Source organism: Beta vulgaris, chromosome 1 (genome assembly GCF_026745355.1).
Source record: "Beta vulgaris subsp. vulgaris cultivar EL10 chromosome 1, EL10.2, whole genome shotgun sequence".
In the NCBI taxonomy this organism is placed as follows: domain Eukaryota; kingdom Viridiplantae; phylum Streptophyta; class Magnoliopsida; order Caryophyllales; family Amaranthaceae; genus Beta; species Beta vulgaris.
This window is the reverse complement of record NC_079202.1, coordinates 54,238,371-54,310,459: the sequence shown is the minus strand read 5'-3', so window position 1 is coordinate 54,310,459 and position 72,089 is coordinate 54,238,371. Positions and strand designations below refer to the sequence as shown.

The window sequence follows — 72,089 nt, the reverse complement described above, 5'->3', positions numbered from 1 at the left end:
AGGACGATCTAAGAAGATAACCGACAATGTACGAAGATAACAAGATATAATTTGTACTTTAATCACTCGGACATTTAATAACATGTAGATCTAATATGTGTAATTTATTAACTTGGACGTTGAACAACATGTCACATGTGATCTTGAACCATTAATCTATTCCCCGCATGAGAAACTTCATTGATGAAATTGTTCAAGTACCATGACTAATTTTCTTGTCAACCTAACCCAATTAACTAATACAAGTACAACCACCCCTCTCAAAATGAAATTATCTATTCAGCTTGTGTGATTACCATCCTACTACAAGTCATGCTACTGATTACATGTTTTTCTACATTATGCCTCTTGGCTCTCGGTATCGGATCTAAAGCAGCCTCATTTCTCCTCCATGGAAAAGATTTTCGAAATGGTGATCGTTAAGCCTTGAGGTTATGCATAATATATAATCTAGCTTAAACATGTGCAACAGGAAAACATAGCATGATGATGCAATGAATTGAAATGATGAAATTCTGTAGTCGATATCATATAAAGTTCCTACCGATATTGGCCATGCAGATGATGTAGAGAGGATCGAACTGAATAGATATATAGATTCTCAGATGAATTGGCATTGGAATTGGAATGTTACTAATCACTAGTACAAAGAGCTCAAAATGCAGTACCAAAACATGTACGTGCAAATTTTTCACAGGACAATGCAAAGATCAACCAATAACACAGGCAGCAAGGTTTGTCCTATAGATTTTACCTAAAAGAATTCAAAGTCCAAATATTTACCACCACCAGGCTTCATATCAGTACTGGGCATTCTTTTACTGACACTACCAACACCTGCAGTATCAACTGCCCCAAACTTACCAGGCAACTCCATCTCCATGGGTCTCGGTATCTCTGGAGGTGTGCTGCAACGTATCAAAGCCCAGTTAACCCCTTCGAAGAATGGGTGCTGCTTGATTTCGGTTGCACCTCTCTTCACTCCAAGCCTGTTTTGTGGCTCTTTGGAAAGCAATCCTCGAATCAAATCCCGACTTGCATAACTTGTTGTCGGAGAATCCGGGAACTTCAGTTGTTGCCCGACAACATTGAAGAGAGTGGCACGGTTTCCAGAGCCTTTAAAAGGAGTCTTGCCGTATAATAGTTCGTGCAAGAAAATCCCAAAAGTCCACCAGTCAACAGCACTTCCATGGCCTTCTCCCTTGATAATTTCCGGGGCTAGGTATTCGTGGGTCCCAACAAAGGACATGGACCGAGCTTGAGTAGGCTCTGCAACAAGCTCAGGAAGAGTCCTGCAAAGAAGTCCGGTTTCATTTTTGAGTTTGGTTTTTTTCTTGTTCTTCTTGGGAAAGATTCCGGGAAGGAAACAAGCTGGTTGGATGCAAACTGCTGAAGGCTCAATACAAGCTGGCTGTACACAGAATGCATTTGGAGGGCCAGAATCTAAAGAAGTTTTTATTAAGGTTGGGGAGACAGTGCATCTCAACGAAAGGTCAAAATCAGAGAGCATTATATGTCCGTCATCACGAACTAAGACATTTTCTGGTTTTAAGTCTCTGTAGATAACTCCAAGCATATGAAGATACTCAAGTGCTAACAAGACTTCAGCTGCATAAAACCTATTTAACAGAACACAGATAAAAGAAACAGAGTGAGAAACAGATACAAGAACCATTCTCTTCCTTAGCACTAGTCATTTCACAAGCAAGACAAAGAAGATCATCAAGACACAATACCAAGTAAAATCAAGAATTCAAGATGTATCATTGTGCTTATGCAGGTACATTTCAGAAATTAGTGACGTGCAAGTGATGGCTCACAACAAAGTAGCTCTTGTCCGCATCGAAGTGATAATTACACAGATCAAACTGTTTGAGCTTGCTTATTTTTTTTCATTTTAAGATTACAGCAGTTGCTACATGTCCCATGCTATGAATTGAGACAAACTATTGTGAGTATTTCTACAGGACCAAACCGCGCATGCTAAGAATTTAAGGGGTAGAACCATAGAAGCTAAACATAATTTATCATGAATAAAAGTTTCATGAAAGCAGTCTTCCCTCTTCCCTGTTCCCACCACCCACCTCCAGTCCACTCAATGATGCCCATTTAAGCCAATGGCTATCTTAAATGGATAGTTGATACTAATCAAATCCCTTAAACTGGTTTCAGAACAATCAACAGCGACACAAAGCGAAGTGGAAGAGAAGCCTCAACGTGAGCAAAGAGAAGAATATCTAACATATTGACCTATTGTACTTCACAAGCAACATCCTCGATAACTATCCAATGATGAGGACTGCAGATGATTAACACCATTTATATTCTTGTCATAATCTCTGAAACAAACTCCAAATGTGTTGTAATTACGACAAAGCATTGCGCAATATCATCTCATACAGTTACTAACAATAAATAAAGGGATTTTACCAGCAGTATTAGTTCACTGCATAAAGCAAAAATGATGACATAATATTGAGGAAGCAACAGCGCAATATAAGTTTCATACGACAAAAAAATGCATTTAAGTTTGAGCCATACCTTGCTGCATACTCGGAAAAATGTTTGCCTGGCTGTCGTTGTCTTAGAGTATGAAGGTCACCACCTGGGCAATACTCCATGACTAAACAGGAAAATCTGTCAGTCTCAAAATGAGTATACAAAGTTGGTAGAAATGGATGATCAAGCAGTTGCAGAATCTCTCTTTCTGTTTGAGCTCTATTCAACTTCTTCCTAGCATCAAGAGATGCCTTATCCATTACTTTCATAGCAAAATAGCAACGGGTACCACTCAGCTCAGACAGATACACACTCCCGATGTCACCACAACCAAGCCGCTTAAGTAACCTGAAGTGGCTCATACCCAATATTCCATCCCGAGCTCTGATGGCTAAGATAGCCTTCCATCTAGGATCATTGCCTTTGTGTGGCTTATTAGCACTTCCAGTAAGGTTGCTCCAATTACTATCATCACTAAGGCCACTACTATCACTTGCTCGACTCATGCTAGTCTTGGCACTTTCAAGTGAGTCTCCACCTCGAATACAATATTTTGTACTCTCACAATTCTTCTCAAAACTTAACATTCCATCACTGATTATGCCATCACTCCTATACGTGCTTGCACAACTATTAGCAATGCTCATCGATCTAACTACACTAGTACTGTCAATACTACTAAGTGGACTTGGTGGTAATGAAGCATCCCAAACACATTCCTTTTCATCGGTATCTGGATGGGGAGAGGCTTCAGCATTGTGTGATGCACGAGGAACCAAAAATGGCGAAGATACTACATGCGAGTCCTTTGGTTCTTCTGCCAGGCTTTCAGCAGGAGAAAGAACAACAGGGCATGGCTTCTTAGGCGGGACCTGGATCGAAAGATCGTCGATAAAAGGACCCTTCACTGACAAGCTCTTCACCAAGGTTCCCCCATCTGGCTTCTTCTGGCTGATTGGCACATATACCGGTCTCATCAAATCAGTATCAACGGGTTCTGGAGGATGACTAGCTCCTGAAAATGAAATCGTGCCACCACCATCTTCAACAGAATCAACACTATGATTCGATGTGATAACATCTAACATTAGCTCGTCCTGTTCTTCCAAAGATATTTTTCCCTTCCATGGCCTTGTGGGTACTGGAAAATCCAAATCCTGAACCCCTCTTCCCTTCGACCGGCTCAACTGTTCTCTAGCAGAGATTACCTTGTTACCTACTATAACACTTGCAGAAGGCAATTGAACTGGGAGTGACCTTAATTCTGGAATCCTCTCCATATCAGATTAACAAATACCATCACAGACAACTTTGACAGCAAAGCAGCTCTGCAGATGCCAACAAAAGTAGCATAAATACATCAAAATTTTGTATGATTTACTTCACAGTTCCTACATTAACTGATACTATCATACCCCTCTAAAAATAACAAGATTTTGTACATTAAAATACTTCATATTTAAACACAAGCACAAAATTAAGTTTGGAAAAGAGAAAGAAGATGGTGAGAGAATTCTTCTGATAATCCAACTAAAAACCCACCAAATTTCAGCTCAAATAATAACACTAGAACTTAAAACTTGAAGAAATAAAAGAAGAGCAAGGATTAAAGCAACATAAGACAGGTAATCAAATACTTAACTTGTGTCACAATCATGAGTAAATTATATACTATGAATATAGCACTGCAGAAAGAACAATAGACACAAAAAAGCAAAAACCCATGATTCCAAAAGAAGGAAAAAGTGATAGATTCTCTGATTATATTAGGTCATAAACCATCAAATTTCATACCTACCCAACTCAATTACACACAAAAACAAAAGCAAAAACACAAAATGCTGACACAAATTTGCAACTTAATTCAAAACCCAGAAAAACCCATCAACCAAAAGCACAAAATTTACCATAAAAAACAACAATTTCAACCTTAAATTAGTATTTAACAAAGTGGGCATACATTAAGAACCTTCAATCTGCTGATTTTCGTACAATGGGGGACATAAATGTGGATCTACAACAAACCCAGTTGAATGCCTGAAAATTCAGAGAAAATTCAAACACACCCACTTTAAGAGAGAGAAAGAGTAATGCCCTGTTTGAGTCTAAAGGAAAAAAAAGAAGAATGTAATGTAAACAGAGAAAAAGGAAAAGCTAGAATGTTGTGTTGGGTACTGTACTACTGTAGCTATAAACTCTAACACAAACAGTACCTTACACAAGCTCTTTTGCTTTCTTTTTATATAATTATAATCAAAATTTCAGCTTTATAATAATGTTGTTTAGTTTGTTTTATTCATTGGAGCTGCAAAAGAAGGAAGAAGAAGGTAGTCATGTGTTCATTTTAACAGCACAAGAATGGAGGAGAGAGAAAGTAACAAAAAAAAAGAAAAAGTGTATGTGGGATCAGTGATTGAGATTCCAGTAAGAGAAAGAAAGATGATATAAAAAGAGAAAGGGAATTTCATCCAATTTTTTCTCCTTCCCCTAATGTGGGGTAGATGGGTCCCATAATTGTCCCTTCTTTGTGCTACACATCTTTTCATGAGACATATACTACACCTTTCAATTCTCTGGTGTTTTTGGAGGGATGAAATAATAATAGGACTATAGAAGTAATGGAGGAAGTTTTGTTTTTTTTTGGATTTCAGTTTGGATTTTACACCATTGTATATTTGTATGTGTTTGTTGAGGAAAATTGACTGCTTCAATGGGATCAGCGTGGCTTTCTTTGCAACGCCTAAATTTTTATGCTTTGATGTGTTTGGTCTCTTGGAGCGTATTTGGTTAACATTTAAATGCATGATAAATTAAAATTTTTAGGAAGTAAATATACATGTTGTTTGGTTGACAAAAACACAGTTCGTCTCTGGGTGCCTAAGTCTTAAATATCAATATTATAGTAAAGGGATTCTATAGAGAGGGGTTCTGCCTTCTCTCTAGAAAACCCTTCTTATTTTTTCCCAAAAGCAAACCCTAAAAACCCTTGTCCCAAATCAATTTCTCTAGAAATTGAAACCCTAGCCTCGTCTCTCTTCATTTCTCCCTAGATCTAGCCATTGTTATGGCCTATTTCTTATCAATTTAGTCTAATTTCTCATGTCCTCAGTCGGACTTTGTCTCTCTAGCCCTCTGTTCAGTTTTCGGAGTTCCTAGCGGTTGGTTTCGAGTTTCTTCTTCCCCCTCTTCGGCTGGACTCCGCTTGGTTTTTTCTTCTAGTCGCCGGCTCTTTCTCAGTGAGTCGTGGGTTTCGCATCGCTGGTGCTCGTTGCGGTGGTTCTTTCGCTGGTATTTCGTCCACCTCCGGGGAAGGGGTCTCTTGGGCAGCGGTGCCAGGGGTGGTTTGTCAGCAGCGGGTTCGCGTTTGCTGATGAGTTTCGGGACTCGGGCCTTCTCTTATAGAAGATTTAGGAGTGTTTCAGTGGTGGTTGTCTTGCCCCTGTGACGGGTTTCAAGAAGGTGTTTCTACCGTGGCGGATCTTCCATTTGTATTTTATATGCTCCTTTTTTCTTCTTGTGATGTTTTAGGCGGTGTTTCTTTATTGAGATACCCCTAGTTTTCTTTCCTGATAAAAAAAAAAACACAGTTCGTTGATGGTGCGCATGGGTATATGTAGAGGAAGGTGCGCACCATCCAAAACGCAACATCCCAAAGCATAAAACACAGATTCATTAAACCAAAAACGCACGGAATGAACAACTGTTGATCTCCAATGAACACCGAAAAACACAAACCCTATTTTTTGAATTCATCACTTTTATTTTTCCACACAAATTTTCAGAGACTTTGTCTATCTTCTCCCCAAATCCATCAACATCTCTCTAACTTCTCTATAACCTCTCTTATCAAACTCTTCAAATTCTTCATTTTTTTCCACAATTTTCGTACATGAAGATAAACACAATGAGCTGCAAAGCGAAATCGACAAATTATACTACAATGTCCATTAGAATAAACTGGATGTTTATTGGTTTACAATGGACATGGGGTGAAAAAGTTGAAGGAAGAGAAATTAAGGTGGGTCACACAAATGTTCATTCTAAAACTGCAAAGGTTCATTGGAAATCGTGCGCACCTAGAGGAAGGTGTTTCCGTGCGCAACTTCAAATTTTCGGCAAAAATATGGGAAATAGAACTTACTAGGAAGTTCTTTTTCCTACAAAAAGGAGAAAATAACTTACCTAGGCCCCCTAGGTAAGTGAAAATTCTCATAGGATGATGGTGAGCTACAAACATAAAACATAAATTTTCAAAATTATTTTTCTTAAACAAGCATGATATCGTGCTTCTGCACAGCTTCAAATTTTCGGCAAAAACATGGGAAATAGAACTTGCTAGGAAGTTCTATTTCCTACAAAAATGAGAAAATAACTTACCTAGGCCCCTAGGTAAGTGAAAATTCCCATAAGATGATGGTAAACTACAAACATAAAACATCAATTTTTAAAATTATTTTTCTTAAACAAGCATGATATCATGTTTTAAACATGGCTAGCCACTTATTTTATGAGAAACTAACTAGCTTTTAATCTTATGATTTTTTTTTTTGGAATGGTACAAGGAGAAAATAAGGAAATCATTCTCTCAAGGAACTTTCCCAATTTATCAAAATGAATAAGTTTGGAAAGATAGTTGTCGATCATCGAGCTAACGATAACTGCTGAGGAGAAATGATAAACATTTATCTGATAGATGTTTGCAAACATCTATCACGGAATAACAAATAATAAAAGGCTGAAAAGGTGGTGATGTGGATCCCTGAAAAAGAAGAGGAATAAAACACTATTTATATTTCATGAACACTATTTGTTAGTTGCATAAACACTATTTGTAGTTACACGAACACTAGCTATAGTAGCATGAACACTATTTTTCAGCTCACAATTTTCAAGATCACTTTTTTGTTTGACTGACAGTTTGCAATGTTCGAGTACTTTTTTGTTTGACTGACAACCTGTTCCCATATACATTGACAGATTTATCCATGATAGATGTTTGCAAACATCTATTAGATATATGTTTATCATTTCTCAACTGCTGAGTTGGGCCAATTTTTTGGATGATGGTGATAAGAACTTGGTTATCACCTTCAACTAAAAGATAGTAGGGGATATTGAGATTCTTAGCAATCAAAAAACTAGTCCGAAGCGCAAAGCTTCAGAAGCAAGAGGCATAGTAGGCCCGAATTTAAAAGCACTTTTATATAGGATATCTGCATTTTGAGTCCGCAGATAAATACGGACGGTCGAGGATTGTTGGTTAGTTCATGCTATATCATATATCTTATTACGTCAATTAAGAAATTCAAGCAAGGGTAATTTCTTACTTTCATAGTCTTGCATTATTTGATGCTTTGGACGGATTATATAGGGAATTAAAGCTTACTTAATGTACATGTAACAATCTTATGTTGGAAACTTTTGATGCTTTAATTTTGGATTAGAATCAAAACTAATTTGCTTCTCAATCTTCCTTCCTAATTTAAAGAAAATTTATCACTAATAGAAGTGGTGTACATGTACATTGAGTGTACACTAAGGATCTTGTTAAATAATAACATGAATTTGATGTCATTTAATATTTATCATTTGAGTTTTTTTTACAAAAGAAACCGTGTATATTGGATTGCTACATCATATGTTATGGTGTAACAATTACATCCAATAATTAAGTGTTAACTATAGGACGCTAGGTTATAAACGATAATATATGGTTAAAATCAATGAGTTTGACATTGAAATGCAAAGAAAGGGGATTACAAAGTTCTGCATTATAAGGATGAGGAGCTAGCTCATGTGGTAGAGCACTCCCCTTTGATCCTTGAGGTTAGGGGTTCGAGTAGGGGTTAGCCCTTGGACTGACTTAATTTCCCAATCAAAAAAAATAAAAAAAAACAAAGTTCTGCATTATCGTATTGTTTTTGCAGAATACTATAAATTATATGCTATGCTTAAAATTATGAATTTTAATTTTAAGAATTTAATGGGACTAAAAAGCCAGGAAGTATGACAATCTTCTATATTGGTCATATCAATTATTCACCAGTCACCAGTCCACTGTAAAAAAAAAAGGTCATATTCACCATGGTCGCGTGCAGCTAGGCATTGCCATAGCCCATATGACATATCAACGTCCACCTACCGAGTTTGTTATTTACGGTACATGTTTGAAATACCATCAATCTGATGAACCCTACAATTATACTTCTATTAAATCACATTATGCAAAAATATTACTTCTTCTGTTCCAAAATATAATTCTTGTTTTTTTTTATTTTGGGAGTCAAACTTTAAAAAATTTGACCAAAAATTCTTACTAATATATGCAAAAAAACATATTCACGAGGAGTTTTGTTAGATTCGTCTCAATGTGTAGATTCATAATATCAACTTTTTATATTTTTTTCTAATAAGAAATAGAAAATATTTTAAGTCAAATGTACGTCTTGAAGACTGTGCAAAATGAAACAAAAACTATATTTGGGACGGAGGGAGTAATAGATTTCAAATTCTTAATCGAGTTGTTAAGATAAAGTGAACGTGAACTTTATAGAAATTCTCCCAAATATCTATACTTTTATACTAATACTCCCTCTGTCCCAAAATATAGTTCCCATTTTCATTTTAGCTAGGTGTCCCAAAATATAGTTTCTATTCTATATTTAATTCCACATTTTTCTGTAATTTATCTAGAAAAACCGTGTCCCGTCATTTTTTTGCTTTTTGGATTTTGTTTTTTCATTTGTATATTCAACCAAAATGTTACAATTAATGCTCTTTCACCAACTATACTCCGTCTCTCAACTATAATCATCTTTTCCCATACAATATTTATTTAAATAAAAAAAATCTTTATTATCCCTCTTAGATTCTACTTGCATAAATTATCGTGAAAAAAGGGAAATGAGAACTATATTTTGGGACGGAGGAAGTATATTAAAAGGTGTTCCTAAACAAGGAACGATGCCACGTGGCGCCTTCATTTGGAGTATTTTATGCTGTGTAATCCACATACACTAAAAAATAGAAAATACATTAGATAAGATTCGATCCCGAGATCACAATCATATATACTAATATCTTAACCACTAAACCAAGTAATACTTTAATGTTATTATTTCAAAGTAAAATTTTAATAAATAAAAGATATAATTACCCAGGGAGTAGCCCGAACCTAAAAACTAATTTTATAAAAATTGTTTCAATAGTAATATATGTTTATATGTGATTGTTTGCATCTAAAAAGTATTATTGTGTCGATGTTCATGGTCCATGGACTTTGGTAATACTTATCGACTGATGGTAATACTTATCAACTGATAAACTTGCAAATGTCTTCATAAATTTCATCATCTCCAATTACTACATTGAGGATAGAGGCATGGAATCATGGAATGTGTGAAGAAAATCACATGTTCTATATGGGCTTTCATCACCTTGATATTTGGATATGAAACTAGTTATTGTCTCGGACCATACACTCCATATTATTTATCAACATGCATTTGAAATATTCAAAAAACAGAAATATATTTGCCTTTAAGTGATTCCCCCCCCTCCCCCTTCCCAAGACTAACATGAGTATTGTAGTGTGGTTGGTTGGTGCATTAGCATATCAAATGAGAGGTTTTGGGTTTGAGTCCTTGAAACATACATATTTATTGTTTGATGTCTCATTTGATTTGTGTAGGGTAGCGAAGAGTACATGTGCCAACATAACTTTGTTTGTTTTATATATTCTTTGCGAGTTACATATGTTTACATTGTCATTACCTCCTAATAGCTATAAATTGTATATATATGATCAACACGCAATAAAAAAAATGGCAAACAATAATTTAATAATTCATTATGGACCCTTTCTAGATCTTGGAGCTACCAGAATCCATTGGATTAGGGTCTTAATTTTTCATACCTAATTAATAGATTTAAAATTTGTTTCGGTCTACTTAATTTTGAGTCTGAGTCTAATAGTACTCGACCCATTGCTAACCCAACGAGTCATGATACCAAAAATATTTTTTCTAGAGATGACAAAAATGTGTGACTAAACAATATACAGAAGTAACATAATACTTCATATCCCTTTAAGAAAAAACACACAAGATATGATCTTAATACAAAGTGTATCTCATGATACTTTTTAAAATTTAATTTACTATATCTCAGTATAATCTACGCAAGTTGTTTCCTTGCTCGTGCCAAATATTGACATTTATGGTTAGTCTCCCTTCCTAGACCAATTTGATTCAAGACAAAACAAAAAGTTTTAGCAAGTTTTGGGTAGACGGAATTCACAATAATTAACTATATCATAGAATACCGATTATATATAGCATACAACACCTAACTATATATGTTAAAAAAATTTAACTATATTACAAAAATTGACTATGCAAAAGGTGATATTTCATACAAAAAATGACTATATCAAATAAAAAACTGATTACATTAATTAAAAACTGAATATATCATACAATACTTGGTGCAAAAAAAGCTATTATACACGGACCCACCCAAATTTTCTACAAAAGTTTATCAGAATTTGTTAAAATTCACTCTTTTTTTTATAATTCTTGAGGCGTGTCGTTAAAACCAACTTTTTATAAACACATTGTCGGTAATTTTTGTATTTAATTGAATATGTAAGGTAACATGATCATATTACTAAAGGGCCTTCCTATTTATGAGTCAAGTAAACACAAATTTCTTAATTAGGTATTTCGTAAGTTAATTGGAGGAAGGGGATTAGAAGAATAGTGGTATCATATCTACTACCACCAGTCCACCATAGTTAACTATGAATTCTTTTAATTTCCTAGACATTATTAATGGAGGAGCTATGCGGCAAACGGCATATTGTGTATTAGAGATATTGGAGACACTTTTAATCTCCAATATCTCTTGTATTATGGAAATGTCATCATATATCGTATATATAAATGATATGATTATCTTAAAAATAATTAACGGTTGGTGGTCACGATAATCAAAATAAAGAGTTTAGGCATGTGGGTGTTGAAAATTCTTCAATCCCATGAAACCAAAAGAGTTAGTGATTCAAATGATTAGATCCCTTAGTATTATACTACAAATTCGTAGGTCATCAAACCCACATTCCCATAAAAAGGAAACTATGTAATCTTCATGGGTGGGACATGAATTTCTTCCCCCATTGCTTTTTGAAAAGGAGGAAAGACAAGGTTTGAATAATAAAAGTAACCGAGAAAAATTGTTGGAATTAACAAAAGCTCAAGAAGCAAGCAATCAAGGGTGGGTGACTCATGACTGGCTGGAATTTGATTGGAGTGGGTTTTTCATGATTCTTTTTCCACTAGGGTTTTCTACATTAAAAATCTTGTTAGATAGTGCTAATAGAGGTAATTATGGGCCGAGTTGGGTCGAGCTAATAAAATTGCCCATTGATCAGCTCGGGTAGACTAAAAAATCATTTTTTACTTGTTCAAAACCCGTCCTAAAGCCAAAAAAATCGGGCGCAATCCAAAAATTCTGCCCAAATCCTCCCAAAATTCAGGACGGGGCAGGGTGGTCCCGCGGGCAAGGCTTTTTTTATCAGCTCTAGTGCTAACTCATCAATCATATTTGTTTCTATATTGTTTTAATGAAGTATTACTACTTGTTTCATGGGAGCGAGTAGTATGCCCAGTTCTTTGGAGTAGGAGAAACTGAACTTAACTGCGATAAAACTGAATTGGACTAAACTGAATTACGAGAAATCTGAACATGAGAGAGTGTATGAACTGAACTGCGAAAAAGAACTGAAAAAAGTCCAAGACAACAAGGCCTAAACGTACATTTGCTCTTCATAAACATTTGCTTTCCAGAATCCACTTGCTAGAGAGAATATGAATATTGCTTTCACACTAATGGTTAGAGATGACCAACATTACGGACCAATCCAACCCATCCAACCTAGCTCGCCTCTTGGGCCGTGTGGGTTGAGCCCGCAAAATGTCCGGTCCAGCGCAGCTCAAACCGTGAAATTGGTGGGTGGATCGTGGGCCAAATTGTATGAGTCAAGCGTACAAAAGCCCACTACCGAAACCACCTAGCCCGGTCCACGAAAGCGGTCCGACCCAACCCATGAATCGGACCAACCCAGCCCAAGTAATTATTCAACCAAATTGTGTATATTTTAATCAAATTGTATAATCAAATTGCATATATTATAATTCAATCAAATTCAAATATAATTAAATTATTCTTTAATATTAATAACTATATATATTTTAATTAATATTAAAAGTTTTATGTAATAATAATAAATGATTATATAACCTTGAAAAAAAAATTCTCATGTCGGCCCGCTAGCCTGCCAGCCCGCAAGGCCCATGAATCGCTTTACGAACCGTGAAAATCGGTAATAAACCGTTGCGGGCTAAGATTTTTCATCCCATGAACTAGCCCACCTAAACCGTTAATTTCACGGTCTGGTTCTGGGCCATGAAATCTCAACCCGGCCCACTAGGGCCTATGGACCAGCTCGCCTAGCCCGCACGCACTAATCGCCATCTCTACTAATGGTCAATAGGGACAGAAATTATTAATCACTTTGTTAGAAGTGGAGTTTAGTTTGTGATAACCAAAATTAGTCTCTGAGGAGCTCATTTAGTAGCATTAGTTATGAGTAATGCCCTAACGAGCAACTTTTCTTTTCATCGTAAGCGAAAAAATATCGGGTACTTCATTAAATAGTCAGTTATAGTCAATGTTATTTGTTATAACGGACGTGAGAGAGAAACAAATTATGAATGCAAAAAGCGATAAAATCAGACACCAGAATTACGTGGTTCACCAATTTGGCTACGTCCACGGCAGAGAGAGAGAGAATATTTTATTATATGAGAAGAACAGATTACAGAGAGAAAAGAAAGTATTTCGTGAAAAAGAAACCCTAGAATATAAACAGAGTATTTATATCCCGTCAGAAAAACGCGAAAACGCGTTAACCGGGCAGCCGCCCGATCGGGTCGGGCGAACCCGCCCGATCGGGCGGTGATTATTCCTTCCCCAGCTTCGTTGCGCGCCCGGTCGGGCGAGAACGCCCGAGTCGTAATTCGGTGTCTCGCCCGATCGGGCGAAGAGGCCCGATGGCATCGGGCGAGACTGCTTTTCACTTCCAGCTCTTCTCTCGTTGCGGGCCCGATCGGGCGGCCTCGCCCGACCCGATCGGGCGGTATCCAGAAACTCGCTTTTGACGCATTTCTTCGAACACCTTCGATGCACAATGATTCAAGGCATATTTCTACAAATCTCCACCTTGACTTGAATCCTCTCATAATAACCCAAAAACAGATGCATTGATCACAACGCCCAGAATCTCCCAAACACCAGATTTGTCCCAAAAGACAACCAGACCAGATTAGTCCCTAAGGACCCCAGAATTGCCCAAGAGGGCAATTAACAATCACGAACATTGAGTAAGTCCAAACAATGTTGAAACTTACTCTGCGGAACCGGCTTGGTGAACATGTCAGCAGGATTATCAGCAGTTCCTACCTTTTTCACCTTAATCCTAGTCTCACTCCTTAGGAAATGGTATCTACATCAATATGTTTAGTCCTCTCATGATGACTTGATCCTTAGCTAAACATATTGCACTCAGACTGTCACAGTACACAGTAGCCTGATCATGATGCAACCCAAGATCACTAACTAGTCCCTTTAGCCATATTCCCTCTTTAGCAGCTGCTGTCAATGCCATGTACTCTGCTTCAGTAGTAGACAAAGTAACTGTAGCCTGCAAAGTTGCCTTCCAACTAACGACAGAACCACCAAGAGTAAATACATAACCAGTCATTGACCTCCTACTGTCAACATCTCCAGCATAATCAGAATCCGAATAACCAGTGACTAAACACTGGGTATCATTCCCATAAATGAGACCAACATCAGAAGTACCTCTTAGGTACCTAAAAATCCTCTTGACTGCCTGCCAATGCTCCTTACCAGGATCACCCATGAACCTACTAACTACACTGACTGCATGTGCAAGATCCGGCCTAGTGCAAACCATAGCGTACATCAAACTCCCTACTGCACTAGCATAAGGAACCCGACTCATGTACTCCTTCTCCTCAGCAGTTTTGGGTGCAAAAGCCACAGACAAATGATTATTTGAAGCACTTGGAGTGTCTATAGGCTTTGCAGTTGTCATGCCAAACCTTGATAGAATCTTCTGAATATAACCTTTCTGAGATAAGAAAAGTTTCTTCTGACTTCTTTCCCTATAGATCTCCATCCCCAAAATCTTCTTTGCAGCACCCAAATCTTTCATCTCAAACTCAGCACTGAGAAGACCCTTAACCTCTGAATATCAGACTTAGCCTTAGCAGCTATAAGCATATCATCTACATACAGAACCAGATATATGAAAGAACCATCACTCAACTTGTTATGGTACACACAGCAATCATACTCACTTCTGTTGTAGCCCAACTCAATCATGTAGCTGTCAAACCGCTTATACCACTGCCTAGGAGACTGCTTTAGCCCATACAAGGACTTCTTCAATCTGCAAACATAGTCTTCTTTTCCCGGAACTTGGAACCCATCTGGTTGTGTCATATAAATCTCTTCTTCCAACTCCCCATGTAGGAAAGCTGTTTTCACATCTAGTTGCTCAAGTTCAAGATCCTGATGTGCAACCATTGCTAGTAGCACCCTGATGGAAGTATGTCTGACTACTGGTGAGAAAATCTCATTATAATCTACCCCTTCCCTTTGTGTGAACCCTCTTGCAACAACCCGAGCTTTATATTAACCCCCTCAGTAGGTGAAGACCCCTCTTTCTTCTTGAAGACCCATTTGCATGTCACAATCTTCCTTTCCTTAGGACGTTTAACTAACTCCCAAGTCTGATTTTTATCGAGAGATCCATCTCATCTCCCATTGCAGCAAGCCATAAAGTAGACTCACTTCCAGAAACAGCTTCCTTATAGGTGGATGGCTCATGATTTTCAACCTCCACCTCCTCAGCAACCTGAAGTGCATAGGCCACCATATCTTCAAAACCATACCTCTTTGGAGGCCCCACACCAACTCTTCTAGCTCTATCAAGTGCTATGCTTGGTTGATGAATTTCATGATGGCTCTTCTTCATGTTGATCTTCTCCACCTTGGTGCTGTGATTCACTCTCAGCCTGAGTGACTTGCAGCTCCACCTGTTTATCAACATCTCCACTGACAGACTCCACAGTAGACTTTACAGAAGGGTTAAGCATGGAATTTTCATCAAATATTACATTCCTACTAAGTATGACACGATTTTCAGAAGGTGACCATACTCTATAGCCCTTAACCCCAATCCCAAAACCAACAAATCTACCCTTCTTAGCTCTAGGTTCTAATTTTCCCTCATTTACATGATAATAGACAGTAGAACCAAAAATTCTCAACAAAGAGTAATCTGCAGGCTTACCAGACCACACCTCATAAGGTGTCTTGCAGTCAATACCTGTGTGGGGTCCCCGATTGATCAGATAGCAAGCTGTGCTTACAGCTTCTGCCCAAAACCTCCTAGCCATCCCAGCATTTGAGAGCATGCACCTTGCCCTCTCCAGAAGTGTCTGATTCATGCGTTCTGCAACTCCATTCTGTTGTGGCGTGTTTCTAACAGTATGATGGCGAGCAATCCCTTCATTTTTGCAGAACTCATCGAACTCAGACCAACAGAACTCCAGACCATTATCAGTTCGCAGCCTTTTGATCTTCCTTTCAACTTGATTTTCCACTAAAACCTTCCACTGTTTGAAATTCTTGAAAGCATCACTTTTATGCTTCATCATAATCACCCAAGTCATTCTTGAATAATCATCAATCATAGACACAAAATACCTGTGACCTCCAATAGATGCAACTCGGGAAGGTCCCCAACAATCAGAGTGAATATAATCAAGTGTACCTTTAGTTGTATGAACCGCCTTTGGAAACTTGCTGCGATGAAGCTTCCCAAACACACAGTGTTCACAAAACTCTAGGCTCTGCACCTTGTGCCCACATAGAAGATCCCTTTTGACAGAATTTGCATCCCTCTTTCACCCATGTGCCCAAGTCTCATATGCCACAACTTGGTCAACTCCTCCTTGTGAATCTCAGATGATGCAACAGCAGCAGAATCTGTCATAGTAGACCCCTGAAGAATATATAAGGTACCAACTTTAATACCTTTCAGAACCACCTTTGAACCCTTGTAGACACTCATAGCTCCACCTTCACCTTGAAAACTGAACCCCTTACTATCTAGAAGACTCAGAGATATCAGATTCTTTGTCATTAATGGAACATGCCTAACTTCGTTCAAGGTACAGAGTGTACCATCATGAGTCCTCACCCTTATAGAGCCTATCCCAACTACTTTGCAGGCAGCACTGTTAGCCATAGAAACATTGCCTCCATCTATCTGCTTGTAAGTTAGAACCACTCCCTGCATGGACTAATATGATACGATGCCCCAGAATCAAGAACCCACACATCCCTACAATGTGACTGGCTATTAACTACTAGGGCCAGATCTTCCTCAGAATCACCTCCAGTTTCTGCCAAAGCAGCAGAACCTTCACTTTTATCCTGCTGTTTCTTTTTCTTAGGACACTCATTCTTCCAATGCCCCTTCTCCTTACAGTAATTACAGATATCAGTAGTTTTAGGACCCTTAGAATTCGAATTTTTAAAGTTCGTTTTCTTTTTACCAGATTTCTTTTGTCCCTTCCCTCCAGTAACTACTAATCCAGATGCCTGATTTTCTGTACTAGACCCAGAAGCCTGGTGACGGACTTCTCTAGTATGCAGAGCAGATCTTACTTCTTCTAACGACAGACTATCTTTACCAACAATAAATGAATCCACAAAATTCTCATATGACATAGGCAAAGATACCAACAGAATTAAAGCAGCATCCTCATCATCTACTTTAACATCAATATTTCGCAGATCTAGTAAGATGGTATTTAATTTATCTAAATGATCTCTTAAAGACGTACCTTCCTGCATACGCAGGCTGAACAGACGTTGCTTCAAAAGCAACTTGTTGGTTAGAGATTTCGTCATGTACAAACTCTCTAACTGCAACCACAGACCAGCAGCAGTGTCCTGCTCCGCAACTTCAGTAATTATGTCGTCAGACAGACACAACATAATTGTTGAATGTGCTTTCTCCTCCAGAATTTCCATCTCAGCGGTAACCGAATCCGTTGCCTTCTTGGCCAACGGTGCCCACAACCCCTGTTGCTTCAGTAAAGCCCGCATCTTGATTTGCCACAGACTAAAACTATTCCTCCCAGTAAATTTATCAATTTTGACATTCATCCCAGACATCTTTCTCACACAGATCGATCACCAAAGCTCTTGATACCAATTTGTTATAACGGACGTGAGAGAGAAACAAATTATGAATGCAAAAACGATAAAATCAGACACCAGAATTACGTGGTTCACCAAATTGGCTACGTCCACGGCAGAGAGAGAGAATATTTTTTATATGAGAAGAACAGATTACAGAGAGAAAAGAAGTATTTCGTGAAAAAGAACCCTAGAATATAAACAGAGTATTTATATCCCGTCAGAAAAACGCGAAAACGCGTTAACCGGGCAGCCGCCCGATCGGGTCGGGCGAACCCGCCCGATCGGGCGGTGATTATTTCCTTCCCCAGCTTCGTTGCGCGCCCGGTCGGGCGAGAACGCCCGAGTCGTAATTCGGTGTCTCGCCCGATCGGGCGAAGAGCCCGATGGCATCGGGCGGACTGCTTTTCACTTCCAGCTCTTTCTCGTTCGGCCGATCGGGCGGCCTCGCCCGACCCGATCGGGCGGTATCCAGAAACTCGCTTTTGACGCATTTCTTCGAACACCTTCGATGCACAATGATTCAAGGCATATTTCTACATTATTTTAATATGTTATATAAAATCATCTTATTATCCCTCCCTATCTATTTTTTTGTTGCTATTGATATTTTTGAAGTTTATGTCTTTATGACCACGTCTTGAAGTTGTTCGTATTAGGTTTTTTTTATTCAGTAATTTACTAGCCCAAACAAGCTCAACCTTCATAAACTATGAGGTAAGAAGGGGATATAAGAAAACTTACAGAAATTGAAAATTTATAACCAAAAGCATATCCATACAAATATCCCAAATATGGGGTTGATGAGATCGAACTCACGACCATAAGGTTGGGAGGTGGGAGCTTCAATCATTGGGCTCCCACACGATTCTCAAGTTCATATTGATTTTAAATTAACTTATATGAGACTACCTCTTTGATATACAAATACAATAAGGTTTAATAAGCTCAAATAAGTTTCAATAAGTATATAGCTACCCATATTTAATGTCGTCCAATAAGTTTTAGATAACTAAAAAAGTTATGATAAGTCAATTTCATTCGAAAATAACATAGATATTCTGGGTTTGCAACATTTTTAGGCAACTCAAAATTTCCACGTTGCATTCATTAATTGACAACAAATATTTTAAGTATGTTATTGATATGACCCCTCATAAAAAAGTACGTTAATATGTTTATTAGGTGTTTATGCTCTATTGATGCAATTGTCATTGTTTTTCATTGAAGCCAAATTGCTTTGTGATTGAGATGAATACTATAACATTAGCCATATTACATCACACTTCATCTTCAGTCTTATCTTATTTTCATAAAGTATTAGGAATCAATCTCCCAAAATTTAACAACTTGCTTTAAAACGTTTAAAGTTATTTAATGTGATGGAAATATAATAATTGAAATGGGAAATTAAAGGGAGAATACTAGCTTAGATTTATACGTATCCAGTGAATTATATCACAAATATAAGTTAAAGTTCTTGTATAAAAGTTAGGTTTCTAACGAGATCAATATACTTCTTCTGTTCCAAAATATAGTTCCCACTTCTATTTTGGGTGTCCCAAAATATAGTTCCCATTTCCATATTTAGTTTCACATTTTTCCGTAATTTGTCTAGAAAAATGGTGTCCCATCATTTATTTGCTTCTTGAATTTTGTTTTATTCTTTGTTTATTCAACCAAAATGTTAGAATTAATGCTCTTTCACCAATTATTCTCCATTCTCTTTCCTAAAATCATCTTTTCCCATACAACATTTATTTAAATAAACAAAAAATCTTTACTATCCCTACTTACATAAATTACCGTGAAAAAAGGAAAATGGGAACTATATTTTGGGACGGAGGGAGTATAAGCTAAGTATATGGAGTTATGAGAAATTCCATGATAACACTATGCTTAGTGATCCCCCCTACATGCATTCGAGAATCCTCAATGACATCAATAATATATAGAAATTGACCAAACTTTTCTTTTATGCATGGTGCTTCTGAAACACATGCAACCAGATATGATAAGATGAAACCTAACTCTACGTTAGTGTGTGGATCAAACATCCATTATACATGAGAAATATTAATTTCTTCTTAGATTAAGAAATGATTTTCTCGATAACTTGGTTGCAATTAACACTTGAACAAATTATACATATATCGTTGAAGATTTAGAATATAGAGTAAAGTTTAATTCATATTATATTATTTGATCGCTTGATTATGGTGTCGTAATTCAAACAATATATGTAATAATACTATGCTACGTGTGATTTGTGTTTACTTTCGTCGAAGTTTGATGAACAACGAACACTCGCTCAATGCATTCGCACCAAGAGGGCGTACCTCACGAGCCTTGGGCATGTGCTGAAATTGTTAACGTTGCAATTGTCAGGGACTGATTGCACGTTGCGATCAATGTCGCACCTCGCAACCCACGAAGGATGTCGCACCTCGCGACGTGCTTGCGTGGGCGTGATTTGCTCGCGTTGATTCACGATTTTCTATGGTTATTCAAAGTTTCGTTTCGGTTTTTTGAAACAATGTAGCATTGTTATAAATATGGGAATACTCATATAATGAAGGATGTTGAGAAAACTACTTCTTTCATTTGCACACAAACTCTAAAGATCAAAATCAAAAAATTTCATCACTACAAAATCTCACAAACTCATTTTCAATTGATAGTGTTCATACTTAGCATGACCACTATTATTTTCTTCTTTGTATCTCGAAGATGAATTCCATGAACCGGTGCTATTAGAATAGGGTCAGAATATTACTTTTGGAAAAGTAAATCATGCCCAAAAGATTGTTCATCTTGTAACCCTTGTTGTTTTTCGTAATTTCCCTAACATATACTCAGAAAGGAATAAAGGATACATAATATCTACCATCAGATATATCTATTATAAAGTAGAACATATTATCCAAAAAAAAACAAATCGAAATATTAAACAACTAATACTATTGAGTCCGTCTTTTGTGTAACGCGTCACACTCTCACACCATCATTTCCTTCCCCTTCTCTAGAGTCTAGACTTGCCGTCGAACACACTCTAGTAGAAATACTAGCAAAATGAAGTTAACAACCACCGTGTCCAAAAACGAGTCAACATTTACTCCTTTCCTACCGGTGAGCATCATCTGTCGGTTAAGCCGCAGTAATCTTCGAAAACACCAAATTACCAACTTTCTCACACACGCGTCTACCTCTCTCTAACTATTCTGATTTCTCATCATCAACCTTCATTTTCTCTCTCCTCTCCTTCTTCCATGGCGGCAGCTATGGCGGGTCCTGCGAGAATCGCACCTTCTTCTCAAACAATGGTGTCCTCTCCAGCTTTCTCTCCGCCGAGGCAGTCGTCGGAAGTTTCGTCCAATTCTTCCGAACAACCTGATTCTATTAGTCGAGCTTTGAGTTTCTCCAGAAATGGCGATTCTCAGGTATTCTTCTAATTTTTCTTCAATTTGATCTCTGTAATTGAGGTAAATTAGTAATTTCTAGAAATTTTGCTTTAGATTGAAGTTGATCACATTCACGGCTACCTAATTTTCAATTTAGCTGTGTTCTGTGTGATTTCAACTTGTGATTTCAATTTGATTTTGAAGTATAGATTTGCTGTTTCATTTATGTTTGTGATTTTTTTTAATTTGAATTTTAGTCTGCGGATTTGCTGAAGAGTGAGGAGTATCGCCAGCTTTTTCGCCTGCCTTCTGAAGAAGTAAGTCAACTCGATGAGCTTACTTTTCTGTTCTACTATCATTTTATCAATTTACTTTTAGTGTTGAAAATCTCCTCATATATACTATACTATACTATATATATTCATCCAACTAACTTGGCAACTGGCAAACCTCAATCACGATAGAAAATAGGACAAAACTTATTATCGATCAATATATACTTCTATTATATTACATACAATCTGAAATTGTGCTCCACTCAAGTCTGTATAATGTCCCTCATTGTATGATCAACTTTGGCGACTTGGTGTCTCATCTTAATCCACTGCAAGGGAGAAGGTAACCAAGCTTATGCACACAGTGAGCCTATTAAGTCCTACTCATTAAATACCTTCGTTTCCAAATTTGACTAGATTAGGAAATAGAAATACAATCTTGTTGGGGTGCAATGTTGGGAGAACCTATTGACTAAGAAATCTACTTTCTTAGGTTTTGATATTTCCTTTTGGAAACTCATTGTATAAATGTATTAGCCCTTATCTAAACTTATTGCCATTATGGGGACTTATGTAAACTTAATTTAGTTGTGAATTGAACTTTAACTGCCTTTTATATGGACTTATTGGCCCTTTTTGAACTAATTTGAACTTCTTTGTCCTTAAGATGTCCGAAAGCTTGTGTATGTAAGGTGAAAAGAACAAAGCCCAATAGTTACGTAGTTATGGAACAAACATGTATTATATAGTATCACTGCCACAAAGTGGTATGCAGTGAGTGTATAGTGATTTGGGGTGGATGTGCTTTAGACATCTCGAATCACATAAAAGTCGCCTCCTTGTGATTTGGGGAGACTATGCTTGTTGTGTACAACACTTCCTTCATCCCAACATACGCCAACAACTATTTTGAAGAAACACATGCATATGGAAACTAGCACCTAAAACATAATCCCAACAAATGTAGAAGTGAACGCGAGAGGCAACAAATCCCATGTGTACTTGAATCGATTGTTCAAAAATGCGGTTCCGGTCGTGATCGCGGTAACAGTCATGGCGATGCGGGAACGGGGATGATATAGTTGTCGTACTGCCGTCTACCAAATATCGCCTCAGACCGTGAGATATCCCTTGAACCAGCCTAAAACACCGTTTTTTACACCTTTACGGTGCGGGAAGTATCGGTTTGGTAGATTTGAATTTTGAAAACCTTTATGACACGGGCGATACGATACGATGTGGCTTTGTTTTGACTCCATGCTTGAATCTAATATCATGTAACTATTGTATTCTTTTGTGAAAGACCAAGCCACAAACAAGGCTAGTATTCAGCCAGCATAAGGGTGTACTTGTACCCCTGTCATTTATGGTAGAATATATCGCTTCTCCTTGTTAGTTTGCACCTTTGGGTCTTTAGCCTAATCCTTTAAGGCCCAATCACCCTATGGAATTTGCTCCTGAAAAAAGGAGATTTGTTGGGTATATGTGTGAATTGTTAAGTTTCCACATTGAATAATTGTGGTGGGAACTGTTGTACATAACTGTTGCAGCTGCTACTCCTTTTGCTCATTGGCTTTGGGATGAAAAGCTACTATGAGCCACACATTTGGACTATGTGGTTCTCCCCAGCACTTAGATCTCATGCTGGTCCCTTGGATTAGTCCTGTGAGCCTGTGTTGGGTTTGATGAATGTTAGTGCTGGTTTCACAAATATGATTCACGAGTTTTTATCTGTTATTCACATTATGAAGGACTTCCAACACAAATTATGCCCTTAAATGCTAAATCTCATTCACCACTTTACAAACCTGAACCATAGCTCTTCTAACACTTCTTTCGTGACAGGTTCTTTTGCAGGATTTCAACTGTGCATTACAAGAAAACATTCTTCTTCAGGTAAAAACTGATTTTATTCCATTTTATTTTACATGTGATCTTCTGTTCATCTTTTTTTTTTTTTTTTAATACAGTTTTGCTTCATTGCCATTTTCTGTCTCTGTTGTCTATCTTAGTTATCTCATTTGTCGTCTGCTACTGGCTTTCTGCTGACTTGTGCACTATTATAGATAAAAAGTGTCCAAACTTATCCTTGCAGTCTTGGTATTGTGGTTGTTTCTGCAGGGTCACATGTACTTGTTTGAGCACTACATCTGCTTTTACTCCAACATATTTGGATTTGAAACAAAGGTAACTTGCTACCTCCATGGTACACTATATAGTGATATATGTGTATCCTGCACAATGCACATGATTAGGTAATAAGTGTTGACTTCTATGAAATAGCACAAACTTGAACTAGCTAGACAATTTAGAAATCTGAAGAGCTGATATATGCCCTCTCCTTGGGGGGTTGCATTAGTGTCCACAGGTGGTTCCTATCAGGGTAGGGGTATTGACGAGTCCCTGAGCTTTTTTAAAGATCACTATGCTTTCGCTCTTTAGAACTGAAAGCCATTTCTAAAAGCACATAGGTGTACTAGAACCAATTACAGTTCACTGTTGATGCTTTAAGGTGATAGCTAGGTGAATTTGTCACATTTCCTACAGTTATTTCACTGTTACCTATTTGCACTGAGGATTTGTTTTTACTTTGTGGTTGCTCTTCATTTGCTTCAGAAAATAATCCCTCTTCAAGATGTTACAGCTGTACGAAGAGCAAAAACTGCTGGAATCTTTCCTAATGCTATTGAAATTGAGGCTACTGGGAAGAAGGTAACTGATGCTATTCCAAATTTTCATCATTACCTTTGGCCTACGCCCTAAAGTCCTATAGAAAGTTGCTAATTGGATGCAGTGATGATTTTGATTATTTATATGATTTTCGTGGTCTGCAGCACTTTTTCGCTTCTTTTTTGTCCCGCGACGAAGCTTTTAAGCTTATTGATGATGGTTGGTCAAACTACGCTAATGGTCCTAAAGTGATGTTGGATCAACAGGTATCCCTATATCTTATATCTAATTATTGTTAATGGACCAGCAGTTGGGAATTATGAATTTAGATTGGAAGGCTTGCTCATCCCGTGGTCATGTTATATTGATATGCTTATATGTGGTAGTTCATTTATGCATGTGTTTGTCAATCAGGTTTAGGTTGTTAATTTGTGGAATACGAGTATAGGCTCTATATAATACCAGAAAAAGGATTAACTAGAGCTGCTTGTTTACCTTACGCGTGATTATCGGAAAATATGAATGAAGGATGGGGTTAGTCCTATTCTCTTTCTCTTGGGGGGGGGGGCGCGGAGGGGTCGTATTAGCTGCAGAACTTTGTGAAGATAAGTTCATTATGGGCGTCAATTGGTTTTTAAAGCTCCGGAGGGTGGCCTTGTAAGTTGTAACTGCTTATTTCAAACTTCAAAGTGCAGCAAGGAAGGATGATTGATTATATAATCCGAATAGCTAATGAAATTACTAGCATGTGGAACGATTCTTTTTGCAGCTTGATGAAATTTATGCTCTTGTTCACTTACTCTTTTAGTCTCCAAAGGGTGATATACTGACTTTCTAGAATTTTATTTTCTTGGAGTTAGATGATAGTCTTTCTTTTGTTCTTGATTCTTTCTCCAGCTGAAAAGTTGGGGGGAGAATAGAGGGGCAAATGGGGCACTGTTTGCTTTAGTTTAAGATAACCCTTTTAATTGTCATTATGGATTGTGATGTACCATCATGAGTACTCTGCTTCGAGCTTTCAAAATTGTTGAAATAAGGTTTCTAAAAACCCATGGTTTTAGCTGCTAGTTTCAAATTTTACATCAATGTAATCCAAATTGTTCTGAAGACTCCTGGTCCAGGCAGGGTGAGAGGGGTTGCATTTGGTTATTTTCAATTAACTCTTGATTAATAAGCAACAACTATATGTAAAACAAATGAGCATACACAGGTTAAAGAGCCATTGTGGTTGACAATGCACCGATCGAAATTGGACACTTGGAAGATCTTGCACATTCAAGATAATCTTAGTTTTTAAATCAATCAGAACCATGTACACATATGCATATAATGTTGGTGTTTGGAGAACAATACGTTACTTGAAATAGCGTACTTTTTCTTTTTTACCTTGCGGACACAGATTATATGTGATTGTTTTCTAAAATCACAAGATTACGGGTGCATTCTCTAAACCTTATTTTTCTCGAACTTATTGTAACCTATTGGTACTTGTATGAACTTATTGGAACTCTAAGCTTATTTGTATGAACTTATTGGAACTCTAAGTTTATTTTATAAGGTGTTAGAAACTTATTGGAATTTATTTCAAATTATCTGAACTTATTAGACCGAAAAGTTTTTTTTCAAGATGAAGAGAATGCACCCTACGTCTATCACGTCAGCTGCTATAGTACTCATGTTACTTTAAATGATGTTACTAGGTGAGGATTTTGGTTTGGGTTACTAATTGAAACATGCAGAACACTATTAGTTGGGAGTAATACTGAATCTTAGGGCTATTTGAGATGTGTGCACTGGTATATGGACTCCAAGCTCTTCAATATATTTTTGTATATTGAGACTTTTGACACCCTGTTGTCTTTTAGGATTCTAAATCTGAGAGGATATCCCAGTCAAATGCACAGACTCCAGCTGAGACTGCCAACAACTCTGATTCCTCAGTTAGTGAATGTGATTCAGATGAGAGGTATATTAGTAAACAACTCTTAAAATTCCTGTTTGATTTTTTCATATAACTGACCTTTTTACTTTGAGTTGTCTTAGGAACTTGGAAGTGTCAACAGCAGAAGAAATCAAACTCCCTCCAGATCATGTGCATGATAATGCTATGTCAACTGTCCAGGAAACTCCTCATGTTTTGGAAGAGAAACAAGATGATGCAGAGCCTTCTACTTCTTCACGGTCTATCAATTGGAACCTGGAAACTCAGGAAGCTCCTGAAAGTAAAAAATTCTCTCCATTCTTCTTTTGTTGATTCATCCTGTATGCTTCATATTTTTCTTGGTCCTCGGTTACTAATAAAACTACATCATACATCCATAAAAGAAATTTAAGTTGGCAGATAAAAGATTATAGATTGTCCAATTTGTCAAGAGCTGATTGAGGTTGCTCAATTAGTTGGCATTAAAGCTCTTGTCAGTGAAGTATCTAGCATAAAGTTTATATTACTTTCGATTAAAAAAATAGAAGTGATTGGATAGTGGATGGCCCAAATGTTAAGAAAAGAAGTTCGTTGCTGGTCTTGTTTGCATTTCAACAATCTTTATTGGATAGGCGAATATGAGCAACTGAACTCTCTGTTTTCATCTCTTATGATTATGCTATATATATACTTCTTAGTAGTGCCGCACCCTATGTAAGATCACACTCTAAGATCCTTCACATCTTCTGATGTTGCCTTTCCTATGTGCAGTACCTAAATGCTACACCAAGGTTGCAGAGTCCAAGTTTCCGGTATGTTCATGTTCTTATTGTACCATGTAGGAGTATTTTTTTTAACAAAAGTTGCCAGTTGCGAAAATTAGTTGCCTGTTGGGCAGTTGCCACTGGTGTGATAATGGTGTAGTTACGACAATTCTCTCTGTGGCTTGCAGATAGATGTTGAGCAGTTCTTCAATCTTTTTATTTCTGATGATGCTGTTGGGTTTGTTAAATCCTTTCATAACAAATGTGGAGACAAAGGTATCTCTCTCAGTATTTACAGACATTGTAAAAAGTATCTAGGGGACCTTTTGTGAAGGAAATCTGATTATTGACTATGGGACGGACTAGGGAGATAGCATTTTCAATAGCTTGACTGTCGGAAATAGATATAAAGAGCAAAGGAACTTGGAATTTTACTAGTCTGAAGCATGTGCTTTCTTTATGTATTCAGATCTTAGGTGCACCTCGTGGTCGCCTCATGACAGGTTTGGATATACTCGTGTGAAAACTTTTCAGCATCCTATTAAAATATATTTTGGTACGTTACATCTCTGTTGAACCAGAATTATGTCAACATATAAATTGGGAATGGCCTAAGGTGCTATTTTCTTTTCTGTTTCTTAAGGTGCGAAATGTGGTGGTTGCAAGGAGACCCAGAACTTTCAGGTTTACAAGTGCAGGTACGCTGCACGTTTTTTGGAAACTCTTTTGTGTCAGCATCAACAAAGACTGAAATGGAGCTCCGTCCTCTATTGTTTCTTTTGGCTTGACATGACTTGTTGGGAATTCATTTCTTGAACTTGTTACTTATAAAGGGGAAAGGGCTATGCTGACCGTCAGTCTAGATTTTTTTTTTCTGGGGCCGGTGTGGTGCATATCAAAACTGCGCCTATGAGACAGGCAAAAGTGCAGCATATCAAATCTTGTTTTGGGCTCATTGGTATTACTTCAGTTTTGTCGATGCTGAGTTTTGCACCGGAATAAATGATTCCTGATGTATGTCAATTATCAGTAATTAACTAGGGCATCATTTTGATTCTTCTTTTTCTCCGTCAATACCTTGTCAGACATCTGGTTATCAAGACTTCCCAGGAAGTGAGTGATGTCCCTTACGCAGACTACTTTATTGTTGAGGTAAATCTCTGTTCTTAGTTCCTGCTAAAGACAATGGTGTCACATTCCGTTACTAAAGTGACCATCAGTCTATAATTACATCATTGATTCTGGAGTTTTTCACCAAATATGTTTAAAATATGAGATTAATAATCTATGCCTTCTCATATCTGTATAGATAATTAGATTTGAACATGGTGTTTAATTGTGTGGGTGTGTCTTGAATGTCTTGACCTTTTTTCTTCCAAAAACCTCCTCTATGCTTCAATATAAATGTCTTGTTTCTAAAGTTATGGTGTTAGACAAGCAGTGTTGGAGGGTTCCAGGGCATAGTCCAGAAAAGCATGCTCCATAATAATCTTCATGACCTACATGTTCACTCATGGTCAGGAATTGCTAGGAGCATCTTTAGGGTGAGGGTTTAGTTACTAGCATTGTGACTTTGTGAGCATTATCTATAGTGCCTTCTGGGATGGGCCTGCCAACATCCTCTATGTTTCTGTAGAAAAACTTTGGCTGCAGTTATCAATTGAGTGAGTGACCCACGTGGACCTTAGGAAGCTGCTCAAATTACTGTCAGATTTGCCTCTGAGGCCCTGTGCCAACTTCCACTGAAATTCGCACAAACTTGTGTTAGCTTTGGAATTTGCTTGCTAGCAGCTTTGCCAGGACTCAATTTGTAAAGCTATCTAATAACGAAGATGGGTAGCATGTTACAAATCTGAAATAAAAAAGATAATAAGGAACCAAGCTCTATTGTAGAAATCTGGAATATTGATGATAATGATAAAAAAAGCTCATAGATAGTAAGCAGCAATGCAACATAACATTATTATAGGTGGTTTTAGATCTTCAGTAATCTCTGATATTTTTAAACATGTACCAGATTTACCAAATTGTTTAGAGTAGTTGAAGGAAGTGGAAAGTTTTAGGGTTTTCTTGAAGAAGCTATAGCAGTACCAACTGCCATAGCGCAAATGTTCCCCTTTCCAGAAATTTATAATAGGTTCTATGATAGTAGATAAGGATCATTATGGTTTCTAGATGTGCAAAAGTCCTATATTAGTTCTCCGTTGTTGAAAGCTTCACTATATAACTAAAAAGTTTACATGGAGGTTAGGCTTGTGTGACCCGACTAAGATAGAACAAACAACAAAGTCCTCAAGAGTGATTGAAATAGCCACAAAGTGTCATAATTTGGTAATAACGGAATTGGGAAAGAGACTCTAAACTTCTCAAGAGATGTGGTTTTGTTTTCTGTACTTGTTGGATTCTTCCATTATTATACCACCAGATTGCTAAGTACATCCTCTGTTGTTGACTGTTTTTCCCTCCAACCAGCAACCTTCTGTTATTTAACTACTCTTCTAATGCCTTTCCAGGGACGCTGGGATGTGCAGAAAGACAATGATCAATCTGAAGGGTGTATTTTGCAAGTGTATATGAATGTGGCTTTTTCTAAGAAAACCATGTGGAAAGGTTTGTTGATGAACTTCTCTTTTTCTCTCCCCGTGATAACTAATATAGGGCAATATTTTTTAGAATAGTTTTTTTTGGGTGGGAGCAGGGGGGTTGGTTGGCGGAGTGGGGAAGGCTGTCCTAGTGTAATAATTAATTAATTCAATTAATTCAACTATTTATCTAGCACTTTTCAAGCAAACATTCATATATAATGCTAGGTAATAAAATGCAAGTCACCCTGTCTTTAAAGATTGTTAACCATATTAAGTTATGATCCTTGCTATAGTATTATGCACAAATGTGCACGAAAAAGGGCAGCTCCATTTTAGTTTGATGTGATTCAGCAGCTATACAGTTGCTTTACTCTTGCCGACTGACTGACAATTAATTATGCTTGTCCTGTTTTCCAAAAATATGGCTTATGTGTCCAATACTCCACTGTAGTTTGTAACTGTCGACACTTTAGAACAGTTGGGGGTTGAGACTATTGATGAAGTAAGCTGGTTGCCTGATAGAACTGCCTGAACCAGACTACTATAATAGGTTCCCTCGGCCCCCAAGTTGGATGTGATAATTTTTCATTTTTCTCTCTTTTCTTGTCTGAGGGGAGCTGGTTGCGAACTATAAAGGAATTGCATGATATTCTCCTAGAAAATGTGATAATATGAGTTAATTAGCTGCAGATTGTTTACTATCAGTTATCAGAGACGAGAAAAGCCCTCTTACATGCTCTTCCAAATTATATCAAGTATCAACAGTATGCTTATCTTACTGCTTGCTCTCTCAACCACGTACTTATCTTTCTAGAGCAGACCCAAGTTCCCTGGGGGCCGTCAGATCCGTTTTGTTGTTAAAAGCAATTCTAGAAGCTAGAGAGCATCAGAAAAAGAAAAATGTGTCCAAATCCTGAGCTACCGTAATGTCCATGCAGATTTTAGTTTTGCTTGTACCTTTTCTGCCTTACAGCTTTGTGGTAATACTGAGCCATATGAAGACAAACTTCCAGGCATATGTGTTTATTGATATGTCAAGTAAGATTTTGGCTCTCTGTGTTTCTACAAGCGAAGGACCAAAGAATGTATATATATATATATATATATATATATATATATATATATATAGAGAGAGAGAGAGAGAGAGAGAGAGAGAGAGAGAGAGAGAGAGGAAGAGAGAGAGAGAGAGAGAGAGAGAGAGAGGCAAGATCACATGAGAATGCTCCTTACATGAGAAATGAGAATGAATCTCAACCACACGATTAGTTTAGAGTTACAACACTTATTCATTAGAGTTATATCTCTCAAAAAAATTTGAATTATAAAAAAAATGTTTTTTTTTGAATTTTTTTTTTTCAAATATTTTGTTTTTGGAGGTACATCACTTTTTCATTAAAGTTACATTACTTATTCATAAGAGTTATAGCGTGTAAAATTCATTCTCATTTCTCATATAAGTATGCATTCTCATATGAACTCACTTCTGTATATATATATATATATATATAATATATATATATATATATATATATATATATATATATACAGAAGTGAGTTCATATGAGAATGCATACTTATATGAGAACTGAGGAAGTGTAGTATATATATAACTTGGAGTATCTTTTTAGCCAATCCTCATCCTTTAAGAACTAACACTTTGAAATTGTTGTTGCAACATCAATCTTTATGAGCTTAATCTACTTTATAGAAACTGAGGTATATCATGTTTCCTCAATTTGGTCAAATAAGTTGGATTTAGTTATAGATTGAAGTGAAATTAGCAAAATAATACAATTTAATATTATATGTGAAACCCCTTTTTGTATGTAGTACGTTGCTTCTGGGGGATCAGATCAAGGTTTGTTCTTTGTAGGGTAACTATAGTGATTCTTGGCCGTCTTTTGCTGGTTTCTCTGTCTTTACTATCTCTTTGTTATTTTAGGGTTTTCCTCCAATTGCTTACCTTTGGCGCTTGTTAGACCCTCTTCTTTTATGTGTATTTTACCAGGAATTAGTTTTCTCTTATTTTTATTTTGCTGCAACTTTTCTTTTCTCTCTCATATAATCTTTTAATGTTTATTGCATATACTTTGCTATATTATAGGTAAAATAGAGCAATCAACATTAGAAGAATGTCGAGACGTTTTCGCAAACTGGATACAACTTGTATATTCTCTTTCCTTGTACTGTGCAACTGCCTTTTTTTTGAAGCTCCTTAGAGTTCTGTCGTTAGTGAAGAATCTATGTTCAATATTTCTTACAGGCACATGAAATGTTAAAGCAGAATATTGAGAAAACAGAAGGTAAAGAAACAAATACTAATTTCAAGCACGTCCTTGCACTTAATGTATTTATAAATGTGCAGAATTTGGCATCAGTTTTGCATCAGTTGGTCTCATTATAATCATGCCTAAACATCTGGTGTGCAGAAGATGCTCTACTTAATACGCTCCAGGATGGCCAAGTTGATCAGCGAGTTTCTGAACAACCTGCAAAAAACATGGAAAGGAGCGCTGAGCCTCAAAGGACAAATGATACTGTAGCCAACTCATGGGGAACTCCTGAACAAATTGGAAATAACATACGCGGGAATCTGCTTCCTGCTACTACTACGGTTATGTCTACATTGAGAGCAATTGCAGTAAAGTTTTGCACATCTCTGAGAAGTCAAGGCAACCTCCAACTCTTTTTGGTGTTTGCATTTCTAATTATCCTCCTATTAATGCAGGTAGAATAAGTTCCGCTATATACTTTTTCAATCAGAAAATTCATAAACTAGAGAATTTTTCCGCTAAGCTATGGACCTTAAAAGCTTAAACTCACCCCACTGGTCCTCCATGTTGATTACTTTACTGTGTCTCTCTGCAGCTCAGCATTGTGGTGCTTCTAAGTAGACCACAACCTGTTCATCTAATTCCTCAAGCAGATTACATGAGTTCTGTGGGGCTGGGGGCTGGTAATAGAGCAGCAGAAGCAATGGCTTGGATGGAAAAACGAGTACACCTGCTTAAGGACGAGATGCTTGTGGTTGAGGCCCAACTTGAAAGGATGAGACATGAACATATTATGTTAAAATCACAATTGAAGGACCTTGAGGGTTTATATAAGCAGCAGAGATGACAATACCGTGATCCCCTGTATATTCTTTTATCAATCCCGTTATGGTAAACTGAACTTGTATTATTTACATCTCTTACTTTTTGGGTTTTGTGATTCAATTATAATTCTTTTTTGATGTCAGGTTCTGAGTCAATAGCTTTATTCTTGCCACTGAAGAATTGATCTTGTATGTATCAGGTGGCGTGGATGACACTTGCATTTTCTTAACACGTGAGAGTCCTCCTTGACGTTGTATCTTACATGTAATGTCGACATGCTATAATCAAGCTCAACCTCATGATCTTTTGTATACCCCCCTAGACTGTTATTTTGAGGACTTGTGGTCAGTTTGTAAACAAATACAATTGTAAAAATCTGTATGGAACAATTTGGGAGCATCGAACGAGCTAGGCATGCAGCTGGCCACCGAGAGCTAATACATCCTGCAGTACACAGAACGCCAATAAACACGAGTTGATGAGTACCCTTTGATTGGCAATCCAGAAAATCTACGATTTTCTTCCCCTTTTATTTTTGTGACCGCTGTTTGTGCATGGAATTTCAATCCACATGCAGGATTCAATTATCTTTCCTCGTTGGCCAACTGAATGATGGCTCAGTGTGGCTTTAGATTCATTTCGCATGTCAATAGAGACCATTTACTTGTACTTCAAATGTTCTTGTTTCATGTCATGATGCAGTTCCTTTTCAAATATAGTCATATTTTACTGTTGTATTTGATAGCTTCACATTTGGTTTTTTATACTTGTAAGTTGTAATCTTTGTAGTCTATGAGGACAATGAGGTTGATAGTAATTACTATGAGCACAGTTTAATAATGTAGCAATGTTGAGACTTGAAGGTGCTCGGATGTAACGTCTATATGGAACCTTGGTTTGACCTAACGGGTTAAGACTGATCTGTTAATTAATTACTCGTCCGCGAAAAGTTTGTTTGTGAATGTTAGTTATTTACATACTGACTAGCTGTAGTAAAGTATGAAGGAATGCAGAATGGAACATTTGTACAAAAACATTGAAAAGTTCCGAATTGTTGTTACGGTGGCAATTTTTTTTTTTTTGTTTTTTTGAGTTCTCTTTGGATAACCCGTTGTACGATGAATTTCTTTTGGTTTGCTCTTACACAAGGCTATTCATCCAGAGGCTCAATAAGCCCTAAATCCCCCTCCGAAAAATATAATGACCATAAATGAGAAATGTTTGCCCTGTATTTTTCAAATAAATTTTACTCTTGTTAAATAACTGTTTACCCTCATCAATTAGTCTGAATTGTTTTTTTTTTCTTTTTTCCGATGCAAATCAAATTTTCTAAATCGTTATTATGCTAAATTTAATTATACTTTTATTACGTTAATGTAATATGACTTTGGCATTGACCCATATGAAAAGTCAATAGTCAATTACTTTTTCAGTTTCAAATTATAAGGCACTTTAGCTAACAAAATGTGTTTCAAAATAATCCTTTCGTTTATTTTAATTGCTATATTGTTGTATACACAACAATTTAGGCAATGTCACTCTCAAACTTTTCGGAGGATACTTTTTGATCCTTTTAATGTGAAATATTGAGAAAAGTGAAAAAGTAGTACTTTGGGTGGAAAAAGAGAAAAAAAAAATAATAGTATTACTTTGTGGTGGACCAAGTACCCCAAATAAGGAAAGTATAAAACAATGTAGCAAATAAAAAGAAACAACCATTTTAGGAAAATGTAGCAATTAAAAAAAAACGAATGGAGTATATGTCATTCTACAATACCAATATAAAGTTAAATGTAACTTCATATCATATTATCAAGATAAAATTGTACGTTACTTTATATTATCAATATAATATTTAATGTCAATTCTTATTACCTATGTAAATCTAACTTAATCCTTAATATTTGTAAAAACAATTTACATGTTTTATAATTTGAAATGGATGGAATAAATTTAAAGGATATCTTGGGTGGGGTTGTTAAAAAAGTATATGTTCAAAATCTTCATCTACTCGTCCACTTTTTCTTCTCCTTCAACCGTTTTCTAACTTTTTTATCTTGTTCCATTATTTTAACATTTTTGCAAATTTGGTGTAATGAAAGAAAATGAAGATACAGAAATTTGAAAAGTAGAATTAGCCTGGGTTCCTTAAGTTTATAGCTTCCTCTAACAAACTTTACTATAGAGCCAAAGAATGTGATTGCTTCATGCTTGGACTGGTCAGTGGTGTTATGGTGTATGCCGTATTAAAGGGATGGCCAACTTAGTTTGATCGGAGACCGAGTCGTGCAACAATTAAGGAGGGAAGTGACATATTAGGCAAGTACCCAACTAGCTATATAGTCTAACTTGTTTATTGGGTTTTCTAAATGAAGTTCATGTTTGTCTTTTAAGTGTGAAAGATTGTCAAAGTCAAACCACATCAAGTCGTCTTTAAAATAATTAGTTTTTAGTGACGTTTTACATTTCTAGGATCATGAAATAAAGTAGAGGAAGTAGAAAATTACTAAGAAAAAATACTAGGACGGCCCTTTCACAGAACATGACACAGAAGTTCAAGCACTTAATAAGAGGGAGAGTGACAAGGAGAATCCTCCTCAAAGTGCCCACAACTCCACTTGGTGGGGTTCAAATCCTTGACCTTGAAGTAATAAAGTTAAATCCACGACAAGTGAGCCAAGCCAAACTTAATTACAAATTTATATAATACGATATAATATTATTCTCTTTTCTTTTGTTTTTATTATCACTGTATCTTAAATTGGTGGAAACTATATGAAAATATCTCGCGTTTTTTGATTCGGGTCAAATATTAACCACATGACTAGTACACCCATGACTAGTACACCCATGACTCAGATACCATCACATTCACATAACCATTACTAAGAAGTGTGGGTGTGAATGGAAAGGTAATTCTTGTTAGTTTGGATGCATTCTTAATCTACCTCAACTTCTTTGCAATAGATATATATATATGTGCGTATGCTAAAAACTTAAGCTTATCCTCTTACGCACACAAACTATTAAAGAGAGAGAGAGAGAGTGCATATATAATCATATTCAATGGAAGTAGCAATGCTAGTTTTATTTATCATATTTGCCCAAATCATTGTCTATGGTCTCACAGGTAATATTACAGTTTATTCGTTTCACTTGGTTTTGCATGAGTAAACATGCACTTATTTTCAAGTTCTCAAGTTTTAGCTCTTATTTTAACCCTACTAAATTTACTCAGATCTAGATGTTGGCGATAGTCTCACTAATTAGATACACTAATTTATCTACTTCATATTTTGATCCATGAAAAAATAATGATCTAAACTTTTTTGTGTTCATCATAATTTTTCTCTAATTTGGTACGAAATGAGCAACATTCATTACATAGAGCATATATGTGAAGTATTATCTTCATGGGTTCAGGAATATAATGTATACTTATGCAAAATTCATATTATCTTGTTATATCAACTAACCTAACACAATATCAATGATGTTTTGACGTAGTGGTTAAGATTGAACTGTTGTGAACGATATGTCATAGGTTTGAATCCCCCTCCCCTTCTTTGTATTGTCTTCGTGGCTCATAAGGGTAAAAAAAAACTAACCTAACATAATCATTAATCAAACCAATTCTCTATAACCTCTATAAACATTGATAAATGCATAGGTCTGTAATAAATATTCTTTATAGTTTACTATTAATTTTTTTTCCGAATAAATGAATTAAATGTTTTGATATAAAGTACTCTAGTGCACCCAGATTCAACGGGGAAAAAACTTTGTCTACCCACCAGGTAGACTATCCACCATTAATAAAGACTTGTTGAATATATATTGTGGTAAGGGAATCCAACTCAACATAATAATTTTTTTTTAATCCTCTATTAGTAGTGGGTTGTCTACCCAATGGGTATGTGTAACAGTGTCCGATTCAACCCAGTAGGTATAATGAGTTGAACTCCTTTTCAATTTAAGAAAATGAATCCTAGCTTACATTAAACAAATTAAAAAAAAAAAAACCCACTAAATTTAATTACAAGGCATTGTATATTGAATTCAATACAATTGTAATGTTTTTTTCTAAAACAAAGATTCTGAACAATAATGTACTAATTAATCTTCTTACATTTTCTTCACTAGGATGAACTTTTTCCCTTGAAATCTAGGTGGGTAGTTCACATGAATGCTTCTGTATGACTTTTCTTTTCCTCTATAGTTTTGCATGAATAAACTTTAGATAATGTTTGATTGGTTCACAAATCACATGCAATCAATAATAATAATTGTTAGCGACTTAGGGTCCTATTTCATATCCAATTGGTTGTAACTTGTAGGTTGTGAAATAAACTTGTCACGAGAAAGGTTTTTAATCGTTAGCTAAAATCAATGAATTTTATTTAATACTCCCATTTTTCATATCCAAATCCAACTCCAACTCTCCAAGTGACACTTTTTAACTATTTCCGAATCGAATTACAGACATAATGTCATCTAACTTAGTTGGTAAAGTCTTGTAAAGTAGTACTAAAAATCGAGGATTGAATCCCGTTTACATTACTCCACTTAGTTACTCATTTACGATTTACAACTAAGGGCATTACAAACCCAAAGTAACCCTCTCAAAATAAAATTAAAAAGAAATACGAAATATGGGAGCCATCTTCATCCCTAAAGCCCATTGGGTCTTAGGAGAGAAGATAAGGGATGGTGTCAGGTTGCAAAAACTCCATGGTTCCTCAGTACTTCCTTTAAGAAAGAATAATACAAAAAACGAGAACCCATCTCGATCCCCAAAGTGTTTTAGCGGGACTTGATTTTACAACCTTGAGATATATATGATACAAGTTTGTACCACAAAACTATACTTTGCTTGTGGTCATAAGTACGTAGCCACGTGGCTTGACATGAGCGTAAAATCCCCTTTACAAGTAGCACAATTGTTAGCAACTGACTGTCTAAAAATCTATCCAAATCTAATTCAAAATTACAAATATACCTACTAATTTTTTTTTAAGGTAAGGAGAAGACGTCCTAATCGAACCGGAACCTCGCACAGGTCCATCCAGCCCAGGTTTGTAGGCTAGGCCCCTTGGGAGTAGGAGGGAAGGGTAAGGGGAAATCCTCACCTCCAAATTGCCTCTAGTGGAGATACAAACCAAACCACTACACCAAGTACTACTTAGTGATAGAGTATTAAACTATTCCTGGGACTCCAGCCATCAGCTTAAGCTTTTGGTTGAGTTGGTCTTTTGACACTTGGTTAAATATACCTACTAATTAGTAATTACTAAACCATACCATCTACTACTAAAAAACATCACCACAAAGAGACTTGATTTCCCTATTTGATGTGTACGTCTAGCCAATTTGATTGACATATAAATACATTAGTATGCATCATGCTTTTTTTTATGTATTCCAAAATCCCCCTAATTTTGAGGTGATGTAATTCAGTAATTGTGTTTATCAATTTTCATCTTAGATGATCCCTTTATACATTTCCTACAACTATATTAACATCTTTTGTTTACTGGGCTGTATATCTAAGGGGTAGAGTCCGTAACCTTTACATTAAAAAACAACTGCCCATATACCATATGGCCAGGGACTCTATCTGGGTCAAGCAGCCCAATGTTATCTTCAACAGGTTTCGAGTTGGGTAATGGGGCCACACTTTCACTTGATGTGCCAACTCATTGGTCTGGCAGGTTTTGGGCTCGTACACTTTGTCACTCTGATCCCACTGGCAACTTCAGGTTAGTAATTCTGACCATCACTGTCTCTGAATTCTGATGTTTGTTATTTGTCTCAAACACCATGTCATCATGCTTCAACTTCTAGCTACCAACTGTAGTCTGTATGATCAATGGTAAGTTGAGGCAACTGATGATATACTCAAATTACTCGACTTGACTCGAGTTGATTACTCGCTGTCTTGAAATAATAGGCCACATTTACTTTGATGATCAAAACATACCAACTTTGACGATAAATTTGTTATATAGGCTCTATTTGCTAGGGTGTAAAAATGTTTTCCATGAAAATGAGTTTTCCTTTTTCTCTCATTTTCCGTTGTTTGGTTTTATAATGGGTGTACAACAAGTTTCCCATCAAGGGAAAGAGCTCTTATATAGATGAAAAGTATTCTCCTTTCAAAAAGAAGGGAAAACACATTTATTATTTTCATCCCTCTTTCTTAGCAACCTTTTACTATCCTCTTCTACATCTTCTCCCTTCCTCTTCCATTTTTCTTTTTTTCGGAACTTTTTTTACATTGAACTAGACAGAGGAAGATTAGCTTTACGATTGAATTTTCAATTGTAAAATATTCTACATGCAAAAGCATTTTACATTGAAAAAGTTTTACATCCAACCAAATAGACAGGGGCGGATCCAGGAATTCAAGTCGGGGGTAGCGTAATTTTGCAATACTATAAAATACCAAAAAAAAATATATATAATTCTCAATGATTTGTGACTGAAAAGCTATAAAAAAATCCTCCAAACATACTTCCACATTGAAAAATCGCGAGAATCACATTGAGTTGATCTTGGTTCAACAAGAATGGAGAAAAAATTGTTGAAATGTAATAGTGATTCTATATCACTCAAGTGTTCATTTTTGCGTTCTTGTTCTCTCTTGGTCCACCATTAATTTGAGTTGTTTATCATATACCTTGATCATACTTGCTACTTATTTAATCTTTTCTTTTGAAAATTAGAAAAAAAAAAAATCTTTCACCAACTGCAAAAAAGAGATAAAAATTGATGGAGACTATGATTTATTGATTACTCAAAAATTGGGTAAAACGAAATGTCATAATATTCAATCAAACCTGATATACAATAAAGCATTAAGTTTCAAGCTTTAAAACCAAAATTCATTAGATTATAAAAAATTAGAATTCAAGCTCTAAAAAACCCAAATTTATAATAGAGTTATGGGAGGAGAGAGAAAGCTAATAACCTGTAAGAGTGAAGGTGAAAAAGGAGAAGATGAACATGAAAATGAAGTTGAAAAACTTAAATTGTCACTCCTCAAGCCGATTACCAACAGCGACGACGCCGACGGTTTACGAAAAGTCACCGCCACTGGTACATAGATAGTATGAACAGAGAGACGGAGGAAGCAGGGAGGAGAAAAGGAAAAGAAGGTCAGTTAGGGTTTGGTTGTTCGCTTGTTGCACGCGCTTCTCCCTTTCCTTATTTTTTTATTCAAAAATTCAGGGGTAGCATGTGCTACCCCTTGTTACTACGTGGCTCCGCCACTGCAAATAGAGCCATAATATTGATTACAATGTGAAAAATAATACGACAAATAAGTCATCTTGAGACAATTTCATCTGATATTATACATAACTTCTACAACTATGGCAATAATGAAAAAAATGAATTGTCAAAGTTGATATACTTTGACCATAAAAGTCAAATATCGCTTAAGCTACACTTAACAGCACCATCATTGTTGTTCAGGTGTATGACAGGGGATTGTGGTTCTGGTGAGATATCATGTAACGGAAAAGGAGGAGCTCCACCAGCAACCCTAGCAGAATTTACCCTAGCAGGAAACATGAACAAGGACTTCTACGATATCAGCCTTGTTGATGGCTTCAACTTACCCTTATCAGTGGTCCCACAAGGCGGAACTGAGTGTCCGTCTACAAGTTGCACAGCCAATTTGAACACTCAATGCCCAGAAACATTGGCCGTTAAGGATCAGGGGAGTACCATAGGTTGTAACAGTGCATGTGTGGCTTTGAACCAGCCACAATATTGTTGCACTGGGGAACACAACACACCTCAAACATGCCCACCAACAAGTCAGTCACAATACTTTAAGAATCAGTGCCCTCAAGCTTATAGTTATGCCTATGATGATCCTACAAGCACTTTTACATGCCCTACGGGTGTGAACTACCTCATCACTTTTTGCCCTTGAAGCTTTTGGTTAAACCTATGTTACTTGGACTTACGTTTCCAAGTGTCTGACTCGGCTATTTTACAAAAAAAATGTATGTTTAGTATCAAAGAGCCCATACCTTTGCTGGAGCATGGAGGAGCCAACATGGGTAAAAACTAGTTCTTCAAATAGTATTGTAGTAACTTGTATTTGCTTAGAGGACAATCTATTCTGCAAAGCCAATAAAAAAAGAATCGTTTATATTATACTTCTTTTGTTTCTTTTTACTTGCAACATACCTGTTTGCACACTTTTTAAGAAAGAGGAGAGAGAGTGTTCTAAAGGACATCTAACCCCTTTAATTAACAAAACTAATTCACCATCAAAGATAAACTAATTACTCCTACCACCTACCTTCCCTCCTCCCTCCCTGTAACTATCATCATCGCCAACAGAGATACGTCCCCCCACCACCGCCGCCAGCACAGATGCAACAGCACCACCAACCATATTCAACACCCCCGGCCACCATCACATCCACCTCTTATTCCACCAGTAAACATCGCGACACCCTCCTCCAAAACCAGCCACCAAGCTTATCCTCTAGCCCGACCAGACCACCTCTTCTCCTCTTCATTACCTCTCTTTTTGTGGTTTTCATTGAAGCAATTGCGGGTTTATATCTGGACGGATCGTAAACAACCTACTGTGCACACCCTTGCCTGAGATTATGATGCTGTTATCACACCCTTTAGCAGGCTTTAAAGGGTAGAATTTAACCATGAAAGTTTGGATCAGGAGCCTGCAATGGCGGTGGCGATTGGTGTTGGTGCAGTGTTGGGGTTGGGGTTGAAGGGGCATGTGGGTTGAAGGGGGTTGGTAGAGGTTTGAAGGGGTGAGGAGAGAGTGGGAAAAAGTTGGGGAGGTTGGGTTATGAGTGTTAATTGTTTAGATTAGTTAGTTAAGGGTACTTGTGGAATTTGGCTACAAAAAGTTGCCATTTTGAGCTTGGTTGCAAGTATTGTAACAAATCCCTAGAGGGAATACATTGCAATAAAAAGAAACGGGGAAGTAGTTCTTTATCTCTGCAAATTAACTCCTCTCATAACACAAGGTTCCTTCATCACAATCTCAATCTCAATCTCAAAAACCTTTATTAATAGAAGGCCCTTTTTCAAAGTCCAAGTAGGAATAGCAGCCACAGGACTCCATCCAGGAGCTTATATCTTACTTCCAAAAGCATATGCAACAACAGAGTCTTCCCCTCTAATATGCAGGCCGCAACGGTCCCATATATGCTATTTTTGAGGAGATTGTATTGATCCACTTCAGGCTTTGTATTACAGAAAGAGCATAACTAAGAAAATGAGATAATCAAGCTGAAAAAAGCTATCATAAGTAGCGCATTGCAGGACAGTGCTAAAGAGAGTGTTTGGGAGAGCTAGACTTCCATCCTACATATGTGGGTGAATGATGAATCCTTGTAATGAGCACACCAGGTGGTTGAGTTTAGACAAAAATCATTATTACTAGTATATATCCAGCAAAGTTCACTGCAACCATCTTAACCTCACCTCTCCATATCCTCTTGTTGTGTGGGTATTACTAGTGTACAGCCACAGCATAAACAGTGAACAATTAGACCCTTGAAAATCACCATCAAACTCGAGAAATGGTAGCATATAGTATTTGACTGAATGCTAGCAATGTTTGAGTACCTCTCCTAGTCCATTTGTTCCAGCAATATTTTTGCATATTTTCGTTACATCCGACCAATTTTTTTTAATGATATCTTACTATTGTAGTGTCCTTCAATATTATAGTATTCTACCAAGAATCAACATTTCGTATGAGAAAATCTAAATATTATATTAAAAGTTGGGTCTAGGATCCTTCCACTGGTCATGTAATGAAACCTGCTTTTCACAACAAGGGCAGAGGACCTTTCATTTTTGTTTGGATTTAGGGGGTAGGTCGATAACCCAATCATTTTGGTAGTCAATTGGAAGGCAGTTATTGAACTTGGATCTACAATCATGCATGGGTAGTTGTATGGAGCTCGGGTTGAGGGAAGAAAGATTAGATAGCAATGCTCTTTTATTTTCGAGGCATGCTGGAGGGGTTGATAGTGTTGAGCTTAATAATTTAGTCCTTTTATGGGGTGCACTCCCAGCCAAAGTTAATATGAACCCAGCTCAGTTTAATATCAGACGAATCCAGGTTAAGATAGGTTATGATCTGTCTCAAATGCTATGAAGGAAAGTTAGGTTAAGAATACTAGCCAGAGCATTCTCCATATTTAACTTGTCCATGTAAAGATAATAAACACCACAAGTTTGTGGATTATCCTAAATTCATATCTGCTGTAGATCATATTCTTCACTAACACCCTGGAATAGCACTACCTCAGCAAATACATCCACCTAATAAACTACACCTAGATCACCAAAGACATCTGAACAAACAGGACAGCACAAAACAAAATCTACTGTGAGCTATTGAGTTTACAATATGCCACAAACATGCAACATGCCAGGACAAAAATCAGCTTCAGTATACAACTTAACATTGGTTGGAGATCTTTTGTAGGACAGACTCCAGCATGCCCTTAGATACTGATCTATTCAAACATCACAGTAAAGAACTTTGTTCATATCTTTTCCTAGAAACAATCTTATCGCTATATTATTATCTCATAGAGTCATAGGTTTTCACTCTACCACAAACTTATCCCGTCAAACACCAGCTCAATCCGAGGAAAGTTACTTCCCCTCAAATTCATGCTTTGTATCAGTCATTCAAAGAGCAATAGACCTGAAGCACTAATAAACCAAGTAGAACACAGCATCTAGGAACCATGATCATAAGAAAATCGTTGCAACTCCTCACATGGTCTTATGAGTTTTGCATACCACAAACCAGAGCTAAAGATAGCTCAAGGCAAACTGGAGCATATGCTCTAGTCTTAAAGAGCAGGCATGAGGCTCGTGCCTCATTGAAGTGAGGCACAATAAATAATGCTGGTGTAAAATAAGTTGTGGTGTGCCTTAGGGAACTTCTTTGTGCACCTCAGTCCTCCCCATCCAAAGCAGCCTAAAAAGCACTTCGCCTAACCCAATAAATGCGTGTTACCCCTATTAGCTTGGGCTTCACCGCTTGGCGCCTAGACATACCTCACGTCACACACAATTTTTATATACATTGCCACAAATCCAATTGTTTATCCTTTGGAGTAAAAGGAATCCTTCTTGCCATCAAATATTCATCAATGTCTCGAAAAATCCTAGCATCTATCTAGTTTTACTCTTGGATGTTAGGTAGTTCGCCACTAGCTTGCAGGCTTACTCTATTACATGACATAAGTTGGTGCCCTATCATCATGTGACACATTAAGCTTATGACAAAGAAAAGAAAATTTATTGTTGCTTAGAGTCCTCTCCTATGTTAATATATATCTAGCGGTATGTGATAAGGGGATATTACTCTACTCCTCAAAAAAGTTGAAACTTAAAAAGGAAAAACGGTATTCATACTTTAAGCTATCACAAACATAAACGAAGCGACCTTTACAAAAGTAATATAGGGGCATTCCCTTTATTTACTCCATTCAAATGATCCCAAAAGAATAGAAGCACTATCTCTAGAACTTTTAGATTTCTGCTTGTCTACGAAGTTGATCCAATTATCATGAAGAACAACAAGAATCCATAGCTATTTGAAACGAGATAGCTTTTCAATACCTTTACAACATTCACCAAATCATATAATACACTCACAAGACCATTAAAAACAAACTTTTACTCTCTACTAATAGTTACATAACTTGTGCTCAAATCGACAACTCTTAAGCATGAAAACTCTCAACCTATATGAAAGTGCAAGCACCAGCAAAATCCTACACTTCAGATCGATCCTAGCTAATTCACAAGAAACAACAACAACACTTGTTCCTCTCACCACAACGGAGGTTGCTACAAATCAATAACTTCAAAGTCACGTCAAAAGGATATTCCCCATCCCATATTGTTGACGACGAAAAGCAACACATCTACAACAAGAAATCGGAGTCCACACTAGCCATGAACTCCCCTGATACATGAAGAAAAGAGATGTTTGGAGGTGAATAGGCATTACCATGGGCATTGATATGTGAATTACCTCACAAAAGGTTACATAATACACTACAATTACCATCTATTACTGCATAACGACGGGACCCATAAGAGGAATATAGTCAAAGAGGACAAGAACAGATCAATTCAACACCAACAAACAAGTTCTTAAACATAACAGCATAAAAGGCAAAGATGGATAACTATTCAATACAGTAAAAAGAAAAACAGCACAGCAATCTGCAGAAACTAAACCAAAAGAAAGACTAAATCCAATTACATGATTACAATTTACAACAATCAATAGAATGGTAAAGACATACAAAACCTCAATCACTCAAATTCCTTAAAACCTACATAAAAATTGCAAATTTCCAGAACACAAACTAACTATAAACAACAAACAACAAACATGATGAATAAATCATACCTGGGTTTCCTTCATTCACCAAAATGGGTGGCCAAAAAAACACTGAAAAAGAAAAAGAAAACTGAATACATAAGAACAGAAAGATGGGTATGTTGAAAAAAATAGAAAGGAAAAATTGGGTGTCATTGGGAAACATAAAACATGCAGTTTTTGTTTTCTCTCTCTCTTTTTACCCAATTGTTTAATTTAATTGGAAGATTCCCCAAAAATGCTTTGTTGTTAATGAAGATTTTATGAGCTTAAATAAAATAAACACCAGATTCTTGAAAAAGGGTCAGTGTTAGAGTTACTATGCAAGCATTAAAAAAATGTCCCCTTTCTCAGAATCTGACGCATCTTCCCACATTGCATTCCAAGGAGAGAGAAAACCCAAGTTGAATGCTTTTAAATCAGATCCAAAAAATTACTAATTTTTCTCAGATCAAAACTTGCAAACTTACTAATAACATACATAACCTCTGTTTTTCTCTTCTTCTTCTTTCACTTAATTTCTCGAGTTTGTTTGTTTTTTTATGTTAATCAAACTCTGGCATTGCAAAACGACGCCACTTTTGATGAGTGGGACTGTGGAAGTGAAGAAGAAAAAACATTCTATGATTCAATCATGAATTTGATAGCAGAAGGAGGAGCTAAAGTGACAGTCATTTAGATGCAGCTAAAGATTTTGAAAGTGAAAAGTAAGTACAATATAGTGAAAATAAGTATTAATTTGAAGTATTTATCTATATAGTATGTTTTATTTTGTTTTCCTCTTTTTCATTCTATGAATATTATACTAGTATTTTGATTTTTGAGTGTCATTATAGCATGATTTTCTTGCATTTTCCAATTTTCAAGTTTGTAGTTATGGCAAACTCAATGTGGGTAGGGAAAAATACTAAATGGGTCCACTTGTGTTATTATCTAGTCCATTTCATTTAATTAAAAAAATTAAAAGTAATGCATGTGAATTTTATTGGAGAAATGAAAAATAGAGGTTAAGTGCTATTCTTTTTAATGGAATATTCTAATTATTGTTGATTTGTTTGTGAAGGAAATGAAATGGAGGTGAAGTGTTTTCTTTTTTTGAAAATATATTCGAAAAAGTTTAGATGCTGATGTTTAAAAGTTGAAACTGATAAGTTGACTGGTTGTATTTGAAATGTATAAAGTAGTTATGAAAATGTTCAAAATAGACAAAATTAATTCAAAGATATGTTTATTTTAATGAACACTAATAGATGTGAGAAAAGGTGAAATAATAAATAAATTTTATTTAAAATGATTGAAGTATATTTAAAGATTATTTTTCATGGACTTTTGCTAATTCACAAGATTCCATTTGGGGTTCACATGATCACATCTGACTTTACCCACCATGCACCTTTGAACTTTTGAATTGTGCACATTACATGAAAAATGTATTGTTAGTATTTGTTAAATGATTTTGATGTTGTGGAGTCTGGAGTATTTCAACGATCAAATTAGTTGTTTAACACATTCGCCCCTTAAGTTAATTGTTGTTGTTATTAGTTTTATTAACAACATACCAATTTTAAGCTAGCCTTTTACATATATTGTGCATGATTTAATAGTTTGGAAGTATCCCCTCAAAAAAAAAAATAGTTTGGAGGTAAATGATACTCCTTAGATATCAAGAGGTCAGTGAAGAATTCAATTCTTAATCAAATAATTAGTTATTAGACCCGAGCTATGTCTCGGGTGACGAAAATTTAATTTATTAATGGGTAATGTTATATGTAGCCCTTAGGGCTAAGGATAAACATTAAATACATTTTTTAAAATGGAAACAGTTTAAGAATTCAAGACAAAATTACACATCATTTGAGGTAATAAATGCTTGATTCAAGTTTTTATTTCCATTTTAAGTTTCTTATATGTAGCCCTAAGGGCTATGTATATCATTTTCCTTTATTAATTATTATACTTTAAAATGATAGCACTAAATATCACTTGGTCTAGTGATTAATACTTTAGTACGTATATAAACTTAAAGTTACGAGATCAAAGCTTATACTATGTAATTTTTTATTTTTTTATTTTATATGGATTACATGAATTATATAATGCCCTTAGGTAGAGAACCACGTGGCACCGTTTCTTATTTAGGAACGCCTTTTAATATATTAGTATAGATAATAATTTATTGAGCTATAGTTTTAGCTTAATTAATTGATTAGCTTGATTGTATTAAGCGTTTATTAAGTCAGAAGACCTTACTAATTAAAGAATGAGAATTAGTATGTCCTAATTCAGTGAGGCAATAGTTTGAATTATCATGTTAATCTTCCAGAAGTACTGAAATTGCACACGGTTGTCTACTTGTATGGTGATAGTAAACAAGTTGTCTCCTTCACATGAATGTGACTAATCACTAATGTAACGTATCATTTTCAAACTAAGAAAAGGTACTAGAATTGGGAAGCATTAACATGTATAGATAGTTATAATGGTTTTAAAAGAAAAGAGATGTTTTCCAAACAAGTATCAAGGTACAACAAACGTTTTTATTTTTGGTTGCATTAGAGCAGGGAGAACAAAGACATTTTAATAATAGACGTAAAGCGGAAGATAACCATTTTCACATGAAAATATATACTCAGAAGTCAGATTTAATAAGATCATTTTTTCTTATATGAAAGGTGTTTGGTAAATGATTTTTTGGCTCTATCACATGATTGAATAGCGAAAATAACAAGTGTGCGATATATGACCTTTTAAATAACTAGAATAAAGGTGGGCATGGTCGGGCCAGCACGCGGGCCGGTCCGCCCCGACATAGTGTGGGCTCGGCCCGACATGAGCCCGCTCAAGGCCTCAGCCTGACCCGTTGTCCACTACATGGGTCGTGGGCCTACCACGGTCAAGAAATTTTATTTCCGGCCATCCCAGCACGAGCTCGCCTATATGGCCCATGGGCCGAATTCCCCTTTTCTTTATTTTTTAGTCTAAAATTACCAAAAAACCAACATAAAACACGGGTCAGGCCCGCGAGAGGCACGAGCCCGGCCGTGGACAAAATATGAAAATTTTAGGCCTGGCACGGCCTCGCTCGACATTCATGGGCTCGGGCTTGGCTCGACCCGTTGTTGCCCGATTCCCACAGGCCAAGCCTGTGAACAAGCCCGGCCCATGCCCAGGTCTAAATTAAACTAGAACGTGAGCTTTCAATCCAACATTAGACTAGACTTTCTATATTGGCTCATCCTATTTTCTTTCATTTTGCATATAACAACTAGTGTCTGATTCACTTAATACATTTATAAAAAGGTAATAATAGAAATAATGACCGACACATATAACTAGTTGAACCAACCAAACTACCAACTTTAAATTGCTAAACTTCCCATGACCTAGCTAAACTCTTAGCCCTTAGGTGTTATATAAAAATTATCATGGGTCATGTAGATAGTCCCCCTCATTGATAAAGGATAAATATAAAAAATCGGCTGAATAGTGATTACTTGGCTAATAATATGAACAAATCTGATCATGGAAATGGGATTTAGTTCAAGTAGTGAAGCCCATGACACTCACTAGAAGTCCGGAACACCTGTATAAATAAGAGATCTCACGACCTCAAAACGACCCTCTAAAGTCAAGGGCGACAACAGCTTCTACTTATTGTTAGCCTTTTCAGTATCAATAAACCTGCTTATTGAAAAGATACTATCAAGACAGGTTAATAGTAGCAGTTGCGGATCTAGGATTTCTATATAGGATGGGCCGAATTGTTGATTAATTTCTTTGAAAACCACCTGCTCCACCATACCTATCTCAGGTAGGTTACTTATAGTTATTGTGGATGGGGGGAGGCCCCGGTAGGCGACCCCCTAAATCCGCCCCTGAATGATAGGTCAAACATTAGTAAGTCACCTTGTTAGTAGGTCTAAAATCCAAATGGTTCGAAGCTAAAACTTAACCATATGTTATCTTAGCCATATCCATCTCTTTCAAAAAATTATATTTTGACCTACATTTATTATTCAGTATTACATAAATATCCTTTAACCATTGGACTACCATGTTAATACCAGACGTCCACATCTAATCGATGAAACCAAGCTAATAGTACTTGCAAGCTAAGATTACAAACGTGGAAAATATAATCCTAAATCAACCGTCATCATGTTGATAATATACAGTAAAGTACAGTAATAAACTAAGATTCACCATGGTGATTAAGGAACGAAAATCTAAATGTTGAACCAAAAGGTAGACAGTAAAAAGTGGTGATAACTGATAAGAAAAGGAAATAAAAAATGACAAGACTTAAAAACTGGTATATACTAAATAGAGGGTTTGGGTTAAATTGCTTCATCACCAATTAAATGCAGAAAATAAAGAGTTAAGGGATATTGTACAAAGAAGAAGGTGAAGTGAATTGTATGAAAGCTAAATTAGGTAAGGACATGAAGGGATGGATGACATTTATACAAAAATTACTCTCCTAGGTAATTTATTCATAAATTTGGGAGTTTTCAACTTGTGTGTTACTTAAGTTTGTGGTTGCAGACATATGTATACATGCCCACTTGTATTGTCCCTTTTTTTTTCAATATTTGAGACTTTTTTGTATTTCAAAATGTTATTTCTAGCAATTTTTGCATGGAACAAGAAACATCTATATGTTATAGTACAATTTATTTTTTAGCTAGGAAAACAATGCATAAAATACAAAGATCATAAATAAAAGTCAATTATTTATGAAATGGGGAACTGAAGTTTTTTTTTTCCTCCCTTGCAATTTGATGATATCTTAAGTAATATATTTAGGTCCATCCTAAAGTCAATCAATTAATAATAGAAGAAATACATATTACACCTAATCACAACACCACGCACGTTTAAGAAATAATAAGAGGAATAGGTGAATAACCAACCAACCAATTAATTATCTACATATACTTTTTATTTCCTTTAAAAATGTAATTTGTGACAACACTCATCTTAGACACGCATGCAAAATTTTCCTTGAATAATTCTTGTACGAGGTGATTATATGATAATGTAATAATAACTTATCAAGGATAGAAGGTAATTTTTGTGATTAACATGAAATTATAATAATTTAACATGTCTTAAACCTGATATTAGGTAACATACATATTTCGTTTTATATACCACCCGATAATTTTTTTATTCATCATATACCCTTGATGTTTTCAAAATTCACCGTATACCCCTCAATTTCTTGATAATTCACTATGTGCCCTTAATAATTAACGATTATCAATTTTTTTTAATCATTAAGCCTTAATTCCATTACTAAACCTTATTTAATTCCTATTTCACTCATTTACCCTAATAAATAAACATTGAAACAACACATAAGGACAGATAAGAAGCAAGAGAGTTATGGTGGAAAACAACTAAAAGGAGCCATTTGTTTTGTTTTGATGGTGTTCAATTATGGATAACGACTCAAATAGGGATTAACTGTGATTTAGTAACTGAATTAGGAGTTAATTATCAAAAAAATTGATAATCGTTAATCATTAAGGGTACATGATGAATTATCAAGAAATTGAGGGATATACGGTGAATTTTGAAAACATCGAGAGCATACCGTGAATTAAAAAATTTGTCGGAAGTATATGGTGAAAAATATGTTCATTTCATGACATGAGATCGTCTTATACTAGACTTTGTGTTTTCACGACTCTCTCTTAGTGAGATTATAATAACCTAATAGAAGAAAATATATACTTTAGATCCCTTTCAAGAACTACCTTTTTTTTTTTTTTTCAAAATCTTACTGAGTATGAAAATAGAATGAACTTATCTGAAATTTGATATGAGAATAGTAGAGGTCGTCTGGACACTATAGTTTATTTCCATCATCATCTTTTCTTTTTCAAAGTCCTCTTTTTTATCTTTTTTTCACATCGAAGTCACATTCAACTTTGCATAGTACTAAAGTTATCTATGAGTTTTTCTTTGTGAATAAAGATTGAATCAGATTTCCACAACATATTACAGGCAGAATAAGAACTTGGCAGTAAAAAGGAATTTTTTCTTTGAAGGAACTTATCTTTTAAAGATGTATTTTTCTCTTTTCTGGGCATTGATTACTTGTTTTTGGTGTATCATCATGAGGAATTGTACTTTGCACCTCACAGATAATCTTAAGAATTTGATTCTACTTTTCCCCAGGAAAAAAAATGAAAAAAATTATTGCCAAAATGTGATAGTTCCAAGCATATGATAATAAAGGACCTTGCTAAAGAATGTAAAGTACTAGATTGTGAAAGAGTCTCTATCTTAATATCAATTGTATTTCAATTTTGTAGTCGTGACAATAATAACAAGGAGATGAATTTATAGTACGCCAATGTAAGGTAATTACACCATCAACCTCTAACATATTCCTTAGTAGACTTGGACATGTTAAGCATCATATGATTTATTACGAAAAAAAGCTTCAACTATTTTTTTTCTAACGAAAGGGACGAACTTGAGAGTGCTTAAAAGAGAACACAATGAAGCTCCTGTAATTTATGTTTGCTTTGTTTTACGCTTGGTTGTATTAACATAAAGCCGCACTTTCGTTTTCTCTAATTTATATACTTCCTCCGTTTCAAAATAGATGGTACATTGTTGACTAAAACGCTTGTCGAGGCACTACTTTGACTACTAATATCTTTAATTATGTATTAGAGTAAAGTATAAAATTTTGATTTTCTGAAAATATACATTAAGACAAATCCAACAACATATTACATTATAACATTTGATTTTACCTAATAGTAAATAATGCATGGTCAAACCTCATTCATGAATAGTGGAAAACTCAACAATGTAGCATCTATTTTGAAACGGAGGAAGTATGTAAATTTTCTCGATGTCTGAAAAAGACACGAACCCAATATAATGCATTGCATTTAGATCGTCCATACATTGTTTTCTTCCTCCTCAAAACTCGCATATGCACAACATACATGGGGTTCAATACTCCCCCGCACATGTGAGTATCCTTAACATTATAGCATACTGGTAAGGCAATCCTCATCGGGAATGACCCCCCAATAGAGGGACTTATCCAGTTGCATGACAAATGCTTAATATGAAAGGCCCAACAACCTTGGGCTCTGATACCATGATAAATTTGATATGACTAAAAATGGGTCTGGGCAACCGATACGGAGAAGGAGAGTTCGGTCCGGCCACATACAAGCCCAATTGGCGATAGTAGGAGTAACTTCTCTACCTTATAGTGTGATACTTTCTCTCCTCCATTGTGCCAAATTAATCCTACCTTAGATAAAAGCATAATTCATATAACAAATAGTCTACTCAAATAATGGAGCTTGTTTGCTACTTGTATTTTCACAACTCATGTGCTTTCCTTTCATTTCCTATTTCTGCAAGGTTTAAAAAATGGGACTTGGGAACAAATTTGCCATTGTGTTTCTTAACCTTATTTGTGAAGAGATCATTTAACCACATTCTAAGGTGGGTATGTACTCGTACTTGTGTCCTCATCTCAATATTAAATATGTTGCTGCCCTACCCTTTTGGAATTACCAAGGTTAAAATTTTGTTAGAGATGGAAAGAGAGTTGTAGGAGTTGAAACTTTCATTCCTTTCTTCCTTCCTGCTGTACCTATGATACATATATACTTCCAAGTTCCAAAAACAAACACTTCCTTTTCCTTAGTCCCTAGGAAAAACATCAAATGTAACACATACATAACATAACACAATCATATTTTGTTTTGTTTTAATTTTTTGATAATTCCCTGCAGGATTATTATTATTATTATTACAGTGCATATCCAACACAAATGGAAGTAAACAAGGGTATTAAGAGCCGTGGAAGGCCCCGGTTCACGTCCGAAGAGACCGGGGATTCGTCGTTTGAGTGCTCTGGTAAGCACTGCAGATCATGTGCAGCTGCCATAGTTGCTGATTGTGTTGCTGTGTGCTGCTGCCCTCTCGCCGTCGTCAGTCTGTTAGCTCTTGCCTTTGTGAAAGTACCATACTTAGTAGGAAAAAAGTGTCTAAGGAAAAGAAACAACAGAAAGAGGAAATGCAAGATAATTGGTGAAGTGGGTAATATTGAAATCAATAACAGGGATATTAATCTCATTTCAGGAAGATTAAGTCAGAGTAAATCAGATATTATCATTGAATTTGGAAAAGATGCTGGTGAATGTGATCAAGACTTGGAAGAAAGGACAAGTTTTTGTGCTGCATTTGAAGCTGATAAAGTTTTATTGGAATTATATCAAGTTGGTCATTTGGGTTTTGGTAGGGTATCTTTTACTGGAATTCAACCTTTTAGTAAAGAAAATTAAGTTTTCTTTAGTTCATCAAAAAAAGTACAGAAAACTCTGATTTTACCCTGAGAAGTGAAAAAAATTCAGGTATTTTTCACCCTAGGGAAAAATCTGAGTGTTTTATTGTTATATTGACTTTGTTATGGGAGTGGACTGATGAGTGAGAATTTTAGGCTTACATAGTGCAGTGGTTGGTTGCTTTGATCAGATCAGTATTATTTGTACTGTCCATAATTGTAATTGTTATTATGATCATTATATGTTGTGAAAAGATATGGAATTTGCTAGGGTTCTTTTATTATATGAAATTATTGGGGAGACAAACTTTATTTTCATGGAAGAACAACATACTTTCTTGCTAAACTTTGCAATACAATATTGTTGTAACTTGAAAAGAGAGATGAACACTAGTTTGAGAGAAAACAAAAAGCAAAGGATAACATCAAAGAAGAATGAACAACAGGGGAATTTAGAGGAAATGATTATGTAACATCTATTTTGAGTTTTGGGCGTTGGGAAAAAAGCTTATATGTGAAAGTTTAATCATCAATTTCAACAGAGTTGTATTAACTAATTTGGTAAAATAGATATTAGTATGACTGTATGAGTAGAGCTTATCGTGGGTCGAGCCATACCCTAAAAAAGGTTGCACCAAGTTATTTATGAATCTAAAAAAAAGTTAAATTTACGAGAATTACCCAAAAATGGAAATAAAGAGTAAAGGCAAAACCTAGAATTTCTACCATTTGTTTCAAATGAATAAAATTAATAGGATAATAAAGCAAAAGTTCATGCAAATCCCATTTTCATGTGCAAGCTATATTCAAAATGGGTTATTATTCACAGAAAGTAAGAATCTGGCGATACATCATCTTATAAAAAAGTTGTCTTTGTAGATCCTTTAGAAAGAAAAGGGAATACTCATATGTAATCGACCAAATGAATAAAGAAACGTAAAAGTCTAGGTTTTTAAGTTTTTTTTTTTTATGAATGAATGGCAATGAAAGTGAATATGTTCATTGAAAAATTTGTTATTAAGTACCCTTTTGGGTGTTTGTTTAGATATAATTAGGGTTTAAAATTGCGAATAAAAAAGACAGGAGTTCCAACTTAATTTGTTTTGTGAGAAGGGGAATAAGGAGTGGAATTAGGAAGGGAAGTATAAGCCTTATAAGTCTTATTGAGGAGATTTTTTTTTGTTGACACAGACTACATCTAAACTAAAACAAGAAATTACATAGATTGCCGAAAAACATTTAGCTAAATCATGAGCCCTATGAACTTATTGACGGGGGATTTCTGCAAGGAACAAAACACAAAATTATTGCCTAAGCTTAGAATATGCCGAGTAGTCCATCGAAGTGTATTACTTCCTCCGTTTCATAATACTTGCTACACTTTTTATTGTGGCAAGTTTCACATTACTTGCTACACTTCCTTTTTGGGGCAATAAACTCTCTCTATCTCTCTCCTATCACATGGATCCCTTTTCTTTTTACTATTTACCTTTCTCTTCTCCAAAAATTGCCTACAATCCGTGAATTGATTAACATAGCGAGTAATATGAACCGGAGGAAGGGTGTGTTCTCTTCAACTTAAAAAATTAAGTTTTAGGTCCAATAAGTTCAGGTAAGTTGCAATCAGGTCCAATTAGGGCAATAAGTTCCAATCAGGTCCAATCAGGTGCAATAAGTTCCAATCAGGTGCAATAAGTTCCAATTGCTAAAAGCTAATAAGGTCAAATAAGTTCCAGTCAGGTCCAATGAGGTCAATAAGTTTCAATCAGGTCCAATAAGTTCCAATCAGGTTCAATCAGGTCCAATAAGTTGAATCAGGTCCAATCAGGTTTAATAAGTTCATGTCCAATAAGTTGAAGAGAACGCACCCGAAGTATAGCTTTCCCCTCCAGATTGTAGAAGATCTATAACTGAAGTTGAATCAGTCATAATCTGAAGGTATAAAAAAAACCTTGATCCAAACATCATTGCAAACAATGCAGACAAGATAGTAACTCAGCCTGTAGAGTAGAGGAAGCAAAGAATTAAGAGCCACACTGTTGCAGAGAGCTAGGAGAGGAATTAGAAATAAACCAACTAGCTCCCGCATGTTTATTTGCTTTAGACCAAGAGCCATCCACTTCTATAATCAGCACTTGGAAATCTTGACTCATGTAGTCATGTACACTTGTTGCCCAATATTGACATTAAAGAAAATGGCTGATGAAGAAAATGAAGTTGTTGGAGCTGTAGTTTGAGAAACCATTCATGCTGCGCAATAGCATTAGCAATGGCTACCCAAACTTGAGTTTCAGAAGAACTCTCTCCTCTAAAAAGGTGATTGTTTCGAGCCACCCAAATACCCCACAAGGTAGCCAAAGAAACAACCAGTCTATGACTATCAAAACCATCCATACTGATAAAAAGTAGGACATGGGAAGAAATCCAATCTTTCATATAGAGCGATTCTTCAATGATTGAAATAATAGTTAGAGAACTATTATGGCCTGTTCTCCCCATCTTATTTTCAGTTCAGTTCAGTTCCATTCAGTTCAGTTCCGTTCAGCTCCATTCTTTTATAACCATTTTGCTAAATATTATTATTATTGTTGGTCTAATTTATTTTACTAATTACTCTTATTATTATTATTATTATTTATTTTTATATCATTATTATTAAGTATTATTATTATCATTATTATTTCTATATTATTTTGTTATTATAGCTTTAATCATTATTATTACTATTATTATTAAACAGAGTATGGTTTAGGTCAAAAGCACAAATAAACCCACATTTTTAGCCCATAAACCAATCAAATCGCGTCAAAACGGTTTATGATGCAATTTTGCGCGGTCCGACCCAATCAATATTTTTATAACTAAATATTATTATATTATTAAATCTAATTATTAAAATAGTAATATTAGTTTACTTCTTATATTATTATTGTTATTATATAATCATCATCAAGTATTAATATATTGATACAAATAATGTAAAATGATTATTATTAATTATCATTTTTATCATTAATTATTATTATTATGATTATTATTATTATTAATTTATGATTATTAATATTATTTATTCATAACTATCATTTTAAAATATCCAAAATACTATTATTATTACTTATCATTATAATTATTATTTAATATTCATATTATTATTGTTTAAGTATTATTTATATATTTGTTACATTCAATTTGATTCAGTTCAGTTCAATTCAGTTCAACTCTTTTATGCCGAAGAGAACAGGCCCTTACTCAATATCTTCTGGATCAAGGGACACGAACGAAACAGATGAATGTCATCTTCATCGTGGTTATGGATGAGAATTGAAAAGGGGATAAAATGACTTATTATTTGCTATTAGTGAAGAGGAAGATAAGGAGAAGTAAGGGCTAAAAATAATTCTACAATTTATTCGCAATCAATTTCTAGCACAAGAATCTTTCATGAATTCTCATATATCAATTTCTAATTCTCATTCCACCCTCTAATTCCTAAACTCCCATATATCAAACCTCCTGATTACATCAATTATCATCTTTACTCTTATCGGTTTGCTATTATTCTTGTGATAAGTCATAAGATTATATTACAATTTGTACATTTAGAATTTGTTTGGTTCACAATTTTTTGGCTCCAAAAAACGAAGGCCTTGTTTAGTTGAGATTTTTTAGGGTTTGGAAACGGATTCAACAATCTAATTCCTATACATTGTTAAACCAAATATCCAGTAAAAGTAACAATTATTGTTAACATTCCTCTCCTCTACTTGATTCCATTCTCTTTTCATTCTCTTATTTGAAACGCCCTCGAAACACAATTACTAATTTTCTTTTTTATATATGTTGGTTCAACCTCTCATCAATGTATTACCATTATAGTAAATAAATCCCCATGATTATTACATTCTCCTCCCCTTTAAGTATCAAATTCATTAGTTGGTGAATAGTTAACATTCATTCAACTCTTTGACTTAAACTAAACACTCAATGCAAGTAATCATTTTTGTTACATTTTCTTTCTTCTATTTGTATTAATACATCTTTTCTATTTCATATCTTGAACCAATGGAAACTTGTCAATGTATCTATGTTAACATTAATAATAGTTAAATCTAATTAGGCCATTACAGAGATTTAGGCTCTTGATATCAGTAAAGTTGGCCCACAAATAGTTCTACTACAACTCTCTTTATGTATAATATATTCACCTAAGTAACCTGTTAGGTTTTATATCATACTAATTTAACCTATAGATAGACAACGGACTTCAAAGTTTGGGTCCAAAAGATATTCTTTTTGCTCCACTCCTACGTATAAAATAAGTGACAAAATGAGCATCCTTATTTATGATGGTTCTAATATAATCAAAATGTGGGTACTACTAGCTGTTTTGTTTTAGTTCACATTTCAACAAATTCAGAGACCTCCACAATTTTTAACGAATAACTAGTTATTGGCCCCGGGCTATGCCCCGGGTAAGAAAAACTTTATTTATTAATATAATACTTTATGTTAATAACACTAAATATAACTTAGCTTTGTGGTTAAGACTTTAGTATATGTACTTGAGGTCTCGCGATCAAACCCTATACTACGCAGTTTCTAAATTCTTTTATTGTACATGGATTACATGAACTAAAACTCCATAGGAAGACCGCCATGTGGCACAGTTTCTTGTTTATGCATGCCTTTTAGTATATTTATATAGATGGGAGTGTTATGTACGTTAAGCGGTCAATTTAAGGTTAGAAACAAAATTTAAGCCTTGCTTTTTTCACCATAGTGAGTATAACTATCAAGAAAAAGTTCAGTATTAACTTAACCCTACTTTTCTACCAAAGACCGGCCCTAAAGCAACAAACACTAAAGCGCTCAGCCGCCCAACGCAGCTCGCCGGCTGCTGGCCTGAGCGCACGTCACTCACCCAGTCATCGGCAAGCCTTCTGCTCGTTTTCTTGTTAGTCAAACGTTGTTAGTTTTCCTTCCCTGCAAGGCTAATTCCCTTCGCCCCCTACTCGTTCGTGGTTGCCTGCAGCAAACTCTAGTGCCCCTTTCCCCAGTTCGAAGTCACCGAATAAGCGATTCCACCCTAGTAGTTGCGTCAGTCTCCCCTTCGCCTTTCCCCTTGGTTGTCGGGCTACCCCTTCCCCTCCCCCGGTTGTCGAGCTCCCCCATGTAGCGTAACTTTTCCCCTTCCCCGTTAATTTTAGGTTTTAGTGGTCAGTCAATCCCCTTCCCTTTCCCTTAGTTATGGTCCTACTTCCTTGGTCAGTTCCTCTTTGCAAACCCTCATAATGAGTTAGGGACAAAATCCCAACAAGTTTGATGTAGTGGCGCAAATTCTAATATTTGGACAAGAATGGAATGGAATTGTTAGTTTTTAGGATGGTTCACGGGTCAATTGGTTACGATTTTGCCTTGGTTTAAGTGTACTTGTTTTACTAGGTATATTTGGTTCTTACTATATGATAACGAGTGATATAGGAAATCAGATTAATACAGTAGTTCATCCTGAATTTTACCATGCGTGGATAGGTAGAACGTGTTGAGATCCTCTAGAGTTTCAAAATAACTCTACACGGTAGAGTTCGTTAAATATCAGTCGTTGATTAAGAAATCAAAGGCTTGTATTTTCTTTCCCAAACCCCCCCTATTTTCCCCCGAATATCCTGCTCATATCTTTTCCTTTCCCACTAATCATGAGCCCTTGATTTTATAATATATGGTCAGGATTCAACTCTACTTTGTAGAGTTTTCATAAAACTCTAGAGGATCCGGACCCAGGTAGAACTCTAGGTATATACTTCCTCGATTTAGAAATAGTTGCACCGTTTTATGTTTTCACGTTTGTCGATGCATGGTTTCAAACGTTAATATCTTCAATTGCTACTGAGTAAAAATTATAAAAAGTTCATATTAAAAAATATACATTGAGATGAATCTAACAAGATCTCATATGATTATGTTTTTCATAAAATATAAATCACCAAAGATAATCAAAGTGTAAGATGTAAATAGTAAACACTATGCAAATGGTGCAATTATTTCTAAACGGAGCAAGTATATGTTAGCGAAAAACAAAGGTATTTATCCAATTCAAGACCCCTGTTTTCAGGTTCAGTTCGAAACTAATTATGTCGTGTTTCGATCTTCTTTGTTAAACATTGTAAGTCCCGATTGTGATCTTCATTCGGATGACTTTAGGAGTCATCAACTCAAAAATGCATTTCGTGAGAGACCCTCCAATTTAAATTCGAGCAAGTTTCGACCTCCACAAATGTCGAGTTTCTATATCTTGCGGCTAAAATCATGATACCCTATGTGTAGGATACGAAGTCATGAAAGAAAATGACGTCAGTAGTAGTTTCATCTTTAAAATATCAGTAAGATTTCTCATCTCAATGGCCTTGGGACTTACTATCTTGTGAACAAGTAGTTCCACAAGAACATATTTGGCAATCCATTTTCGAAGATCAATTTGGTTCTATCTCACTACAATACCCATCACATTTCAAAAGGTATTCAGTTGCAAGGCACAAGAGGCATCTCTATCAACATTCGCCTCAAGGAAGTTTCTTACGTGAACTTCGTCATGTCATTTGCTTAGCGCGTAATACTTCAGTTTCTGTTTACTTGCCTTCTGTTTGAATGTATTAGCCTTAGGTTATACTTGCAATTAAATTAACAATTCAATTTAATTTAATTTCAGTTTCATTTTTCCCCAATTAAAAGAGAATATAGCATCAAGTAACACAACATCAAATCGAAGAATGATGATAATGCCCCGAAAGTATGGCTAAGACTCATAACTACTAAGGGTGCGTTCTCTTCAACTTATTGACCCTGAACTTATTGGACCTTATCTGAATTAAACTTATTGAACCTGAACTGAACTTATTGGAACTTATTAAACTTAATTGGACTTGATTCAACTTATTAGACTTGATTGAACCCGATTGGAACTTATTGGACCTTATTGAAACTTATTGACCTTATTAAAACTTATTAGACCTTATTGGCCCTAATTAAAACTTATTAGACCTTATTGAACCTGATTGAAACTTATTAGACCTTATTGGACCTGATTGAAACTTATTTGACCTTATTAGACAAAAAAATTGACCATTAATAACATAAATATTACCCCTAACGTAGATACTACCTCTCAAAATTTATTATGAAGTAATAATTATTAAAATTCGTCCTTTAAAAAAATAATAATTACTTCATCCGTTTCTTTTTACTCGCTACACTTTCCATTATGGGAAGTTTCACATTACTTGCTACTTTCCATTATGGGAAGTTTCACATTACTTGCTACACTTCTTTTTTTGGGCAATAAACTATCTCTATCTCTCTCCTCCCACATGGGTCCCTTTTCTTTTTACTCTCTACCTCTCTCTTCTCTAAAAATTGCCTAGGAGTCCGTGAAATGAGAAGTGTAGCGAGTAAAAAGAAACGGAGGAAGTATTAATTATCTCTTATGATAATTAATTTAACAAAAAAAAATTTCTTATTATATATTTGCCTATACGTAACTTTGACCACTAATATATCTAATACTCCGGTTGATTTTATAAAGCACTAGTGGAAAATCAAAATAACAAGTTAAAATTGACACATATGAAAAACTCTCATCCACTTTCATTTATGTGAAGGTATTAGAATGTATTAACTCCTTATCTCTTACTCTACATTTATATCTTTCATTGTTATTAGTAACGAAAATATGTTATCTCTACTTTTTTAAAGACGAATTGCAAAATGTTGTAATTATAATGATTATTATTGTTAACCTTAATTATTTGACCATGATTATAATATTTATTTAATAATAATATAATCACCTAATAATAATATAAATAATATAGACAATAATATAAGTATAATACTATACATTGTGGTACTTTAATAAAAAATTCTAACAATAACATAATCAGCTAATAGTAATATGAATAATAAAATAAAAGACAATAATACAAATATTTAATAAAATAATAGACAATAATACAAATATTTAATAAAAATACAAATATAATACTATATAATCATTGTGGTACTTTAATTAAAATTTTAATAATAACATAATGGACAATAATACAAATGTTTAGTAAACATTGACTATTTGAACGTTAATAGACCTTATTGTAACTTATTGGACCATATTAGACCTGATTGAAACTTATTGCACCTGATTGTAATTTATTACGTCTAATTGAAACTTATTAGACTTGATTGAAACTAATTACCCTTATTGGGCCTTATTACAACTTATTTGAACTTATCTAACCTGAAACTTAATTTTTTAAGTTGAGGAGAACGCACCATAACAAGTCCACTATAAATTTCAATGTTGATTCTGAAATATGTAAGGACATTTTTCAGAAACGCACAAACCAATACTCCATTCTGTTTCCAATTGTTATATTTTAACTCTCTTGTTACATTGAGATAAAAGACATCTTTTTTTTTTTTTTTTTTGACAACGGAGGAAACTACAATCAAACGAAAAAGAAGGAATTAAGAACAACAAAGAAGAAACACATACAAGTAACAGAATGACTGAACCTAAAGGTCCTATCCGACGCTAATTACCCAAAGTCCATTTTGTGTTGTCGACACCAATCCGCCAGAATTTTTGCCTCTTGAATCTGTGGTCGTCCCACTCGAATGAACTGATAAAATAGTCCTGTAGCAGTTGTGGATCGTATTGCCTCAACTGTCCATTTGATGTTGATGTCCTGGTAATCAGTGGTTTGAAGAATTTGAATCAGTCTGTAGGACGACGTCATTAAAGTGAGATTTCGGTACCCGTCCTTGGTAGCCCAATGGATAGCTTTAAGACATGCCAAAGCCTCGGCAGCTAAGGCTGAAGAAGCATAAGAAAAACACTCGACTTTCCTTTCAATGGCGTTGGACTGGTCACCAAGAATCCAACCCATACCTGTCGATGTGTTTTGTTTATCCCAACTCGCACTTATTTGCAATGTATAATGACGGTCCCCGGCATTTCGTATCCCGATTTGGGCCTGGTGGAGTCCTGGAGGGATAGAAGGAACTTCATGAGTCCTAGGCTGTTCAAGTTGTTCCCCCATAAACCTAGCGTGTTGTTCGTCGCTCATCTGAAGTTGCCGCTGGATGGAGGCCAATGTCGGCCGCACCCGTCTAAAAACTTATTCATTTCGCAAAATCCAGATAGTCCACAACGTAGCCACAAACCCCGGTAACCTACTTCCATTGTATCCTTCCTCGCTATATATTTTGAGTAAACAACATCTTAACCAACCCCGGAAAGTAATGGCCGTATCAGTAGTTTGGTGCATTGCTAAAAGGCGGTGTGCCCACACCTCGAGGGCTAAAGGGCAGAATTGGAATAGATGTTGAAGATCCTCTGACTCATATAGGCAAATTGGGCATTCACTAGATTCACTAACCTTGCGGTGATGTAGATTCCGCTTTGTAGCTAGTCCATTATGCCACAACTCCATATAAACAGTTTCCATTTCGGCATGATGCGCAATCCCCAGAGAACGCGGAAAAATTACATGTCCGTTGCGGATGTCATGCTACAGATTTCATTTTGACTTTGGAGTATAACCGCATACCCCGTTTTGGTAGTGTATCTGCCTGACCTAGTGAAAGGCCAATAAGGTTCATCTCGTCTCCCAGGGCCAGACGGGAGTTCAATACTTTTAATCTGGCGAGCTGAAGCTGGCTCAAACAAAAAATTTATTTTCCGATAATTCCATTGACCTTGTTCCCCTGAGATTAGATCCTTGACTTTAGGTTGTGGGCTTCGAATAATGGAATTTGGTCTCTAAAATAGGTTTCGGTCCATTCATCCAAAAATGAGTGAATACACCTATGTCATGTCCATCCCCAATTTTCCAGTGAGAAAAATGAGTGAGTAATGCGTCGGCCATAACAATGCCTTTCCGCCCCCATGAAGCAGATCTTGTAGAAGCTTGACCCGACCTCCCCGACCCTATAGATCGGTGGTAAATTTGCGAAATCAATAGATGCCTGTTGTAGTGAATTCGCGTCGCTTTCCGCATGAGTAGAGCCTGGTTAAAAATTCCAACGTTACGGATACCTAAACCCCCTTCACCTTTAGGCTTCTGGAGAGTTATATGATTTCTCCAATGCAGACCCTTACCCTGATTGTCCTTCCAGAAAAAAGCCGCAAACAAACTATCCAATTTGCTTGCAATGGTAGAGGGAAACACAGCCAGATAATGCATTAACACTCCAATAAGAATTGAATTAATGATAATTACCTTTGCCGGCTGCGACAGAAAGGAGTGATTCCAGCTAGCTATCTTAGTGGATACCGTATCTAATAAATGAGTGAAATGTTGTACCTTTGAGTCTTGAAAGTCTATAGGAATACCCAGATAGTTCTCAACAGAAGTCTTGGCCTCAACTCCCAAAATAGCTTTGTAATCACTTTGAGAAGCGTCAGGGATGTTAGGACTGAATTTGACGAAAGATTTTTAAAGGCTAACCATTTGCCCCGAAATGTCACAAAAACGCTGAATAACTGTTTTGACCGCCGAGCAAGACTCTCGCGTAGCCTTGAAGAAAAACATTGAATCATCAGTAAAGAACAGATGAGAAATTTGCGGGCCGCCCCTCCCAAGTTTAATGCCTTGAAACTGACGAATATCCGTGGCCAAAGTTGTCATGCGTGATAAAATATCCATGCAGAAGAAGAACAAGTATGGCGATAAAAAGTCCCCCTGACGAAGGCCACAAGTCGGAATAATAGGAGACATAACATTCCCATTAATTAACAAGCGATAAGTTGTTGTAATACATTCACGAATCAGCTGAATCCAATGAGCAGGAAAACCATATGCTTGGAGGACTTTTAAAAGGAAACTCCATTTGACTCGATCATAGGCTTTGTTCATGTCTAGTTTCAATGCAGCTAGATACCGCGTCGTTGCTTGTTGATATGGTGAGTAATTTCATGAGCAACAAGAATATTATCGTCCGTGTGACGACCCGGCACAAAAGCCGTCTGAAAGTTAGCTATTAAATTGGACAGTAACCCCTTCATGCGATTGACCATACATTTAGTAATGCACTTGTACAGAACATTACAAAGACTTATAGGCCGCAGATGGATAGATTTAAATGAAAGGAAAATGGAAGAATATGAGTGAGCTCTCGCTAATTGAGGCCTCTCTTAATAATGGCTATCTTTTGTCAAAAGCTGAAACAGCTCAAACTACAAACTTAATTCTCAAACTATTTAGTTTGTCGTAAAGTTCCTGTCAAGTTATACATGTTGATTCTCATAAACATTGCATAAAATTAGCAAGTGAAAATCACCAACAATGTGCTCGCACTCCAAAAAAAGAATTTAACTAGATGATACAAACTTGCTTTATAATAAAAATACTTAAACCTTTATCCGTATATATCAGCTTTAGCAATATATTACTTGCTAATCTATAAGGAACAAATCTTAGTATGTTAAGATTACAAAAATCTTAATATGCAATCTCAATACTAGTATTGTTTAGAACAATCCCGCTAACGAAAGCCCGTGACGTTAGATAAGAAATATATTGTTCTACTTAATTACTCATATTTATACAAAATAATAAAATAATATATAATTCTTATGCAAGACATTAAATGTTTTTAAAATAGAAAAGGAAAAACATTTAATTCCAATGCAAACCATTTAAATGCATTGCATTGAAATTATACATTTATTATAAGAAAAATTGTTAAGAATAAGTCAAACTTTAGGCCATCTCTTAAAAACAAGTCAACTTTCTGATTATTCTTGAATAAGTTAACCTTTAATACCAATCTATTTTTGAGAAGTCATTTCCGTCCCAAAATATAGTTCCCATTTTCCTTTTTTCACGGTAATTTATGCAAGTAGAATATAAGAGGGATAAAAAAAATTTTTGTTTATTTAAATAAATGTGGTATGGAAAAAGATGATTTGTGGAGAGAGAATGAGAATAATTGGTGAAAAAACATTAATTGTAACATTTTGGTTGAACAAACAAAGGAAAAAAACAAAATTCAAGAAGGAAATAAATGATGAGACACGATTTTTCTAGACAAATTACGGAAAAATATGGAACTAAACATGGAAATGGGAACCATATTTTGGGACATCCCAAAATGAAAATGGGAAATATATTTTGAACGGAGGGAGTATAAAATTATCTAACCGCTTAATATGATATGTGTAACTCTTCAAATGAATCAGAAAGAAAACAAAAAGAAATTAAAAATTAGAAAAAAGAAAGAAAAAACTCAGAAATTTGTAATTGAACTTGTTTAAAATTGATAAGTATTAAAGGTAGACTTATTCAGGAAATAATCAAAAAATGACTTATTTTCAACGGACAGGACAAATATTAACTTATTGTTGACAATTATTCCTTTATTATATTATTTTATATAAATATGAGTAATATGTAGAATAATATATTTTTTATCTAGCGTTCCCTGGACGTCCATTAGCTTTTGCCTTTTTAGAAATATCACTAATAGGACAATTATGGTCAGAAATATAAGCTTCAGAGCCTAAACATCAGACTATTAGTTAAAGAGGATACACATGAATCACATAGTTCCCCTAACAAGGTTTCATCAAGTTCCCTAATATTAACTCAGGGACAACTGTCAATCAAGAGAGATCATTCTCAACACCAACTAGCTACAAAATTCAGTTGGACATAACTGTTTTCCTAAAATTGTTCTGATAATCAACAAATACCCAAATATAGTTCAGAGTAAAGAGCACTACAATCTTAAGTACTACATTAGCTCAGAGTAACCCAAACCAGCTGAAATACACAAATAGTTCAGAGTTAAGCACTACAATATACATATACCAAGCTAGCTTGAGCTCCTAATAAAGAGCACAACAATATTAAGTTGCAGATTCCAAATTCAGGATACTCCGAGTGCGGAGATCTAGTTGCATTCCTTCACCCCGACTCGCGAAATTTTTAACCCGCTAAACCAAACCAAATTGACCTGGTAGAGGTTTCAACCAATCGTCTCAACTACCTAACTAAACCCATCTAAATATAACCCGAATGTAAATTACTCAAACTTTTAAGTTCGCAACAAAAATCCATTTTACCATAACCCTAAATAACCTATATAATAGATTATCCAAGTCAATCCAATAGGTTAGTAGCCAATAAATTTGCAATTTCCTATAAAACAATGGAACACATGAGTCGAAAACTTAAGTAAAAAGATTGAAACAGCTCATTTATCTGAAGTAAAACAAAAAAAATACAAGTAATCATGTAACTCTCAATTTTGTTTTTGCTTCACTGAAAATAGTAATTAACCATCGACTAGTAGTTATTCAGCACACATTACTAATAAAAGCTAATGTTGGCAACATTACTGGACACTCTCCAAAATCTATGAAGTATTAATTCAATATGTAAAAGCCACAATCCACAGCTACTTGCAATGTAAGATCACAGACAACTGAAGCAAAGGATGTCCAAACCTCTGCTCTCACTGTTTGTTGGTCTAGCATTTGAGAGTAGGGAAAAGACGAAGATTCACACTGAAGGATTTAAGGTAAGAATCTTTCCAAATGACCAACAACTACTTCGTAAACAATAAAAGATACAAATAGCATCTATTATGATTTACACATAACAAACATGATTATGTGAAATCTAGTTGAATTTATTTAGATCTATACTAACGAAATCCGGATTTTTGTAATTTTCAATCTACAATATTAATGGTTAGCATTGTGAGGCGTAAAACCATACAAGTTGCAATTAACATGGACAGAAGTTACATACAATAACCAACAGTCATCTCGCAACAAAGTCCCCAGAATTTTGCGAGATAAACAAACACAACATAATGTTGATACGAGTACTCACACCACAATACATTGTAGCCCAAAACTTTTTTCGAAGTATGAATGTAAGCCCAAAAGCACCTTCTGTGAACAAGTATCCTAAATTATAAAACAATAGATCTTAGATACTAGCTCATAAAAAGAATTCAAATTATGAATTAAGCATAAAAGCACCTTTTGTGAACAAGTCTCCTGTATCCTAAATTATAAAACAATGAATTTAAGATACTAGCTCATAAAAAGAATCATTGAGGTACAAGCCGCAAAACATTCATAATTAAAATACCTTTCGGAGAAAAAATCCGATTTATTACCTCTGAGATTGATATTCTAATAAACGCCCACCAATTATACCTTATAATCTAGATACCAGAAGCAAAAGAAGGGCTTCCACAACTTCTGAAAGCTTGTGAATCAGAGAAGGAAAACCAGAAGTGCCAATACTTCATATAAATATGTCAGTGCCTTCTTTTAGTAAAAAAAAATCCCATCTTACACTATCAAAATCCCACAAAAAAGAAACTTGCGCTATCAAAAATCATTTGTGTTTGAGTTCACACTTCTGATAATTTGGATCTCAAATAGCTTACTTATCATCAGAAACCAAAAGGAGAGAGAGAGTTCCCAAAGGCACACAAAAGCCTTATAAGCAAAAGTACTCTCAAGAGGAAAGAGTGTTGCAGAACATATAAAACAAAGAAAGTAATATTCTGAGGGGCCAAAGTCTCTAAATCACTCATTCAAGAAACTCTTAGTAGTTAAGATAGAAAACAACTCCAAAACTTAATCATAGAAGCCATCAAAACCTTTCAAAGCTTACCACTCCTTGGGAAGAACCAAATGTATGACTGCTTGAATCGGGTTCTGAGCATAAAGATTCCACTGACGTGTAGAAAGGGGACTAATCCTTGAGGATGTGGTAATGTCTCTCAATAAGGTGCAACAAAATCTGGAATAGTACTATTTCATCTAAGAGACCTTACAAGATATTGATAATAAACTTTATAAAAGGTAGACCTGGGAATAATTTCTTTTAGCTTTAGCTAGAAAGCAGAATTCTTATTTGCCTATATAGAGCTAGCATCCCATAATACAACAAGTTCATGTATCCAAACAGCATGATAAAACCATAACAGAGACAGATCTTCCTCAAATTATTGGTTCTTCCTTGCAAATATTTACTACATAATCTCCATGATAACTCGGACCTAAGAAATTAGCTTGGGCTCCAATACATTTATTTCTCAATTCTAAATTGGTATTCTGAACAAAGTCTTCCAAAAACCCTAATTCAAACCCCAGACATTTCTAATATTGATTTAAAAATTAGTGATGTTATTTTACCATCCCACTAATAGTCATATTCCCCACCCAGCTTGCTCATGGTAATCAGTCCACTACCTTCCGTCCTTGGCCTTATAATTGAATTTGGCACATTGACATCATGCCTAAGATCCATATATTTCTCTAGCCAACATTCTACAAGCTTCGTATTATTTAACTAATTCACCAACGAATCAGACACTTAGACACTTGCCATAATGTTCCTCAATGATAACCACAAAGTACGTGAACCACAATCTACATCTTATAACAATCATATGTGTTGTGCATCACTTTCCTTTGCAAATCTATTCACGTGAACAATCAAACCTAACATTCACACTCTTTAAATTTTGGCAAACAAAACCACAAACATATTTGAAACATCACCTTCAAATTACAGTCGCACATAAGCCTTCCAAACACACAGATTGATAAGCCTCCCCATAATTTGCAAACCCACAAATCTAATAGAAAAGAAGCACCGAGGAATCAAGTGACATACAGCACACACTGAAACACCAGTATATGTTCTACATAATTTCAAACTCCTCAAACCTACATATCTTCAGGGTATTGCCAAAGGCCCAAAACTTCACAATTAAACATATAAAAGAGTACATTGGTTTGACCAATCTTACATAAATGATGTGGCTTGTTCATTCGAACTCTGACTCACCTCTGTTGGCAACTATTTTGCATAATGCCTCTTACAAACAATTGTTATCTCATGAAACGGATACTTTCAATTCATACTTTCTCAAAAGAGAAAAATCAATTTGAATGGTAGTCCAACTAACATCAAAACGTTCAGTAACGAAAATCCGTGGTTATATAATGAGCACCCAAATTAGCAGCAATCAGCCAATAAACATCATACCTCTCCCAAGTTACCCTCATATAGGACCTATCAAACCTAAACATTACTTAAAATGAAGTCCACAAATCATAACAAACAGTCAACACTAAAATTATAGGTGATCACCAGAATAAACCTTAAAATCAAATTCTAACCGGTAAAAAAAGCTCTAAAATGACTTGCTTAAGCTACTTTCCTGTTCAACCACGTCACAAAAGCTCTAACAGATGGAGATGTTAAAAGTATAATTTGATACTTACATAAGCATAGGCCAAATTTAAATTCAAAGATGCAAAACTTCAACCAAGTTCACAGATCCTCTCCTGATACAGCAAGATAAATTCTAGAATATATGTCCTGATTACAAAGCAGAATTATTTTTCTGAAACAGAACCATCATTCCCCTCACATAAAAAGTCCACGTCAATCCAAACATCATGGTGAACCATCACAAAGCCAGCTTTTCTCCCGAATAGATTTTCCATACATATATTTACAGCATAAGCTTCATGGAAGCTAAAATCATACAAAAACCCTAACCCAAGCATAATTTTAGGTATAAACCGAGGACAAATAGTCTTTGGCATATTCTCCGAACAATTTAATCCTCAAACTATTTGGAGCCACCATAGTTGCCCAAAAAAATCAGAGCATCGAACAACAATCAAATGGATTAAATAACACTTAACTAAAAAAACAGGAGAGGAGGGTCTCAGACAACAAAGACGGGTTACAAACTCATCCCATACAGCAACCAGAAGAAATGGTATGAATAGCTGAGAGAACAAATTACATCACTTCAAAATGGCTAGACATCCTTTGTAGTCATATATATATAAACATACAGGAGAGGATGACTTTAGGCTCCAAACCAACAGGGTTGACGGCTAGAACTAAAATTTGCAGTTCAATTATTATTTAACCATAAGAAAGACTAATGCCAAAACCTCAATTCCAAAAGTGATTTTCTCACGAAACCCTATTCTTGCAACACTGAACAAAAATGACAGCAAATTCAACAATAGAACAGACACACTTGAACACTTGCTAAATTTTCCTCAATGATGACGCGCCATTCCAGAGTATGTGAACCACCATCTATCTAGATCCTATCAAAATCTACATGGCCAATCAAACATAACCATTATTCAAAATAGAGTAGTCCACACAATAATTTATCCTCAAACATCCTATTATAACCAAACCCACTTAGAACTAATTCCTTTCATTTCTCAAAATCTACCTCCTTTTAACATCATATACTAACTCTTAATAATTCACATATGCAGCAAACTAGAGAGACATACGCTAGCTTCAATAAAAACCCCAAGGACCTCGACATGCTTAAAAGGAAAAAAAGAAACATATAATCCAAAACCATGCTACCACAAAAATGAACATCTCACGTTGAAGAACAACTGAACACATTAAAGATGTCTCTCACAAAGCTTATCCTAGCATTAATCCCCGAACAAGAAAATGACCATATAAAGATCAAAGTAGCAGTAAATCCATAGTACATTATACTCAACATTTAGACAAAATATATCCATAATTCCAAAACAAATTTCTCAATCATGCAAAATGCTCCACAACTACACGATTCATAATTTGTGTTCCATCCAGCTCTTTGAATTAATACTTTCCCCAGATCACGTCTTACTAGTCTCTTAACATATCAAAAGCCATAGGAGAGATATACTTCCGAATCTCAACGACCTGTAAATCTCTACTCCAACTAGCTTTCAAGACTAACAATTACAAAATTCACCATGAGTCAAAACACACATTACTTATTTACTTCCTAACAATAATTTTTCCTCAAAATAGCCTGTTATAACAGCTCCACATAGAACCTATTCCATTCATTTCTCATAAACTATCTCATCTAACATCATTCAAGATCCCAAGACACTAAGATCGTCTCTCAAGAAGCCTACCCCCGCAGAGAAAAATGTCCATTTAAATATCAATGAAGACCGCAATGGACCCATAGTACATCATGTTGAGCATTTAAACAAAATATATCCATGGTTCCATAACAAATTTCTCAATCATCCAAATGCTTCATAACCACACGATTCATAATTTATGTTCCATCAGATCCAACCAAAGTCAGTTTTCTTTGAATTAATACTTATCCCAAATCACTTTCTACTATTCTTAACATATTTCCATCAAACCGATATAAGAGATATACTTCCAAATCTCAAAGACCCGCAAAATTACTACACCTACTAGCTTTCAAACCTCTAACAACTACAAAACTCACCATAAGTCCCAAAATACATTACTTCCTCACAATGATTTTTATCCTCAAAACATCCTATTACAAAGGCTCCACTTAGAGCAAATTCTTTTAATTTTCCATAAACTACCTCATTTAACATCTTATTCCAACTCTTAACAATCCTATATCTAGCAATCTAGAGCGACATACGCTCGCTTCAAAACCCTTCAATTGTAAAAAATATAAATATCTATGAACTGACAACACCCCAAGAAAACCGACAACACCCTTCCAAGGATCTCGACATGACTAAAGAGAAAAAAAGGCTTTGATGATTTGGTCATGATACCGTAAAAATGAACATCTCACGTTACTAAAGATCCCAATTTGCCGAACAACTAAACACACTAACGATGGTCTCTCAAAAAGCTTATCCTTGCATTGCTTATCCCGCACGAAAAAAATGTTAATTTAAAGATCTAATGTA

General features: G+C 35.6%; 4 protein-coding genes and 1 long non-coding RNA gene across 11 annotated transcripts; 3 read left to right on the top strand and 2 right to left on the bottom strand.

Annotated features, from left to right (window-relative positions):
- Positions 1 to 567: 567 nt before the first annotated feature.
- On the bottom strand, positions 568 to 4,938 carry LOC104905272 (serine/threonine-protein kinase D6PKL1). 4 transcript variants are annotated; one of them, XM_010693750.4, is made up of 4 exons: positions 4,713 to 4,938; positions 4,460 to 4,536; positions 2,542 to 3,827; positions 568 to 1,619 (listed from the first exon to the last, which is right to left on the bottom strand). In XM_010693750.4, the coding sequence occupies exons 3-4, from the start codon at positions 3,777 to 3,779 to the stop codon at positions 755 to 757; spliced, it is 2,103 nt and encodes a 700-aa protein (XP_010692052.1). In that variant the 5' UTR covers positions 3,780 to 3,827; positions 4,460 to 4,536; positions 4,713 to 4,938; the 3' UTR covers positions 568 to 754. The 4 variants fall into 4 exon arrangements, with proteins under 4 accessions (XP_010692052.1, XP_019107706.1, XP_048496169.1 ...); XM_019252161.3 differs by having other exon boundaries at positions 4,469 to 4,536; XM_048640212.2 differs by having other exon boundaries at positions 4,460 to 4,938.
- A 15,981-nt stretch (positions 4,939 to 20,919) lies between these two features.
- Positions 20,920 to 33,441, top strand: LOC104905273 (protein VASCULAR ASSOCIATED DEATH 1, chloroplastic). Of its 4 annotated transcripts, none has more exons than XM_057394710.1 (19): positions 20,920 to 21,299; positions 21,518 to 21,577; positions 23,381 to 23,431; positions 23,657 to 23,722; positions 24,152 to 24,247; positions 24,370 to 24,471; positions 26,071 to 26,171; positions 26,249 to 26,427; positions 26,898 to 26,938; positions 27,079 to 27,166; positions 27,360 to 27,446; positions 27,534 to 27,588; positions 27,976 to 28,042; positions 29,404 to 29,500; positions 31,580 to 31,641; positions 31,739 to 31,778; positions 31,908 to 32,203; positions 32,344 to 32,639; positions 32,717 to 33,441. In XM_057394710.1, exons 1-18 carry the CDS (start codon positions 21,129 to 21,131, stop codon positions 32,593 to 32,595), a joined length of 1,911 nt encoding a protein of 636 aa, XP_057250693.1. In that variant the 5' UTR covers positions 20,920 to 21,128; the 3' UTR covers positions 32,596 to 32,639; positions 32,717 to 33,441. The 4 variants fall into 4 exon arrangements, with proteins under 4 accessions (XP_057250693.1, XP_010692056.2, XP_010692054.2 ...); XM_010693754.4 differs by having other exon boundaries at positions 20,921 to 21,299; positions 31,905 to 32,203; positions 32,344 to 32,612; XM_010693752.4 differs by having other exon boundaries at positions 20,921 to 21,299; positions 31,905 to 32,203.
- A 2,102-nt stretch (positions 33,442 to 35,543) lies between these two features.
- LOC104905276 (thaumatin-like protein 1b) lies at positions 35,544 to 40,744 on the top strand. The gene is made up of 3 exons (XM_010693755.3): positions 35,544 to 35,703; positions 38,125 to 38,332; positions 40,050 to 40,744. The coding sequence occupies exons 1-3, from the start codon at positions 35,640 to 35,642 to the stop codon at positions 40,513 to 40,515; spliced, it is 738 nt and encodes a 245-aa protein (XP_010692057.2). The 5' UTR covers positions 35,544 to 35,639; the 3' UTR covers positions 40,516 to 40,744.
- On the bottom strand, positions 39,865 to 45,874 carry LOC104905275 (uncharacterized). Its single transcript, XR_007272196.2, has 3 exons — positions 45,459 to 45,874; positions 45,019 to 45,060; positions 39,865 to 44,565 (listed from the first exon to the last, which is right to left on the bottom strand). It is a non-coding gene; the product is annotated as an uncharacterized LOC104905275 (long non-coding RNA).
- A 6,659-nt stretch (positions 45,875 to 52,533) lies between these two features.
- On the top strand, positions 52,534 to 53,598 carry LOC104905277 (hypothetical protein). Its single transcript, XM_010693757.4, has one exon. The coding sequence runs from the start codon at positions 52,806 to 52,808 to the stop codon at positions 53,316 to 53,318; it is 513 nt and encodes a 170-aa protein (XP_010692059.1). The 5' UTR covers positions 52,534 to 52,805; the 3' UTR covers positions 53,319 to 53,598.
- Positions 53,599 to 72,089: the final 18,491 nt, after the last annotated feature.

Excerpts from the sequence above, each read along its gene's own strand:
- LOC104905276 (XM_010693755.3), top strand. The coding sequence starts at position 35,640 with ATGGAAGTAGCAATGCTAGTTTTATTTATCATATTTGCCCAAATCATT. Across the intron at positions 35,704-38,124 it reads CATTGTCTATGGTCTCACAG|GGGTAGAGTCCGTAACCTTT; the intron begins GTAATATTACAG and ends TGTATATCTAAG. Across the intron at positions 38,333-40,049 it reads GATCCCACTGGCAACTTCAG|GTGTATGACAGGGGATTGTG; the intron begins GTTAGTAATTCT and ends ATTGTTGTTCAG.
- LOC104905277 (XM_010693757.4), top strand. The coding sequence starts at position 52,806 with ATGGAAGTAAACAAGGGTATTAAGAGCCGTGGAAGGCCCCGGTTCACG.
- LOC104905272 (XM_048640212.2), bottom strand. The coding sequence starts at position 3,779 with ATGGAGAGGATTCCAGAATTAAGGTCACTCCCAGTTCAATTGCCTTCT. Across the intron at positions 1,620-2,541 it reads TTTTCCGAGTATGCAGCAAG|GTTTTATGCAGCTGAAGTCT; the intron begins GTATGGCTCAAA and ends TCTGTTAAATAG.
- LOC104905273 (XM_010693754.4), top strand. The coding sequence starts at position 21,129 with ATGGCGGCAGCTATGGCGGGTCCTGCGAGAATCGCACCTTCTTCTCAA. Across the intron at positions 27,167-27,359 it reads TAACAAATGTGGAGACAAAG|ATCTTAGGTGCACCTCGTGG; the intron begins GTATCTCTCTCA and ends TTATGTATTCAG. Across the intron at positions 27,447-27,533 it reads TCCTATTAAAATATATTTTG|GTGCGAAATGTGGTGGTTGC; the intron begins GTACGTTACATC and ends CTGTTTCTTAAG.